This window comes from Adiantum capillus-veneris, chromosome 1 (assembly GCF_014529385.1).
Source record: "Adiantum capillus-veneris isolate H3 chromosome 1, ASM1452938v2, whole genome shotgun sequence".
NCBI classification, from domain to species: domain Eukaryota; kingdom Viridiplantae; phylum Streptophyta; class Polypodiopsida; order Polypodiales; family Pteridaceae; genus Adiantum; species Adiantum capillus-veneris.
In genome coordinates, this window is record NC_140931.1 from 115,977,509 (window position 1) to 116,049,597 (window position 72,089).

The following is a 72,089-nucleotide window of genomic DNA, read 5'->3' on the forward strand; positions in this document are numbered from 1 at the left end:
CTCTTCAGTCTCTTCATCTCCTCTGCATGCTGGTTTTTGTGTTGGGCTCTGGCCCTGGTGTTCACATCATGGGTAACCTCCACAATCTTCACCTCTGACTGTGGCCTTGATGGAGGAATAACCAAAATTTCCTTCATTTTATTGTTTATAAATTCATTGGGTTGAAGCAGTTTATTATATCGCCACCTTAGTCTTTTCAAGGTTTCAAGCAGTTTATTATATCATCACCTTAGTCTTTTCAAGTTATTCCATTGAAGTATTCAAGCAAAAAATATTCTTCTGCCTCTTGAAATGCCAACAATGCAACATGTTTCAACCTCATTGTGCTAAAACATGCCTTCTCACATATTGACCTAACTAGCCTTTGAAATGGAAGCTTTGGTGTAAGAAGCTCAATCCATTTTTTAGCCTTCCTAATTTCCTTAAACGACTCGATGTGTCTTTGTAGCCTCTTCATGCTTGGAGATTTCAAATATTCATGGGCTTTCTAGGTCTCTTCTTCTTTCAATAAAATCTCGGATTAGTGTATTATTTATCGGCTTTGTAATTCACTTGAAGAAATATATGGGTTTGATTACTCTTGGATATTGTGCTAGACTTTCAAGTAGATAGTTGGAATGCATATGACTAATATTAATGTGGTGGTTGCTATGGAGTACCACCAAAATCCTAAACTTGGCATTCACATGTGGAGTGGCTAGTAGGATAAAACTAGGTCCTTGCCTAAAACAACATATGAAATTAAGAATACCCATTTGGGCGAGGGTTGGGTGGTTCACTCTCCTCTGTGTATTGTATTTAGAACGCTCCTCCTCGTGATGTCTATGCATACACAAGCCCTGGGTTGCAGTGTATTGGCACATATAGAACTGATATCTTACATACATAATCTCTCACATGCACAAAGCCGCAAGAGAGTACATACACACATCTACACACACGGACACACACTCAAGAGGGCTTCTGTCTACATCAAATGGCACTTGTCTGACTCGTGATAACACGTGATAGCTGGGGTGGAAAGAAATCGTCTCCATTTGCGGATAAGTCCATATTAAAGAATAGCTACCATGTCGAATCAACAGATAGGGGTTTAACTAATGAGATTATGAGATGTATTATGTATGCCGCAAATAAATGATCACACACACACACATATACATAGTGAATTCCACTGCTTTTTGTTTTTTTCAGTACGCTAACTGGCAAGGAATGTATTACTTACAAGAGGAAACTGTTATTGGTAATGACACATGCATGGCCTAGGTAAGTGGAGCACTCTGCATACTGAGTTTTGGTTGATTTTTAATAATATATGTGCTATAACTCTTTGTGGATTCAAAATCAAAAGAAGTGTTTTGAATTATGGGATGTACAACATCTGGTAGTCTACAGATAATTAATGGGATTACACAGTAAAAAGTGCATACCGATTGGTTTGTTCGGATGATGGATTTCATATTTATATACACACTAAGCAGAGAAATAAAGCATTGGTTGAAATACAACAAAAATTTGGAATGATATTCTGGATCTCCAAATTACTGTTATGCGGCATAAATGGTGTTCAGGTCTTGCTGATGCTGAAGTTTAAAACCTGGTCTTTTTCGGACACATTACATATATAACATGCACTCATAGGAGGGTGTAATACAAGTGGAAAGAGGAGTCGATAATTGTGTTTTTAATTGCATAAGGGTAGCAAGGTGGATTGAACATAAAACATAAAAATGTCATATGGTTTGAGATATATATATTTTTTGAGATTTTTTAATAAATAAACGAACAAAATGCTGTCCGTTTTTTTTCAAATATAGCAAAGTGATTGAATCATACTCACATAATCTGAAAGATTTGTTTGATTGATCGAGGGTTCTCTTGATCTCCAAATTAAAGTTATATAGCTTATAAAGTTGTTTAGTTATGGCTGAGGTTGGGGTTGTAGGGCCTGGTCCTTTTTCGGGCACATTACATAAACAGAGTACTTGGTAACATATCCAGAGGAAGGTATAATAAAGTTTTTTAATTAAAAAAGGGGGGCAGCCGATGGCTAAATCTCTTTCTTACATAGGTGGTATTGAGGATGCTGAAGTATATTGAACATTAAACAATAACTGCCATTTGGTTGATATATGGTTTTTTTTGAGAAGTTGTACTAGTTACAAACAAAATGCTGTCCGACTTTTTACAGTTGTAGTAATATTAATGGAACTACATTTTGATACACATATGTGACAAAATCTTGTATTAGAAAGGATACATATGACCATTTGGTGGGTATCATACTGAAGGTACCTCTCATAGATAGAGAATGATTTGTTATGATCAAATTGCTTATATTTTGGTTCTATTCAAAGTCTACCTTTATAACATATTACAATGATTACCAATATCTCATGAATAGATGTGTATCTCAAGAAAAATCTAGTACCATGGAAACTACTTACAGACTTACAGCTAGGATGCATACATGTACAGACCCAACCAAGATGGCAGCCATCAATAGGAAAATGGAATTAGAACGTGAAAAGCAGGAACAACAGTAACTAATCATAAAATACTAGTGTCTAGAACTAGACCATATCTTGCCTGACTAGCCAAGAAAGATGTAACTTATCAAGAATAAAATGTATTGACATATAGTGGGCGTCATTTTTCTTTTTGGGATTGACAAGGATAACAAGCGACTGAGGTTGCATGGTACCTATCTTCCCACAATGTCAAAGTGTGTTGTAATACATCTGTGTTGTTAGATGGTGGCATGTATAAACCTCAATCTTGTTGCTTTGAGGATTCGTCGCCACAACCTTGTTACCTTACTGTTGTATTTGGATCTTCATTTTAATAAAGATGGTTATCATATTTCACAATGGTTTTTTATTTTGTTTTGTACTTTGTTGGTATTTAATGTAATTTAATTATACAGTTTGTAATCAAAGGGGATTTTCATACTAAACACACACACCATATTGTTTCCCTAATCACTCTTGGTCGAGTGATCCTATATAATTAAATTTTGTTAAGTACCTATTCTATGCTTATGTCAGGCCAAGGGCTAGAGGGCAGGGCCTGACCTAGGGGAGTCAAGGACTTAGGCCAAGGTCCGGACTGAAGGTGTGGACAGCGGATCCGTTTAGGGAAAAGGGCCATGGGCTCTCCTATATTAGGTGGGCTCGAAGGAGGATCCGATATTCAGTCTCCTCTCAGCCTTTCATTGGTATCATTGCTCAAGGGAGGAAGGAACCATGGAGGAAAGGGGAGCCTTGCATGTCTTTGCATGGGTTGAATGATCTCTCTCTCTCTCTCTCTCTCTCTCTCTCTCTCTCTCTCTCTCTCTCTCTCTCTCTCTCTCTCTCTCTCTCTCTCTCTCTCTCTCTCTCTCTCTCTCGGGTCGTGGACAAGTTCTCTGGCAAGGGAGGAGCTGAAGATCGTGGGCAGGCACCCTACACAGGAGATGGAAGAACCGTGGGCATGGTCTCCAAGGCGGAGCTTTGAAGCGGGTGGCTGAAGGGGGAGAGTAGTGGGAGCGGCCGCTTGCAAGGAAGGGCAACCATGGCGACCTGCGGCGTTTTCAATTGAGCTGGTCCTAAAAGGGAGCGCCCTTGCAAGTAAGTTCTTTCGCGACTTTGCAGCGTGCCCAGCCGACGGCCATGGTGCCCGGCTTGAACTCTGGCTTGAACTTGGCTGCCCTGCATGCGGCCGCCATTAAACCTGCAAAGTTTTTTTTTGTTGCTTTTGTTCTACATGCGAGCGCCCTTTTGGGGGTTTATGGGCGGTCAACATGGCCAAGGCCTCTACAAAACCCTCTTCCCACGAACGCTTTCCATGACTACCCTATCTCGTTGCGATTGCACTAGAGTATACTCTGCAAGTTGTGTCCTCTTGATGACGACGTAGACAATTATGGTCATAGCTTCATTGATATAACATCGGAGCAGTTTCTTCCATGGTTTTATGAAACCATTCAAGTTCAATTGCAATACCTTTTCATAGTTTATGGACAATTGCGGGCAAAACCTTGGGATATTGTTCGATTGTATGCATGAGAAGTACTACAAGGGCTATGAGCCATCCATCGGACGCCAAGTATTGTTCACCTGTATGCAGGAGGAGTACTACAAGGGATATGAGCCATTGATCGGATGCCAAGCCACCACAAACACATCCACTATATGCCCATCGAATGGAGTTTTTGATATGGGAATCAAAACTCCGATTTGCACGACATTTTGATGTGTATTTCCATCTCAACATGATCATCACGTACGCTTTATTTCTGCAGTTACTATAGATGTTCTCAAGTTTGGTACATTGTTTGACAATGTCAACACTCAAGAGGGTTAATTTACTTTCACCTCCATTTCATCTGACAATGTCATATGATGCACTTCGGTACATCAATTCTAACTAAGGAGCAAGGCTCCAATAGAACTACGACAGAGATAATCGGCAAGGCCGATCATTGCTTTCATTCTTAGAAGTCGGCAACCACCACTGGTTCATATGGTACCTGCCAATAATAGTGGGAAACACCAAACTTTCTACAGTGCCAACTATGTTGCTTCAATCAAGGAGAGTTTGGCAATAGGTGACACTTGATAGCTAAGCTGTTTCTGCTATCTCTCTCAATATTGGGCCATCTCACAATTCTCAATATAGGGCACGGTTGGGCAAGGCCGATTCTCTATGAAATTTTGACACGGTCGATCTTCTTTACTTGGACACATGTGTGTCAACAAGCATATCGGTTTGCTATGAGCATTCCATATCAGTTCTACATCATTTTATTGATAGCCTTCTAAGAAGCAACGCTTCACTCCAAGACATATGACCTAGCAGTTTTTGACGTTCAAAATACGCTATCTGCATAAAAACTTGGGAATCTTTGCAACATGTCTACATGCTCTCTTAATAGAGATTGTATTAAACCAAGCTAAGAAGGCACGCGTAGGACATCCGACAACTCTCCAGTTGTTTGCATATATGGCTATGAGCCGGATTCAAGCGCACTACTAGCAACCTACCCACAAGTGGGCAACAAGGTTAGTCAATTTCAAGTTACATTTGTTTTTGTCTATGGTTTACTTTTCATTTTGAAAAGATATCCTGCAGTGCAAAGCAAAGTGCTTGGGCAGTCTCCCTCCGAAGCCACCGTACAAAGCAAAGTGCTTTGCCTGTCTTCATGTGAAGCACTTCTTCTCTTATGTGCCAAGGTATTATCGATAGACTTCAAATCAATGATAAGGGTACACATATTTGGTACTATGTGGATATAAGCTCATAGTTCTCACAACGGTGAACTATGATGTATCCATGCCAGTGTAATCGTGCAAGGCATGTATACCAACGGCTCACATGATTGAGACTATCATTGATGCCAAGGGCTTATCATTCCATTTTTTGATATGTATGCATGGCATACTAGTATGATGGCACGTACACCACCCATCATTTCATATGCTTCCGCTATAGCACTAGCTACTCTATCAAGGACGAGATCAGTTGTTGTTGTTTTTAGACATTTTATTTGTATGTTTATTTATAGGCAACATGCCATACACTTGCACCCTGATACAATCATGCTCACATACAAGGTAAGTGGGTCAAGCTGTGCCTTTTAGTACCTCTCTCTTTGAGGGCATGGTACAATCACACTACTGTACGCTTATAGGATAAGCTATGAGATAGGCATGTTTTGCACTTGAGCATTTGCACAGGGCATACAACACGTTGAAATAAGTAGATATTCTTAGCCCAACGTTCTCTCTTTCTAAAATTTTTGGACATTATTTTTGCACTCCACACTTGCAGAAATACATAACATTAGTCATCATTGTCTGCCACCATAATCCCACTTGCATACTTTTCGTGTAAGTGATGTCAGTGGTGCAAAGATGTCCTTTAGAGCTCCCATTGTGAGCTTCTATAATCACCTACATTCTTCCTTGCATAGGCTCACACCTTGAAGAACCCCATCAATGCCTAATCTGTATAAAGTCCCTCCTATGATGGTGAACTTTAGACTTTTCAAAATCAAGGCCTTCTTATTTGCCTAGGACTAGTCTTCTAGAAATCCCCCATATTGAAGAAAGTCGTGCACATCTTGCCATTCTAGATCTGGTCCTTGCACTACCATATTCTAAAACAATTTTGCATCTATTGGATCATTTGGCATCGATATCAGTACACCTTGATAAGAAATTAGCACCACAGTGAGTCTTATCTGGCTTATGGGAAATGTTGATTTCTAACTCCATCAAGAATATCATCCATCTAATCAATCTCCCTTGATAATGACTTTGTTGATTAGAAATACAAGACCTTGATGATCCACATGAAATTGAAATGGCTTGCCCAATAGATAATGTCTAAACTTTGTTGCACTAAAGACCATTCTTAGTGACTCAATCTCTATTGTGGAATAATCTTGTTTAGATATACTAAACTGATGACTAGTGAAGTACACCAGGTACTCTATCATCCCATCAGACTGGGTCAATATTGCTCCCATTTCCATTCGAGACGCATCCACATGAACATGGATAATAACATCCCAGTGTGGTTGACAAAGTATTGGCTTCCTAGTGATTGCCTCCTTCAAAAACTAGAAACTTGCTTCACATTCTGAGGCCCAAATAAATTTCTTTCCCTTCTAAGTTAACTAATATAGAGGAAGTGCCTTTGCTTCAAACATGTGAATGAGTCTTCTGTAGAAATTGCATACCCCAAAAATGAGCTTAATTTAGATACTTTTGCTGGTGCTCTGGCGTGTTGATCACACTTAATCTTGTTTTTTACCATCTCAATACCATTCCTAGAGACAATATGTCCTAGAAGTTGGTCTTTCCATACCATAAACACAGACTTAAACAAGTTCAAGCAAATTCTCTTCTCTTTGCATCTTTCAAAAACCATCTCAAAAAATAACACATGCATTTCTTCTGCTGGAAAGATTGTGAAGTCATCCATGAATATAGCCAAAAATTTATGCAACAACTCACTGAAGACCTCCATGATACATCTTTAAAAGTTTGTTCGAGCATCACATAACACAAATGGCATTACCAAATACATAGAGGCTTCCCATTCAGTGATGAAAGTCTTTTTTGCTTGATCTTCTAATGCAATTTTAAACTAATTGTAGCCACTGTAACCATCCATGTCGAAACTATACATTTTGTGGCTAGCAATCTCATCTAGCAGCATATTAGTGGATGGAAGTGGGAATGGATATTTAATAGTATGAGCATTAAGCTTTTGGTAATCCACACACACCCTCAACTTTCCATTCTTCTTTGGTATATACCACTAAAATTGGAAACAACCACTCGCTACTTGCCAATTAGTAATGAACCCTGCTTTAAAAAGATTGTCGGTCTCCTCCTTTACTTTCTTGGCATAATTGGGAATCATTCTATAGTACCTTTTCACTCTCAATGGTTTGGCATCTGGTTTTGATGATATTCAATTGTGACACACTTCTAGATCGACACCCTTCAAATCAATATGCTCATATGCAAAGATACCTTTGTAATGAAAGAAAGCCTTAGCTTTCTCTTTAATGTTTGGCTTTAGATGTTTGTTGATCTTTAAAATTTTGGGATTTTTATATGTGCCAAGATTCCACCCTTCAATCTCCTAATCATTTGGAAGTAGCCAATTTGGATCGCCTCCTTTCTGTTTGGCCAATGACTCTCTTATACAGGGAGTTTCTCAATAATGTACCCCTCAAGGAGTCAACATTCTTCGAGAGCATTTGAGACAGAAATTGGGTTTCTAGGTTGTCCACACAGACCAATCTGTCCTCAAAGATGACTTCAAAAAAAGGTTTTGAGGTTCACCCAATTTTTCCTACAAGCTATTACCATCCTTGCCAAGCCACATGATACTATCTTCATGTGCATCCCTTCTACAATGCTCCTCTCTGGATGATGCTATTGCTTCTACACTTGGAAGAGGGATGCCCCATATTTCCACAATAAGTACACTATTTAGATCTCCAATAATCCATTACCAAATGTCCGGGCCGCTTCTTGACACCTTCATTGAAAGCAAGACTAGATGTAGTGCTAAAAAATGGTGATCAAAATGATCTAATGCACCTGCTAATGCCAATTCTCCTTCCCTTGAAGTGAATTTTTCCTTTTTTCATTTTTTCTTTTATGTGATAGTCATATATTGAGAGCCCAAGCATGCACCACCCGTTCCTTCTAATGGAAAGAGATTTGGCATATATATCATTTCCCTCATTGTCACCATTCTGTGCTGTGGAGCAATCTTAGCACTTGGTCTTATGCCAAGGCCAATGTCTAAACTCCGTACACTTGCACAATCACCTCTTAATGTTCATGGTGGCATATACTTATTTAGTTGTGCTTGGAAGTAAGAAGAATTAAATTTTATGTGTATAAGTAAGAGGGAGAGAGAAAATCATTTCCTTCAAAGAAACTCTTGTAGTTGAGGCTCACTCCAAGGGGGTCCCAATTCACCATACAATGGGAAACTAGAATGTGAAAGGTCTTTGATATCTTGTGAGGGATACGATAGATTTACTGATGCTCTTTGTTTCGGGAAGGGTCGCTCGGGATGAAGAGGGCTTAAGACCCTCTTGAGTCTTTTGCAACCAGGCCGATGCGTGTAGAACTGCCCTTGTGGGCTAGAGGCTCATGTGAGAGTGACCCTAGAAAGGTTTGAGATGAGTGCATGTGGCTTTCTTGGGACAACCTATTTGGAGACTCAATTGCAATTGAAAGCCAAATTTAAGTCCTTTTGGAGTCCGAGCGAGAAGGATAAAAGAGTTTGGTGCGGGATAAAGACCTAACGGACCTGCCAAAGTAGCGATTTCATGAAAATTAATTTCTAATCTTCTAAAATTATTTTTCATCTTAATTTGGCCATTTAAGTCCAGGAAAAATAAAAGAGAACAATGGAAGTTGATTTAAGCGCTTATGGACCAGCCCGATCAAAGGCTTGGAACCAAAAGAGGAGAAGTCCATAAAAGAGCAAGGGTGATTACTATTTAGTTATCTCAGTCATAGGTACAAATCAAGGAAGGATGAATATATCCTAGAGTAAGCCTTGATCAAAGTTACAAGACAAAGAAGATGACATAGAGAAATCATAGGAGTCTAAATATAGAAAGTAGCTATGATAAGTTCAAGTCATTAAAATAACTCTTTAGATACCAAGTATGAAGTCTGATAATCCTTAGAGTAAATTTTTGACTTGCCACAAAAACTCTGAATTTGTTAGGTTTTGGGAGTATCTTGGTGGTACCTTCCAAGCACTTTGTTAAGGTTTTGCACAAGAGGTGAAATTTTAAAGCCCAAGGGTGAATTTCATTTTTACCAAAGTTCATCCTAATTTAGCGGGTAGCTGGGTCAGCTTCATAAAGCCTCGAAGGTTTTTGCAAAGGTCTTGCACCCAAACTAATCAATTAAAGAGAAATTTCATGGTTTTTAATAAGTGCAAGGGAAAATATAAAGTCTAAGGTTAGATCAACCCTTTCTTATTTAGAGAGTTGACTCTAGTCCTTCCTTCTAAGCTTGGCTAGATCACATGTCCAAAGTAACAACTTGCTTTATGTGAAGTTAACAAGTGTGTGTGGTGTGTACACTTGCTGAAAAGAGTCCAAGGAAGGAGGAGGCAAGTTTTTCAAGTATAGCAAGCATGGAAAAGTGTGTGTCAGCATACAGGACCTATATTATCGAGTGTTTACATCTCATTGGTCAAGTGGTATGCATTGAAAACTAGTTGCAAGTTTGCATTAGTAATAAATCAAGGGCTTGTTGGATTTTGGGCTCCCTTCTCCCTCATTTTCATACTCTCAAGTGTGAAGAGTATCCAAGAAACTCTCTCTCTCTCTCTCTCTCTCTCTCTCTCTCTCTCTCTCTCTCTCTCTCTCACACACACACACACACACACACACACACAAAATAACATGAGGTCTTTCATCTCACTCTTCTATTAAATGGGACAAAAAGAAGTAGGGATGATAAGTATTTTGGGAGCCCCTCATCTACATCTCTCTTAAACCGCCCATTACATGATCACACAAATAGCTATCGCAATAAAAGTAGGTGTTTGTACGCTCTGCTAAAGGCAAGATACGAGTCGCCAAGACTAACCCATACTCCCGGGTGCGTGGAGTACTGTTAAAATATCCTCTTAATAGATGACCATAACTACGATACAAAAAGATCTTATGAGGTGGAAGGAATTGGGCTAGCAGGTATAACCGCTCAGAAAAACCTGGCTTCAATGAATGTTCTATGTAATAATATTGTGGCCCTAGGCCCAGAGCCTCAGTTACCATCGCCAATCTAACATTGTTCCTAAAATGCTCGCGACCCCAAAGGGTTACACGAGTCACTCGATTCTGATATGACCACCATTTAGTCTGGGAAACAGAGGTTCCTAATTGCGGGAATAGATGAAGTTCATAATGTAGTAAAGTAGCTCTCCGAGTAGAGTCGCCTGATTGATAAAGGTGTGCTGTTGCTATGGAAAAAACCAGTTCTCGATTGTAGGACATTTTTTGGATTAACACACCTGAGGAGAAAATATACGGATATGTAAATTACTTGAGTACAGTTACTCCTTACTGTTACCTTGGACGTGTTTATGTATAAGTGTCATCTGGCTTTTATAGACCCACATTTTGACTTTGAGTCGGAATTGGAAGTAATAAGTAATCACAGAAAAAGTGTTGTTGCTATGTAGTGTATTGCACACTCGTAAGATCTTGGCTGTATACTGTACCCTAGTGGATGGCTGCATGACTTAAGCTGATTGTAAGGTTTTGTTGAATTGGTAAGGGGGTGTGTGGGATCAACCTGAGCCAGGTACAAAAAGCCGGTAAGGTGATTCGAACCGGGTATCGACCGCATTGATTTTTTTTGGTTGGTAGGCATAATGTGACTTGGTATTATTGGACTTGACCTTGCTTTAAATTAAATAAAATCTCTATCTCTCTCTCTCTCTCTATATATACACTCAGTAGCGTTTTTTAAAGCTTCTCTATTGTGTCGGGCTGCCTGCAACACGCCATTGCCTGTGCTAGGGTTGAGTTGGCTGGTGAGTGTAGCAGCGAAGTTGGGGCGACTTGATCTATATCAAACCAGATCTCCATCTGGGATAATCCTGGAGTATCTGGCCCGTATGGGCGCCCTCTAGTGCGGTAGCTGGTCCGAGTCATTGGCGGATCTGCTTTGCTTCAGATAAATGCCTCTTAAAAAAGTGAGTACTCTTACTCACTTAGCATCGTGTTGTATTCACCTGTGTGCATTCTATACTATGTGGGTTAGAAGATATTTTCTACTGTGTGCTCAATCATCCTGAAAAAGAATGGGAAGGAGATTGTGGAAGCTTCGTCGTCTCCTAATCTATAGGTTAAACAAAATTTCTATTGCTCTAGAGAATTTCTATAAATAATGTGAAGCTTTGCTGAGACTGTTTTGAGAAAGCTTTAAAAAAACCAGTAAATTCTTTTCCGGATACTGACCTTTTTTGTGTATGGGGTGTAAGATGAGCTGTAAAGATTGGCTTGCTTAGGGATTGATGCAAGTTATGGTTCTCTTTGACGTATGTTGTATGGGTCCGTGAAATCAGTGGAATGGGAAATAAAAAACTGGTTCTGTAGGCTATATTCTTTTTTGGGGGGGATTATTCTGACCCTATCGGTTAAGGAATAATATGACTCGAGCATGTCTAATGGCATGATTGAGGATAGGACTTCATTATGTTTGTTTGGAAATGCAAAAGTTAGTTGGGATTATTCAATTGTTTAATGTATGTATAGCTGGTCTTTGCATAGAACGAAAAATTCAGAAATATTTAAAAATAAGCTAAAAACAGTGAGCATGTAATGTCGGAGACCTATGTCTGCTGTAATACTAAGGAGGTCGGAGTACACTATGCACATGTGCTGACCTCAGACTGATTCAACTCATAGTACTGGTACCGAATTTTTGGAATTGTCTAAATAGACTTTGAATAAACGGGATACTGTTTTCATATTTGTTGACCATATTGGATACTGACCTTTCTTGTGTATGGGGTGTAAGATGAGCTGTAAGATTGGTTTTCTTAGGGATTGATGCAAGTTATGGTTCTCTTTCACTTATGTTGTAAAGATCCGTGAAATATGTGGAATGGGAATATAAAAACTGGTTCAGTAAGCTATATTTTTTTTGGAGGGGATTAGTCCGACCCTATCAGGCTAAGGAAGAATATGACTTGAGCATGTCTAATGGCATGATTGAGGATCGAACTGCATTATGTTCGTTTGGAAATGGTAAAGTTAGTTGGCATTATTCAATTGTTTGATGTATGTATAGCTGGTCTTTGCATAGATCCGGAAATTCACAAATAATTAATTTAAAAAAAACTAAAAAACAGTGAGCATGTAATGTCGGAGACCTATGTCTGCGGTAATACTAAGGGGGTCCGAGTACACTATGTACATGTGCTGACCTCATACTGGCTCAACTCATATTATTGGTACTGAATTTTTGGAATTGTCTAAAGAGACTTTTTGAATAAACGGAAGACTGTTTTCAAATTTGCTGACCATATTGGATGATACTCTGGAGGTATTATATGTGTTTTTTACTCGCTCATCTTTTCCATATTACAGCACAAGATGGAAGATGAGTGTATGTTCCCTTTGCTAATCACTGATTCAGCCTATTTACAGATTTTTGCTGGCTGAGACTGTTTGACCTTTGGTTTTAAAAAATAATAATAATAAGCATAAAAGTATACTTATAAATTAAAACACAAAACAGTGTGCTGAAAGCTCTGTTACCTTGGTAAGTTGGAATACCGATGTGATGTAGTGCTCTAGGTAAGGTTACGAATCCTGGACTGATCTGGTTGATCTTACTGAATCGACAAAAGGTTACTCTGAATTTACTGATTATTACTAGTTTCTCTTACCCGATTGTAGGAGTAGATAATTTTTTTTCAACTTAACTCGACCATTTTTTAAAGATAGACTGATCTTTTTTACCAGTTGCCTTTTGGACTGAATCGGCTAAAAAGGTTATTTTGTATATATGCTTGAGTACTGGCTTCTGGTATGGTGCCCTATATGCTGACTGCACATATCGTACTGAGGTTGAATAATAGCAAGTTTCTAATTGACTCGTTTTTCTCATCTTCATCATATGCTAGGAAGAATAGAGGTAGGTTCTGACTAACCTATCACTAGTTCAATGTGGTGACATAGTTTTGATGGTGACTGAGGTTAGGTCGAACCTTGGCGACTCAATTCTTTATGCTCACCTTCTTATGTTGGCTTCTTTTTCTTATTTAGAATATATAGGCACTTGTCCTTACCTACCATCTTGCTAGTTGGTGTGATCTCGATACTATAGGGTAAATCATATAGTGACCTTGAGTAGATCCTGGCTGGTTAATCTGAGGTTGTTAAATTACAGACATTTTATTTTACTGATGTAACTAAAATGATACTCTGAATTTACAGATTACTTCGGAGTTATTGCCCTAATTTATGATATTTGATAGGAATGAATGCATTATATGGTATATGAGTATGGTATATGGTTCCCTCTATCTGGGCATGACCGGAATTTTTTTCGGACCGAGTCTAAATTGGCTCACTGTGACTAAGTAGTCCAATATATTGTAGTATACTAAGTAGCTGGCATATGGCAGCAGTAGGAGTGACATAACATAATAGTAAGGATTTTTGCGACATGGTGACATGGATAACAACTGGGATGCCTAGCATCACCTGCGTACAGTCACGTGCTAATGAATTGTTTTCTTGTGGCTATGGGTGCAGGTGAGGGATACCTTCCTTGATTAAAATGTCCAGTTCTTAACAAATGGTGGATCTCTTAGTGTGACGCAAATTTTCCCAGACTTTGGGTTTATGGATTCTTGAGCTGTATCTTGTTATCTTCATTACCTTGTACAAAATTTATTTTCAACTGCAAATAAATTTTTGTGCAAAGCCACTTTAATTTTCTAGAATTGTTAGTCTGGGAACAGTTAGTGTTCGTTTGCGTATATATATATAGATTTAAAACTGCTACACACACAATAAATGCAAAAAGGGAGATTGACTTGACAGTTGGTCTCTCTCAGACTATGACTCTAGAAACTTTCGCCTATGATAGTATAATGGTTATACTCTTATAGGCTGGGGTGCTATCACACAGTCTCTGTGGTTTTTTTTAACCTGACTGGTGATAAGGTTGCTAGCACTACCATACCACTTTATATTCATTTTTCACACTTTACTTTAGATACTATCATTTACATTATCTATTACTTCTGTTTACCAGGTCGTGGGAAGGCTCACTGCTAGAATGAAAGTCTGCTGTGACCCAGCAAAAAGAGCTATGATTTCAGAGAAACTTCGTCTAGCTAAAGAAATAGAAAATACCTTCCCTTATATCTCTCATAGGGCTAGGCCCTATCTTCATAGGGCTGTAAAATTCAAAAAGATGTAACTCTTTGTATTAGATCTTCAGGTCTATACCCCTCTTCCTAGACTATGGAATTCTAACTAATGATATTTTTGCAAATTGTTTCCCTTTCTCAAGGACTTGATCTTCCTATGGAACCTCTTTCCCTTGCCTCTCTTCTTGTCCTAAAATGTATACAAGATAGAGAAGCTTCTACCCTAATTATGATGCTTCGAAGGAGTCTAGTCTATCTCTTGTCCAGCTGATTTCATTTGACCTATGGGTTAAAGTACTAGCTCTCCTTGTAAAAAATAAATCTGATGGTATCAACCTTTTGATGGAATTTACTTCAAATCTAGCCGGACTTTCCAAAGCACATATTCAAGACTTAGCGTCTTTTTCTTCCAAAGGTTCTGAACTGTCCAATATTCTTAGAAAATTTTGTGGCCTTAGTCCGATCTTTGTTACTGCTCCCTCTATGCCTTTTGTCCCTCCACCGAATAGCCTCTTCTGTAAAGATGCAACCGCCTTAGAAGCAATTAAGGAATTCTAGAAAGACCTTTTTTCACTTAGTGAAGCTTCGCTTTTGGACATGGTACCAAAATTCTCTAGGGCCTTTCCTTTTTTACCGTCACGACAAGTTGAGGTAGAATCCTTGGGAGTTGAGCAGAGGCTGTGGATGTTTCCAAATAAAGGATTTCTTGCACCCATATCCATGGAAACCTGGGTCTTTCTTGCCAACTTGGCCCCTGCTACTATTGAGGAATGCAAACTTAAAGTTTTGAAAGGAATCAAGCTCTTGGACAAAGGGGATCTGATGAAAGCTCCTTTCAATATGTGTTTCCTTGATGATAAAAAATGTTGTTCGAATACTGGGTTATATGCAAGAACTAAAGGAGTGATGACCTTTAGTAAAAGCAATGCTGATTACTACACCGAGACAGTGTGGAATGTGTTTAGGCCTTACCTTAAGTGTGCTTGCAGATTCTTAGACCCAAAAGCTTCTTGCGAGTCAAGCATAATTTGGTTTGACCATGCTATTTGGTATGCCCTCAACAATCTTCCTAGTATCTTTCCTGATAAAGCAGAAGAGTTTCACCTTTCCCTCTTTTGCTCGTGGCTCGATGGACAAGCGAAGGATCTGGTCTTAGCCCAAATTGCCTTTATTCAGTATAGATCAATTATGCGTGACACACTTGAAGAGCTTAGATCTGATGGATGTGGAACTCTGCTAACCACTTATGGCGGCTTTAAAGGTATCAAAAGTATAGTTGGCCAACTTAAACCAAATATTGAAGAGGATGAATCTCAAGTTTCCAAACATCCTAATACTCTTGTCTCTCCGGCGGCGTCTTACACCTCTTTTTTAACTCCCTCCTGGAGTGAATCTGTGTTTGGGAAAGGGAGAGGTAGAAGTTATGTGAGAGGTAGGGGAAGAAACCTACTAGTCAAAAACCTTTTTGATATGTAAAATGCAGGATCGAAGGATTGCTTGCGGAAGACATTACCTACCTCCAAAGGATGAAGTGTGTAATAGGATTTTCTCACATTGCTTGTTTACAAGCAAAATTTTGGATTTCTTTACTCCCCAAGCTGTCTTTTCAGAATGTTTTGGACATATTTTTGGGTCGAATTTATTACTAAATGATGTGATGATTGGTTGGAAATACTCGCCGCCTATTAAGAATCTATTTTATTCCAATGAATTTCTCCATAATAATGAGATACCTATCTGCTCTTGTCATCTATTTCAAAAATTCTGTAAAAACTTCACTGATTTTGGCTTACACGTTTGTACATCTAACTTGGAAATCATTTCGGATCCTCAAGTAAGGAGTCTCTTGAGTAATGGCTTGAATCATATTCCTCCTTTTCCACTAAATCCTCAATGTGCCTTATCAGCACTACTTGAATGCCTGGCCGACTTGGCCTTAAAACTCCAACTGGAGGAGGAAGTTCACTTCCAACTTACCTCAACACTCAAAAGAATTTTTTGGAAAAAGATCAGTCTTTTGCGACAAGTATGGCTAAGCACTGATACTACTTGGCTTACGCCAAAAATAAAGACCTCTATCTATGATATTAAAAAGAAATGGCTCATTATTGGCCTAGATAAAGCATCAAACATTGCATCCTTTATATGTAAAAAATTGGCATTTGAGGCTGCCAGTTCAAGACTTAATAGTAATGACTTTCTTAAACTTGATTACTCTCCACTTTGCGTAGCTACAACATTAAACAATGAATTATCAGGACTCGATTATAGTCCTGAATCTCTAAAAATTCCTGTACTCTTCCCAACATATAAGAATCATAAGCATAAATTCAGATGGATTTTTGACGCTTCAAAAAGCCTCTTCTCTTGTGTTACGAATGATATCACCCACTGCTTAAACTTTTTCCTACTAGAAATTGAAAATATATATGCCATCAAACATAGAGATATAAAGAGATTTAGAAATGTAGATTATTGCCCTTTTTGGGTCATAAAAAACGCAGCTGAGGTGTTTATCAACCTTCCAGAAAGAATTTACTCTATCTTCACAGCAGACATAACTCAATGCTATGAAAATATCCCTTTAGATGGGGCATTTGGGCTTTTTTATACCTTATCGTGTCTTATAAAGATTGCCTTTGCCCACAGAAAGGAACTTGGCATCTCACAAAAAGGGAATAAAGGATGGGTAAAAAAATCGAATAAATCTGCACCTTTCATCTTTAAAGAGGAAGATCTATATAAGTATATCTTTTGGCTACTAAGTAAGAGCTGTATCCAATTAGGTAATACCTACTATACAAACAAACTCTAGGGATCCCAATGGGTTTTGCATGCTCTCCGATTATGTGTAATATTTATCTTTGTTACTTTGAATATCAATGGCTCCTAAAAATATTAACTAAACCAGCAAGTAATTCATTACTCACACACTTTGCACATTCATTCAGGTTTATGCATGACCTTTATGGATGACCTTTCTAGAATTGTTAGTCTGTGAACAGTTTGTGTTCGTTTGCGTATATATATATATATAGATTTAAAACTGCTACACACACAAACATGGGAGCTCTAGAGATGGACTCTATGCTCAAGATCTTGGCTATGGATGCAAATCCAAGCAAGTGAAAACTTTATCTTCTTCTTCATCATCATATTTTACTACTATATTATGCTAAGCTATGCCAAGAGATTGCCCATGGAGTAAGCATAAATGATTCAACAAAAATTCTCTTGCTTGAAAAATACATCTTTCACCCTCCTTTATCCCTTATCCCACAGTTCTTTCTCCCTGATGGGGTGTTTAGGGCTTGGGAAGGAGGGTTACACCATGAGAACTTGAAGAGCATCATCTTCTTGCTTCAAGGAAAGCTTTGCAAGATCAAAAGATGTGTTGTAATCAAAGATCTCTTTGAGAGAGAATTATAGTAAAAAGACCTTTTGGAGGGGAGACCAGCCCCAATAAAATCTAGTACTGATCAAGTTGTCAATCTTAGTTGTGGTATTCTCTTTGAATTATGTGCAAGGTTTTTAATGTTCTAATGCGTGAATGTGCCTCTAGTCTCCTCTAAAGAATTCTCTTAAATAAAACTCTCTTCTTTTATGAGTTAAAATTGAATCTAAAGTAAGTATTAGATTCTCTAAAAAAATCAACCAAAGTTAAACGCCACAGTTATGTCCAACCATGGCCCCCCCTTTACTAAGTAAGGTATTAACCACATGACCTCACTAAAGAGAGTGTCTCCAAGATAGGGTGGCCTAAATAGGGTGGCCTAGCGAAATGTGTTGATTCCTTTGGTTGTTGAGGAATACTTGAAAATTAATATTTAATGCTCTGCTCAAAAGTGGTGCACACAAACACACCTAAGAATAATATGATTTTTTAGCTTGATATTAGGGGCTAATGAAGCTCAAAAATTAATATTAGGGGCTTTTCATAAAGCATGCAAAGAGTGCTTTGAGAGGATGTGAGCAATGCAAAAGAAAAATGAAGTCGATGAAATAAATTGGAACTGCAAATTTCACAAAATTGGCACAAAAAGTATGCACTTTAAATGAGAGGGATTTAATTAATAAATTAGATATTGCTTCCAATCAATCTAGCATAGATGTGAGTGATTAATGCATGACCTAATTATGCCTCTAATCAACAATGGACTGGCTATGGAGGGTATAGGCTCGGTCGGCTTGTACCATGAACATTCTTGTAGGTAGCAAAGCAAAATGATCGACTAAGATTATGTAGTGCTAATCACACTTAGGGTTGTGATACTAGTTGAAAGGGTTGGGGGATTAACAAGACTAGCATTGATAGTAGTCTAATAAATTAACACATATCCACATAAGGCGGATGCACATTAATGTCCTGCACAACATTCTAGATGCCCTTTCACACAAGAACACACATCATCATGTAAGCCCACATTGGGAAGTTATCTCTATTCAATTTTTCTTCATGATAGCAAACTTTTATGTTGCTATTAGCCATGGCAAGTGACTGCACCTGCTATGAAAACTGATTTGAAAGAGGAGAAAGAAAATACAACTAACATGTGCAACCAAAGCTCACCCAAATTGTAGAAAGTGATTAGGGGGTGATAGAGACACTGGCTACCATGCTCGAGAGGAGGCAACCTGCTCTTATACCAATCCTTGGAATTAGGGTTGTAGGGATGCACATACAATGTGGAAAAGATGAAGAATATTGCGAGGTCCCCAACCCCAAGAAGATTGGGGCAACTTGATAAAATGGCCTTCCATTATTCTCCTTTTCTGTTTGAAGACACTGATAGCCGTTTTTTCGGCTCTTTGTAATTGCCACAGTGAGTTACCTCACCCTACCAAAATCACCCAAACACTGTGGCTACCCCTACCATTTCAATTTACATAGGCGTGCGTGAGTCACGGGACTTTTCCCATATCTTCTTAAAAACCCTCAGCTAGCTAGTCACTGGGCTAGGTGAGCCAAAAAAATAAATAAATAAATAAATAAAATAAAAAATAAAAGTATATTATGGCCTCGTTGTGTGTAAATATTTCATTGTATATATGGTCTAAATATAGGGATTTTTTATAATTATTTTGGTATTTTATTTAAATATTTCTACTTAGGTGTGTGTTTTATTAAACATATGTACACCTTCTTTCATCCTCTTACACCATAAGTATATTTTTTGCCAATATGTACATACTCTAACCTTATATTTTTCCTTTATACAAATCACTCCCACATTTTCACCCTCACCCTCGTGAAAACAAAAAATTGATTTCTACTCATTGGTCAAGTTTATTATATTATTTACTTGCATACCTTTTTCTCTTTCACCCAAAATAATTCAAAGAGGGACCATATCATATGATTCCAATATCTTTCCATATCCATAACTCCTCCATATTTTTATTATTATTTTTACTCATTATTCTAACACCATGTGCTCATTGAGCTAAAGTCCATGAATAGTCCATACACTAGTCCCACCATGTATATATTTCTTTATTCACCAATAATCCTCCTCCATGCATGTGTCAAGGGCAACTTGGATGCTTTGTATTATGATATGACAAAGGAGGGGCTCACTCTTGGATGCATTGTACAAATTCAACAAAGGAGGGGTCCACTAAAAGACTTTTGCAAGCATAAAAACAGGCTTTTTGGTGAGAATTTTGGCACCTATCTCCACTCCGAATTTGGAGCAGTGGTCAAAAGAGAAAATGTAGCCCACGCTCTGAATAATCACCTCAAATTTTTTCATGATTTTTGGAGCTACCAGCGGTGAGCTATGATTTTTTGAGTGGACCCCAGTCTGCCCACTTTTTTCACAAGTAGCCCATAGTCTTCTCTCACCTCTTTCCACACTTCTACACACACACACACACATTTCTCTCAATCCCTCACTCAAACCTGCACCTTCAATGGTTTCTCTCACCTTCTTCACCATTAACCTCCCCACTTACTCCCATAGCTCTCATATGAGCTCTCCATGTACATACACCATCTCTATGCCTCTCTCTATTACTTCCAAAGTACAATTCCATCTTACCCCTTATATATATACATAAATTCAGCATGTGTACCATGATTAACCTCTGCAAATCAAGAGATATCATCAACGGAATTACCATTTTCATCCCGATAATCAACCTTGGTGGCGGTGGCGTAAAGAAGGGAAGACGAAGAAGAAGGTCGATAGTCATTTTGAGAACCTACACAAGTAAGTCCAAAACTTCTTCAAGCTTCACCATCACAAGGATTTTCTCACTTCATTCAACCATCTTACTTCAACCATCCACCTCATTCTACCCATTGTAAATGTAACATTAACTTTCTAGTGATTACTAACACTAACCACTAACATACTAACACAAAATAGCATTGACCTAACCATAAAAGACACCTCACCTCAAGACATGTATAGTAACTCTCTCTCTCTCTCTCTCTCTCTCTCTCCCCTTCCTTAAAACTTACTTTCACCTTATCTACCATCAATAATGCTCTCTTTTGAGCCCACACCCATGACTCAAGCAGACAAAGAAGGCCCGCAATGTTTTGATATTCAAAAAAATCATAATCCTGATTTGTTAGCTTGTAAATTAGGATTTCCAATAATCTTAATTATGGGGTCTCCAACCTATAAATAGGCCCCTCTCGATCCTTCTTGTAAAACAACCTCCAACATCTCACATAGCACCCCAACACTCTATGCGTGAGGAGAGACTTAGGTGTAGCAACCACTTGTGAGCTTCACTCTTGGTGTGAGAGAAGCCTTCAAGCTACACATTGCAAGTGAGAGAGCGTGAGTTCCACAAATCTCAAAACCACTATTTTACATGCTCCTTCATCATCAATAAATTGAGGTTTGGTGCATCAAAGGCGTGATTCGACGTTTAAATCTTCGTCCTTCCATTTGTGCAATACGGTTTGGTAAATTCAAGGTGACTTGTGTATTTTGAGTTTTTATCGGTTGATCTTGATTTGAGAAAGTGTTTTAGTGTGTTTTCCATTGCCAGTTTTGTGTCCATTGTAAGAGGGTATTGTGGTGAGAGGTCTCCCACACCTTAAGACAGTGTGTGTGTGTTTTGGCAATGATTAGCAATCACTAAGCATTGAGTGAGTTTTGTACAAGTTCTACGATAGCATCATAACGAACCATCTCCATTTGCAAGTCACAAATAAGGTATTACGCAAGATCCTTCCCTCTCTCTCTTCCCTTTGCTCTAGCTCTCTCTGGTCCATTTCATGTGTGTCTTGGTGTGAGGTTGTTTGTGTGTGTTGTGTGGTGCATCTTCTTGGTTGTGCCAAAATCTCTCTTGCGTCCTAGTTCGCATACCATAACTAGGTGGTGCCCCTATCTTGTTTTGGTTTGGCTGTGGGTTTGTTGTTGTGTTGTGCTTGTGGTTGCCCCAGCCCCAATTGAGCAGCACGGGAGCCTTGAGGGGTGTTTAGAGGTCACCTCTCTTGTTGCCCGCCCCGGACCGCCTCAACACCTTACTCCGTTTCCACAAAGTAAAGATACGAGCAACAGAAGAGAGGAAGTGTCACCCTTATTATGCCTTAACATGTCCACCATTTGGTTTGAGCTAGTGAAGTTCCCAAGTGACGGAAGAGTAGGTGCCCATAACGCTCCACAAAATCTCTCCTTACAAATTCACTTGCATGTTGAAGATGAGAAATGGCCACAAATAAAACCTAGCTCCTGCCATGGATCTATAAATTAAGATAATGAGCAAAGAGACAACATAAAGGATTGAAAGATATAATCCTAAGAAACTCATGGCAAGAAGATAGAAAGAAAAAAGAGGAAGATTGAGGTAAGAATATTGTAAGAGAAGAGGATATATTGTGCCTTATATAGATAAGTCACCTACTAGCAAAGACAGAATGAACGTTACCTAGAAGTTAAAGGTGTGACTTGCGGTTGAATATCTACACCTACCTTTATTGTTTCAAGATGAGGACACCTCCTTCTTTTTGTTGGGGCGTTTGTAAGCACCTCCTCTTAGCCATTACTTTTGACTACCACATCTAAGCCATCGGCTTTAAAAGAAAACGAAAATAGTATATAAAAAATGTTCAAGTAAATTTGGGTTCAATTCAAGCACCAAAGTATACTCACAAGAAATTTTTGGTTTATACCATGAGTGTTACCATATACATGTGGTGGTAGTCATGTGTGTGAACACATCAGGACCTTTGGGGAATTTTTCCCCTCGCTAGGAGGTTTTTTCCCACGTATTGTATATATGCCCATTACTCTAGGGCTATCTTATCTTTTCATTGAACACTAAGTAAAAAACTCTATGTTGGTACCTTGAGCTTCCTTCATCTTTTTGAAGCTGTGTGTGTTTTCTTGGAAAAAAGAATATGTGCTGCCATTATTGTAAAGCTAATGATCAATTGATCAAGCAGTGTCCTAAGTTGAAGGCCAAAGAGGCTAAGAAGAAAGAGGCCAGTTCCACTACAAATTCAGCTATTGTTGAGTCTTCTTTGAAAGGAGACTGTGACGTTGGTGTTGATGCAGAATGGGATTTTAGTGCAGAGTACACTTATGATCCTTGTGTCCATGATGCATGTTTGTCAGTTGCTGCAAATGCCCAAGTGTGGTACTTTGATAGTGGTGCTACAAAGCACATTACCTCTCATCACGTGACTGGTTTACCTCTCTCAAGGATGTCCCTCATGGGAATTCAGTCATTTGTGCCAACAATGCCTCTTATCGAGTCAAGGGAGTTGGAAAGATTGTGATTACTACTAAAATGGTAGTTCTTTCACACTTGTTGATGCATTGTATGTACTTGGGATCAAGAAGAATATTTTTTTTCTATCTGCACTTGCTAGACTTGGACTTGTAGTCAAATTTTTGGATGAGAGATGTATAGTACATGATCTCAGTTTTAATGATGAAATTGTTGCATCTGGCATTTTATGTTGTGGGATGTATAAGCTCACTTTTTATGACAAGTGTGGGTAGAATTTTTCAAATGAAGTTGTCGACTCAAAGACTATTTCAGATGCAAAACTTTAGTATACACATTTTGGGCATGTGAATTTTGCCAATTTTTTGTGTTTACAAAAATCTGATACGGTTGCTTCTTTGCCACCTCTTGAAGCACATGTTAAACATGTTTGTGAAGGCTGTATTTTGGGTAAGTTGCAGCATGCAAAGTTTCAAAAGGATGGTTCAGTTAGTACCACATGCAGGTTGCAACTTGTGCATATAGTAATGTTTGTGGGCCCATGCAAACTCTGTCCTTGGACAACTACCTTTACTTTGTGACTTTCATTGATGATTACTCTAGGTATGCCTAGGAAGACACAGCAAAGTCTAAAGTAATTATGTGCATCAAGCGGTTTCTAGCTATGGCTAAAATGTCTCAAAATGTACTATGAGCACCCTCCGTTTCGATTGGGCGGGGTAGTATATGTCTCATGAATTTAATGCATTTTTGGCTATTCGTGGGACACCAATGTATAGTGCCTTATACGCCTCAACAAAATGGTGTTGCTAAGAGGAAAAACAAGTCACTTATGGAAATGGCACGATATATGGTCAAAAGTCAAGCTTTGCCACATTTGTTTTGGCTAGAGGCCATCATATGTGTGATATAATAATTGTATTAGGAAATTACATTAAATGCCAACAAAATACAAAACCATTGTGAAATATGATAACCATATTTATTTATGAAGAATACAATAGTAAGGTAACAAGGTTGTGGCGACAAATCCTCAAAGGAACAAGATTGTGGTTTATAGCTGCCACCATCCAACAACACAGATGTATTAGAACACACTCTAACATTGTGGGAAGACAGTTACTATGAAACCTCAGTCGCTTGTTATCGCTGTCAATCCCAAAAGAAGTTCCTGCCCAGTATATGTCAATAAATTTTATTCTGAATAAATTACATCTTTCTTGGCTAGTCAGGCAAGATATGGTCGAGATATGGTCTAGTTCTAGACACTGGTATTTTATGATTAGTTACAAGGTACTCTAGTTCCTGGTTTTCACGTTCTAATTCCATTTTCCTATTGGTCTGTACATGTATGCATCCTAGCTGTAAGTCTGTAAATACTTTCCACGGTACTAGCTTTTTCTTGAAATACACATCTGTTCATGAGATATTGGTAATCATTGTAATATGTTATAAAGGTAGACTTTGAATAGTAGAACAAAAATGTAAGCAATTTGATCATAACAAATCATTCTCTATCTATGAGAGATACCTCCAGTATGATACCCCACCAAATGGTCATATGTATCCTTCCTAATACAAGATTGTGTCACATATGTGTATCAAAATGTAGTTCAATTAATACTACTAGAACTGTAAAAAGCCAGACATCATTTTGTTTGTAACTAGTACAACTTCTCAAACAAAACCATATATCAACCAAATGACAGTTATTGTTTAATGTTCAATATACTTCAGCATCCTCAAAACCACCTATGTAAGAAAGAGATTCAGCCATCGGGTCCCCCCTTTTTTTAATTAAAAGACTGTATTATACCTTCCTCTGGATATGTTACCAAGTACTCGTTTTATGTAATGTGCCCGAAAAAGGACCAGGTCCTACAACCGCAACCTCAACCATAACTGAACAACTTTATAAGCTATATAACTTTAATTTGGAGATCAAGAGAACCTCAATCTTTCATATTATTTGAGCTAGAGTATGGTTCAATTACTATTGCTATATCTGTAAAAACCCGGACAGTATTTTGTTTGTATTTATTAAAAAATTTCAAAAAAACCATATATCAACTATATGACATTTTTATGTTTTATGTTCAATCCACCTTGCTATCCTTATACAAGTAAAAACAAAGCAATCGGCTCCTCTTTCCACTTGTATTACACCCTCTTGTGAGTGCATGTTATATATGTAATGTGTTTGAAAAAAAACACTAGGTTTTAAACTTCAGCATCAGCAAGACCTGAACACCATTTATACCGCATAACAATAATTTGGAGATCTAGAATATCCTTCCAAATTTTGGTTGTATTTCAACCAAAGATTTATTTTTATGCCTAGTGTGTAGATAAATATGAAATCCAGCATTCAAACTGAGCTAGACAAACCGGTATGCGGTTTTTACTGTGTAACCCCATTAATTATCTGTAGACTACCAGATGTTGTACATCCCATAATTCAAAACACTTCTTTTGATTTTGAATCCACAAAAAGTTATAGCACATATGTTATTAAAAACCAACCAAAACTCAGTATGCAGAGTGCTCCACTTACCTAAGCCATGCATAACATTTTCCTCCTGTAAGAAATACATTCCTTGCCAGTTAGATTACTAAAATAAACAGAAATCAATGGAATTCACTATGTATATGTGTGTGTGTGTGTGATCATTTGTCTATGGCATACGGACTACATCTCATAATCTCACTAGGTAAACACCTACCTGTTGATTCGACATGGTAGCTATGCTCCAATATGGACTTATCCGCAAATGGAGACAATTTCTTTCCACCCCAGCTATCACATGTTATCAGCAATCATACAAGTGCCATTTGATGTAGACAGAAGCCCTCTCGAGTGTGTGTGCGTGTGTGTGTGTGTATGTACCCCAGGGAGGTCACCTAATAAAAATGTAACCTATCACGTGAGCTCAACAGAAAGGTATTTAAAGTTCTTGAAACTTACAAAAATATATATACAGAAGGGCGTTATTTTTCCAAATTTTAAAAAAACTTTCAGATTTTAAAAGAAAAGGGTACATTATATTCCTAACAAAATTCACAAATAAGGGGTTTTACAAACATGTCTTGAACGCACGTGATATGGTAGTTTTACACATAGTGAACCCCCCGAGGTATGTACTCTCTTGTGGCTTCGTGCATGTGACAGATTATGTATGTAAGATATCAGTTTTGTATGCTCAATACACTGCAACTCACGGCTTGTGTATGGATAGACATCGCAAGGAGGAGCATTTTAAATACAGTGCACAGAGGAGAGTGAACCACCTAGCCCTCGCCCAAATGGGTATTCTTAATTTCATATGCTGTTTTTCGGCAAGGACCTATTTTTATCCTACTAGCCACTCCACATGTGAAGGCCAAGTTTAGGATTTTGGTGGTACTCCATAGGAACCACCACATTAATATTAGGCATATGTATTCCAACTATTTACTTGAAAGTCTAGCACAATATCCAAGAGTAATCAAAACCATATATTTCTTTTGCAAGTGAATTACAAAGCCGATAGATAATACACAAATTCGAAATTTTATTGAAAGGCAGTCTTCCCGCCATTTACAAGGTAGATGAAGCTTTGCAAGATGAAAACTTTTTCCTGAAGATACTGTATCACAAACCCTGATACTTGCCCGATCATGCATTTCTTAGAGGATTCTCAGTGGTACCGAGACTTCCCAAAGTAATTTTTGCTTGTATCTACAATCATTATAGAGTTAGATTATCTTATGATATATATATTCATACATTAACATCTTATTAGTGTTTGTTATTGGCTTACAAGGACATACCCGGTATCTTCTTGTGTGAAAAAAGTAGTCGTGTATCTGTAGTTATTTAAATACCATCAGAGAGTGTGTGTGTCTGTGCTCATTTGAAAAATAGGGTGCGGTTTTTGTCAAGAAACACTTATGTAAGGGTTTGTTCTTCTGCTAAAGCCTCAGGTCCAACTAATGTATTAAGTGTGTGTGTGTGTGTGTGTGTGTGTGTGTGTGTGTGTGTGTCCCTCCCCCATCCTAGAGGAAAGGTCCACTTGGTGGGCAATAGGCCACCAAGTGGTCCTATCCCCCACAAAAAGCTTAATAAGAAGTGATATATCACTCCTAATTTTGGGAAACTGCTAATTTTTTAGAAAATGCACAATATGTCGAGTGATTCTATTTGGACGGAAACTATTTTTTTCAAACATGTTAATAAGACGTTGTCAGGCATTTTTTGGATAAGCATGAAGTCATTGATTCATGCTAAAAAGCTTGCCCACTAGCCTTTTGTATATATGTGTACATACCCCTACGAGTTTTGGAAGTGGCTCTGTAAAAATTCATGTACAAAGGTGTGATTCTGCCAAGCTTGAATGCTGATGTTTTGGGTTGTTCGAGACTCCAAAATATGGTTTTTAATAAGTGTTTTCAGCCGTGCTTTATAGCTTGTGAGTCGAACTTGTACATCATGAGTTGTGAGAATCCGAAGCGGGCGGTCTCAACTTAGAAGGTGATTACAGGTGCATGCAAGAAGAGCAACTACGCCAACGTGGGAGTCTAAGATTAGAAATTTTGAAGTTTTATACTTCTGAACATAGCCGCGGTGATGGGCTTTGAGCCATGTGTTACAGTGTCATTCGATGACCGGAGCAGCAAGGTATGCCTCGGGGAAAATTGTCCAAGAAGTCCTCTCATGCTTTGGGAGAAGCTGTGAATTTTTGGGGAAGTTGGGGAGCTTGGGGAGAGTTGCCATGTGGCATGGAAGTAATCCCACACGGGAAGACGAAAGGGGAAAGTGGAGGGTACATAGGGCACTTTGGGAGCCCATTATGGTGTATCAAAAGTGAGGAGCTCTCTCAAGGCTTGGCTATGGGGGCTCGTGGGCTCATGGGGAAGGGGATGACAAAATTTTTAGTTCACACCAGCTGCCTAGGTGCCTGGCCACTTTTTTTGGTCCCCGGACACTTGCCCCCACCCCATTCCTTGGTCAAAGGGTCACTGACAAGTCATTTTTCACCCAAAAAAGGCCAATATTGGACCAATTAAAAGGTGCCCAAGGAGAGAACCATGTTGGCTAAGAGGAGAGAGAAAATTCCTTGGGATAAGAGCCAAAAAATCCCCCTTTCTAATAGCTGCAATTGTCTACACATCCTTTTCGCTTACAGCGAGTAGCTTTTTTGGAGCTTTTGAGAGATACCCCAACTTCGAAAGCTTGTAACTCTCTCGTTTGTTGTCGGAATCAAGAATATGGATACTCTACGGAGGTCTACATGACATGAGATTCATCTTTATGGTCTTGGTTTTCAGCAATTTTAATCATGGTTTGGGTTAGGACTGTTTCCCACCCGACTCTACATGTGTTTGACATAGGTGTTTTCCGCAGCTTTATGGTGTTTCCTTCCGATGGTGTGGTGTGTGCAAGGCTATAGGTTTCTCATTTTCCTTCTTGTTTGCATGCTAACATTGTTTTGGTGGCCCCATGGAGGAGAGAGTGCTCCTATGCTCCAATTCCTGTGAAATATGTCTATTCTTGTAGGCAGTGAATGTAAAAGGGATGTGGGTCCTTATGGACAACCGCCTATGTATGTGAAAATTGTGGACAACACTTGAGGTGGTCCTATAATTGGATTGTAGCCTTTGGAGGGTTGTGAGGTTTTGTGAAGCCAAGCATTGGGGGTCGGGCTACCTAGTATGAGGTGGATTAGGTACTGGAGCAATCCATCGACATCCCTTGAGTTTTCGACGTCACATGTAAGTGTTTTTGTGGCAATCAAACATGGCAGATGAGTTCTCACAGTTTCATAGATTGCCTAGTGAAAATGCACACACGTTTATTGAAAAGTTCGAAGTCAATTGCTTGTTGCACAATATACTAGACCAAGCTATATTGTCGTGGCTGCTACAATATAGTTTACAGGATGAGGCAAAATTTTGGTTACACAATTTTGAGGAGTTGATGCAGGCACAAAATCCAGGGGTGGTTTTGGACTACAATTGTGTGAAGCAAGCTTTTTTGGCACAATACCGATCCATCGAAGTACCTGAGAAAGTTTGGCATGAGATTTTGGGGAACACTTAGAGGGCAAATCAAAGTGTTGATGATTTTGTCATGCAGTTCACCCGTTTATGGGATAAATGGGCCCAGGCTTTGGGAAACGAGATCCCTCCATCCATGTTAAAGAAGGAACATTTTGTGGCAAACCTAAAAGAAAGTCTGAAGTTCGAGGTTGAGCTGAAAAGACCCGTCACCTTCGAGGAGATAGTTGCCATTTCTAGAGAGAAAGAATGGCAAGCTCAAAGGTTTAATGAATATGGGAAAGTGGTCCCTCAACAAAATAATGGTACCCAAAAGGAGGACAGTCAGGTAGAAGCTGCAAGCCAACCTATTCAAAGGGCAGCTAATACCAAATAGTTACAATGAAATATCCAAGACATGATGACCATGATGCAGGAATTACGACTTAGTGTTCTTGGTGGTGGAGGTTGTCGTGGTCATGGACGTGGTAGAGGAATGGCTCATGCATGTGAAGCTCAACCTAATGCAAATGCTAGTCATGGACAAGGCGGTTTTGAGCCATAGAGGAGGTTCATTCCCACTTGTTATAATTGTAGTGAACTTGGTCATATTCGCACTATTGTTCAAAGCCAACAAGGATAGGAGGAGATATGTTTCCACTTCCTCAGAAGATTCCTAATAGAGCTAATGATTATGCATTGGATATATGGGGAGATCAAGGTACTGGACACGAAAATCAAGCTTCAACTTCTGGTGGTCATGTGGGTGTTGTGCGAGTCGAAAAGAAAGAAGCAGATGTGCTGCCAGTAGGTAAAAGAGAGAGGGAAGGCTATGTAGCACTAGGGCCTAGCAGGAAGAAAGGGAAGGAGAAAGAGGGTGAAGATGAAAAAGCCAAGAGAAATAGAAAGCCTCGTAGACAATTTGAAGTGGTGGATTTATCGTTGGGAGAAGGCCAGCAGCTTACAATTTAAAGGAAGACCTGATCGGGAGGAAAGTAGATTGTACTTTTGGACAGTTGATGAATATGGTGCCCAAGCTTAAAAGGCAATGTAAGTCATTAGTGAATCCAGAGAAAGAGACAAAGCATGTACAAGTCACAGTATTGTCTGTGGGAGAGTTACCCGACATCTATCCTGTGGTGAACGCTTGGCACAAACGTGTGGGCATGGGAGAAGCCTACATTGATGGAGGTGCTCAAGTTTGTGTGATCACACAGTCATGTGTCAAGAGACTGGGTCTTATTACATGCGGAAGCTTTGGGTTTTGAATTCAACTAGCAAACCATGCCAAAGTGAAATATTTGGGAATGATCAAGAATTTGAAAGTGGAAGTCTTTAACATGAAGGTTATCGTAAACTTTCATGTTATGCCACTGGTTTGGGAGCCTTTTCTCTCATTTTGGGACAACCTTGGTTGAGAGCTGTGGATGCCATGCAAGATTGGTCGAAGGGCACAATAAGTGTGTATGACAAGAAGCGTGAAAAGAGAGTGTTTGATATGACGGGAATAATTAACTTGTGAGATTTTTATTTAGAGCTTTCTTGAAGAATTGGAAGCTTTTTTATTTCAGAGCTCGAACCTATGATCTTTCATTTACTTGGTTCTGAAACATTCAATCCAATATGTGTAAGGGTCAAAACAAAACCTCATGTTGTATCTTCTATACCTTTAGTTTCCTTTGTGTAAAATATTTTTAACATGTCAATGTATAAGGTTAAGCATGCATCTTTAAGTGATTGGACATTGACTAGAGAGTGAGACAATAGGTCAAAATCCAATAAGTGACAAAGAGAGACCCTCATGTATTTTTACACATACTTTGTCATCAATGACATATTGAAAAATGCATAAAGGTTGCTTAATTGTTATGTAAAATTTTATATTTATGAAAATATAATAGAACCAACTTGGGAATACAAGTTTATGCAAGCATTAGGTTGTATTTAGAGACTCTAATTACAAAGTCATATGCTCTTGGTGCTTTGTTACAATCTTGTATGATCAAGATTAGGCATATGTGATCACAACATTCTTTGCCATCAGATGCTTCGGTCCTAAAGCTATTTGTGATCCATAATGAAACCCTAACCCTTTATTATCTTGTGCCATTTAAAGATACGGTTGGCTGTAACCACTATGATGTGCAACCATGAGACTAAAGAATGTATATAAAAAAATGTGTGGAATAGAGCTTTTTCTCTACGTGGGAGAATTGGTCTCTTATGGTTTGACCATAACAATTCCAAAGAGTTTGGGAAATGAAGCATTCACAAACCATTAAAGTAATACATATAAAGACTTTTGTGAGGCTCAAATTTGAGGCGCTTTTGGACTAGGAAAGAGCAAGTATTGATACATAGGCAATGGAGGTCACCCCAACTTACCTTTTGCACTTGTTGGTTTGTCACTACTGTAAACATGCCTATTGCTTCTTCTTCTTCTTCTTCTCTCTCTCTCTCTCTCTCTCTCTCTCTCTCTCTCTCTCTCTCTCTCTCTCTCTCTCTCTCTCTCTCTCTCTCTCTCTCTCTCTCTCTCTCTCTCTCTCTCTGCAAATGAAAAAAACATCATTTTCTCATGTTCATGTCAAATTATTATCACTTGTTGGAAGTTATTTTGTAGTTCTAAAAACACTAGAGTTATTCCTATATAAGGAGAAGACAAGCATCACATGCCCTGGAGGTACTTGTAAAATCAACCAATATGATACAAAGAAACCTATTTACAAAATACAAATCTTCAAGGTGGTTGTAGTGCTCGATTTGAGCTTGTACTAATTGAAACCTCTAGCATGACCAATATGCATCAGAATGATTGTGTTCACTTCACACATATAAGGAAATGTCTTGGTAACATGACTCTACTTGTGGTCCTCTAGAAGACAGAGGTAGCATTTAGGTCAAATCTTTCACCCATAATTGAAGAGACCAAGAACCATCCAAATGAGGGTATTTTTCATACATATTGATGGTAGGGTATCTTGTTTGCAAGGCTAGAAGAATAGCATGCACCAAGATATAGCATCTCATGATTGGAGATAAGCTTTTAGGCATTTTAGGGATACTCGTTTCCATAGTCATTAAGGTCGGGGGCAGCCCCTCTCATCTATCCATCTATTGGTATTTCCTCACCACAATCCATGGCTCCACCGTTAGATGTTTGATAGATCAACAGGTTGATAGCATATGATTTTCTTATCATACACAATCTAGTACATAACACATATAGATGTATAGATGGACAAGTATTGAAGAAGTCTTATGTCCTATGGAATGTTGGAGATGAGTCTAGAAGAATGCTTATAGCTCCCAAATACTTGTAAGAAAGTTGATTTTTTTGGTCCAAGAATTTCATAGAATAAAACTTGTGTGTGTGCTCAAGGAGATCATAACATTTGATTTTTTTGTTATATAGAAACCATACTTTTGATAAACCATCACTCTCGCCAACAGAGAACAATTTCTCTTTAACACTATATAACGCTCAAAGATACCCATGATATACGAGCATAATTTTTTTTGAAATATGCTACCTTTATTGAATTTGAGTTATGGCATGCAGAATGAAAGATGGGCACATAAAGGCTAAGAGTACAAAGAGTGTTTGTAAGGAGACAAGCATAAGGGTCATGTAGTAGCTTTGCTAAAGGAGACTTGTAGAATGATATATTGACACAATTTATAGATAAAGTGCTCTATTTTTCTATGTTTTTCCATCTCCTAAATTGAATTTTTGAGAAAATTATTGAAAACTGCAACGAATTACACCAAGCCAATAGAAAAAAGTAAGTATATTCAATAACCTTCATGATAAGCTCATCCAATACAAGTCTTTTTAGCTTTCCAATTAGAAAAACAATATCTAAAATAGAGAATTTGAGGTAGATACTTTACTATTTTTGCATTCATTGAGCAGCCAATTCATCCGCGTGCGCACAGACGGTCTGCCGGCTCAAGATGTCTCCTAGGGGAAATGGGTCGATTCTCTAATTGGCATTTTGGACCTTGCAGCCTAGTTTCTTAAGGCTTTTCCAAAGTTGTGGGGGGAGTATTGTGCTACAATACAAACTTGCTACTCTAGCCAGCTCTTGCACTGCCTTTGCCTTTGACATGCAACCCCCATCTTAGACCGCTTGGCAAACTGCAACCATTGATGTGGCGGAGACTTCAACACTCATATTTTTTTGAAATCTCAAACCGATGCGATCAGCATTGCGAGCGCTCGTCTTCGTGGTGTAGACTGGTGCTCCTTGGGATTGATGTCTTTGCTATCTGCATTCGAATCCAGTGAGCCTGCTATTTTGTGTAAACTTCAATAGACGGCCTCATGTAATGGAATCTTCAAAATGATATGAAGAAAATAATAGTGGAGCCAGTAGTCTCAGGGTAGTAGGTCAATGATTACTAGAGAATGTTTATTCAAACAAAACGAGTATTCATAGGAGGAGCTTAAATAGGTCATTTTGAGGAAGAGGTTAAGGCTCAAACATACCATGCTGGGGAGCAGGAACTATAGGGAATGGTCACCACTGGACCATTCGTGACCATCAAGAGTCGGTGGGAGGGAGACAAATCATAAGGTACTACTAGGGCTAGCTTTGCATGGGCCGTAGTTTGCACCAAGTTTGCCAATCTATTACTTGAGCTAATGTACTGGTGTAGTGCCATTGAAGCTTGGGCTGCTTTTAGGCGTTGATTTATCAAAAGCACCTGCATGGTCAAAGTGCAAACATTTGGAGGTGTTTTGGGAATTTCCACAAATTACAAGGGTGTTTTGGTAATTCATCCTGAAAATAGCAAATTAAGATTAAAGATCAATTATCAATGACTTGCAAACATCACACTGTAATATATTCTCTCACAATTTGGAACAATCTACCAGAGTCTTTCATAATATAAAGTATGTAGATGGAGTATAAAGAATTAGTTTGTGAGATTGTAACGGTAAGAATTGCATCTCTTGTTTATCTATGAGTATCTCAACCCTAAATTTTGTCTTTCTCACAATAAATAGCTATCTTGCAATGGCGTAGACAAAACTAGCTATATCATCTTGTATCAAAGGAGAACCACTCTTAATATGAGAAGGGTTGTCAAAACAATTATCTTTGCAGACATTTGCGAGGTTAAAGAGGGGTATTTTCAAGGTTAAAGAGGGGTATTTTCAGTATGTAAAAAAACCAAAGAGCATTTTGGGTATTTTTAACCAAACCTGTGAGGCATATTAAGAATTTCAAAAATTTGTGGGTCATTATTGAAATTTCCTTATATTTTTGGGCTACTTTAGTAGATTATCCTTAATGAGATGTAGAAAACTTTACTAAGCTCCAACTAGGAGAGCCAAAGTCCATAAAATAGGCCATTCAAGTGGGTATTTTAAGACTAGACCAATCAACAATAGAATTTTTTAAAAGTTCAAAGCTTGGAATTTAAACTTTTTGATGTGTTTTGTTAATGAAAGATATTAAATTTAATTAGCTTGTCATATTCTGTTGATCTTGTAGGTTTACAATAACATATTTCAAACATCAATTTCTTCTTATATGTTTGCGACTAGTTCTAATAGACTACAAAGCTACTTTTAACATAAAACAGAGGCATGAATTTTGTCAAATTGCCTCTTATAACCAATAGAGTGCTTTCCATATGAGACAAGTACAATACAGATGTTATTTTCACTTAAAGAGGAACTTTATACTTTATGCATACATTAGAGGGTAGCAAGATTTATTCCCCATAGCTTGCACATGGAAATACTACTATGAGGAGCTCCTTTGTTAAGTGACCACCTTGATCTAGCTTAAGACTTATTTCTCTTTATATATAAGTCTTAAGAAGGCTCCCTAGATAAATAGTCATAGTTTAGAGTTCTTGTTGCACTATACAATCCAAATCACAATTTTTAATATGTGATATGAGCTAAGAAAAACACTTGCACATACAGTCTCTTTAATACATAAGTGTGTGTGTGTACGTGCATGCAACATGTGCGTTTTTGTGTGTATATCTATTGGAACATGCTTGTTGAAGGCATCATGATTCTTATTTTCTCTTATAAAAGTATCGTTAGAAGCTCCTTGAGAGAAAAGCTCTAAGTTTTTAAAAAAAGCTTTAAATTAGAAGCTTGCAAAAATTTCACACTTTGATATGACTACCAAACAGCCTATGGAACTTGAAGATGTGAGTGAGAATCATGAGTCCGAAACTACCAGTGATGATAGTTCTAAAGACTCAGAAAGTAGCACTACTTCGAGTTCAGTGATGACGGTGAAGTGTCATTCTTGTTGTTGGATGAGGAACAGAAAGAAATTAGTGAAGTGTTGCAAATATTAGGGAATATAAATGCTTCAAGCCGTTTAGAGCAACTTGAAGAGTTGATGCAACCTAAACAGGAACTACCAGTGAAGAAAGAGTTGATTCAAAATATGCTAAGTAAAGATTTGACACAAGGAGAAAGAAGGGAGTACTTAGCAATGTTGGACAGGTTTCCAAATCTTTTCATTACCTCATATCAGGAAATAAGGGGTTTTGTTGGGGATCCTATGAAGATCGAGCTAGATGAAGGGGCAAAGCCAATACGATAGAAATTAAGAAGGATGGGTAAGGAACAGATGAATGCTTTAAAGGAAGAAGTGGATAAGCTTTAGGATGCAGGGTTCATTGTGCCAGTGGATAATGCTAAATGGGTGAGCCATGTAGTAAGAAAGATGGGCGTTGTCGGGGGATATGTGTTTCGCTACGTGAGACGGGCAGGCATCGGGCCTCTGGCTGTGGGAGGTGTGAAAGAGAGAGAACAAGAACAATAGATGAAACTGAATTTGGACATCACCGTAATCATCAATTAATTGATTAACGCTTGAGTACAATTTAATCTTTAGCCAAGGCGGGCTGTTAACAGCACCGCCACTTGGATCATCTACTTACGAGGAGTTTAAGCTCCCGCCTTACAAAATTAACCGGGTCGTAAACGACACTGGGCTTAATAGAATGATTAATCAAACATTAGCTGATAACAGTGATGGAAATTTTCTCCTGCCGCTTTATCTGCTTCAAGTGACCTTAGGTTCTATAAATTTTATCTTTCTTACCGAGTTCGATGGAATCAGCTTACTTGCTTCTTTACTTTTCTCCTGCTCCGCCTTCCTTGCTTCCCCACTTTCTCCCCCTCTGCCTTCCTTACTTTATCAAGGTTGAAAGCGAGAGAGAAAAACCTTGTCTTTGGGTACCTTCTTCTTTATGCTTGACCTATTCTCATCGAGAGAGAAACATTTCTTGCTGTTTTCTTGCTTACCGAGGCTGAAAGTGAGAGAGAAAGTCTCCCTTTTATTTTTCTTTTCAAACTCGAGCGAGAGAGAGAGAGATAGAACTCTCCTTGTGCAAGCGCAGAGAGAGAGAGAGAGAGAGAGAGAGAGAGAGAGAGAGAGAGAGAGAGAGAGAGAGAGAGAGAGAGAGTCTCTCCTTTGCTTGTTTCTTTGCCTTGCCAATAACTATCGAGAGAGAGAGCTCGCGTTGCTTGGTTTGGAGATTGAGAGAGAGAGAGAGAGAGAGAGAGATCTCGCCTTGCTTGCTCGTTCAAGATTCCCTCGAATCTCTCCGTTATCTCCCTTGGTTTCTCTCCCTTGTTATTCCTTCCTTAGCCGAGGTGGAGAGAGAGGATAGAGAGCTTTGCCTCCAAGCTCCCTTGCTTCCTTCTCCCCCTTGCCCTCGTTGATGCCTCTCGTTAATAGCCTTCTTCTTCATTTTCTCCCCTCCCTTCTATTGTTGATGCCCTCCTATAATAGCTCCCCAAGTTTTTGCCCCACCACGAAGTCACGGCTCCGTGACTGACGTGGCGTGGGAAAGACTTCGATGATGTGGCGGTCTGCGGGTTGAGCAGCGTGAAAATCGGGGGGACCGGCACCAAAAGGGTTCGCCATGGCCTGCGGAGTAGTTTTTGCTTCACTAAAGTGCTCGTCTGAGATCGCCTACGACTGTTGTGAGCCTTTCTCCTCCTGCGCAGTCTCGTCCTCGCTGCTTACACCCCTGCTCACACCATCCCTTCTTTTTTTTTTTCCCCCTTTTACACACAATAGGCGGCCATTGTAATAATGGCTTTTGTTTCAACTTCGGGTGGCCATTCCTCCAAGCAACCTAGGCGGCCACCATTGGAGTAACCATTGGGCGGCCACTAAGCATGTCCCCTCGGGCGGGTGAAGGAAACCAATTTGAATGATAATCTTCCTTGCTCCACTACCTTCACACTGCCATGTTTGGCATGCATCTCAAGCAAGGGATGGTTAGTTGCATGGTTAGCCAAGCCTGCCAAGCAGGAAATTTTCCTCCAATAGCCCTTGACTAACAATATCATAATGAATTTGATGCCCATATTGTCTTGCATGGTGATGCTTGCCTTCAAGATATAAGCGTACGTGATTGCATTTGTCCAGCTTCCTGGCCCTACCTCTATTGGAGTTATCCCGCAATCATTGCATTCCAAGAGATGACATTCCGAACACGAAGCTCTTCAAGCACTTTTTGTACTTTATGAGACATACACCACATTTGACTTACATGTAGACTATCATAGTATTGCTGCTAGCAATGTACCCTACTATCAATGCACTGTAGGAGATAACATTTCAGACAAGATTCTCGTCAAGCACTTACTCTGTTTCATTTCAAAATTCGATCGAGAGCAAAAATCACCTAGATGGCACTCCGGTCGAGTCGACTGGTCTGGCACGGAACCGGCCCCCGGTGAATCTTTAACGGTGGCTAATAACTTGGCGACCGGAACTCCGATTGCTGATCTGAAAAGATCGAAGCGCTCCACAAAGTGAGCACTTCAAGCCCGTGCATTAATTCCATTTTTGTCACCTCAGCTGCAGTTGCCCAATCCGGTACGGATCTGCTATCGACTTAAACTTCAAAGTCCATAACTTCTTCACTGTGGCTCCAATCGACGAGCCGTAAAGATAGGCCGGTAGAGCACTTCAAGCACTACAGTTCTAGATCATAATCTCTCATCTATGTTTATTACAAGCCACTATATGCGGTGACCAAGAAAGAACTTTACCCTTTGCCTTTTATTGATCAATTGTTAAATGCAGTGGCTAGTTTCGAGAGATACAGTGTCTGTGATGGGTATTCAGGATACTTTGAGCTTATCCTTGCTCCTGAAGACAAGAAAAAGACTACTTCTATCACACCATGGGGTTGTTTTTGCTTTTGTTGCCTTCCTTTTGGGTTGACAAATGGGCCAGGACCCTTTGAAAGAAAAGTAGATTGGGTCCTTATCCCATTCCTTGGGAAGTTTGTCAAAAGATTCATAGATGGTTTCTGTGTATACAGTTCAAGGAAAGAGCATGTTCAAAAGCCTGAAATGAATTTTTCCAACTATGATGAATGCGGGGGTCAGCTCAATCCTAAAAAAATGTCATTTGGCATAGCCACGGGTGAAGCTTCTTGGGCATGTTATTTCAAAAAATGGAATTGAAACAGATATAGAGAAAGTGGAGGCTTTGCTATTACTGTTATCTTCAAAACATACCAAACTATTGGCCACTTTCATACAAAAAGTTAAATATCTGTCTTGCTTCATACCTTTGGCATCACAGCTATTGTATCCATTGCAAGCAAATAGTTAAGAATGATCCCTTGGAGTGGTCTCATGACTGTGACAATGTTTTTGTCAAAGTTTAAGAGTTTTTGAGTATGTTACCTATTATGTGAGCTCCTGACTCAGAAAAAGAGTTTTATGTCAACCCATTAGTGGGAGATGATGCTATTGGAGCTATGTTATTGCAAAGGGGGAAGGAATCTTAGTATACAAATCCTGTTCATTATGCTAGCAGAGTGAAGACTCCTCATGAAAGAGATTTTTTTGAAATTGAATTGGTGATGACCAATATGGTTTATGCTTGCAGACGATTCAAAAACTACTTGCTATTCTCACCAGTTATTCATTGCTTCCTTAGCTGTTCAATAATTCAAATTTATCAAAAAGAGTTATGAAATGGGTTATTGAGCTTCAAGAGTTTCAATTCACCTTTTTGTTGGAGGAAAGTACTCACGCTACCCTTGCAGATCTTCCTACTTATAAGGATACTCCAGTTTTGGTTAAAGAAGAGGTGGTGCGAAAGAAGGAAGCTAGGACTCTTGCCATCCCTAATGCTTCACTGTTATACTTTGATAGCTCTTATCGAAGAAGTCATGATGCTGCTTCAAGAGGCATTGTTATTTATGATGCACAAGGAAAGCTTATAAGGAAGCAAGGGCTGAAACTTGATGCCAAAAGTAACAAGGAAGCAGAATACATGGCTCTTGAAGGTGGTTTGCATATTTGCTTACAATTGGGAATTATATGCTTGCAAATTAAAGGAGATGCTTTGTTGGTTGTGAAGCAAGTGTTGGGAGTATGGAAGAATAAGAACCCTAAACTGGAAAATTTATGCTTCAAAGTGGAAGCATTGCTCAAAAAGCTTGAAGCATGGAGTTTGCAGCATATTGAGAGGTCTCTAAATGAAGAAGCTCATGATGCTGCCCAAGAGATGATCACTTGTGTATTTGTGGTAAATGCAGATGCCCCTTTATATCATGGGAGGGAAATCTTATAAAAGGAAGTGGATTTTCTATTGACAGGTGTTCTACCTGAAGGTTTATCGTCTTCTAAAAACTATGCGTTTATAAGAAAAGCCAGGAAATACAAAATGCTTGATGATGTGCTTTACATGAAAGGAAGTGATTTGGTTTTGCGTTGTGTGCCTTGGAAAGAAAAAAATTACAAAATCCTGGAAGGAAATCATGAGGGATCTTGTGGAGGCCATTTTTCTATGATAATCATGTTTCATAATTTCTTTCAAGAAGTTTATATATGGCCGAGTATTCAAGGGGATGTTAATCATTGGTCCAAGTCATGTTTGCCTTGTCAGAAGATGGGAAAGAGAATTTGAAGCCTGAGTTGCGGAGGACAATTTTAGCTTTTGATGTGTTTGAAAAATGGGGTCTTGATGCTATTGGACCCTTACCTATGACTAGCAACAAACTACTTACATTTTAACAGCACTCGATTATTTGTCACGATGGGCAGAAGCCAAAGCTGTCAAACAAATTACTAGTAAGGAGATGGGAAAATCTATTTATGAGTACATATGTTGCAAATTTGGTGTGCCACTAGAGCTAATTTCAGATAGAGAACCAGGATTTAGAGGAGAGCTGTTTGATTTCTTATGCAAAAAGCTCTATATACAACATAGGTACAATTCTCCTTATTATCCACAATGCAATGGTCTTAATGAAAGGTTCAATGGAGAGTTGGTAAAGATCTTGACAAAGATGACGCAGACACATGGGGAGACTTGGGATTCAGAGTTGCCTTGTGTGTTATGGGCCTAAAGAATTGTTATCAAAACAAGAACAGAATTTCCCCCCTTACCACTTGGTTTATGGGAAGGAAGGTTTATTGCCAATTGAAGTGGAAATTCCTGCTCTGATCAAGTTGTTGTCATTGGAAGATGAGGAGCAAACAAATGCATGGCAAAAAAGGTTATTGGATTTATAATGCTTGCAATTGGATCGAGTTTTAGCTTTGGGTTACTATGAGGAAGTGTCAAGAAAGGCTCAGCTAAAAGCCAATGAATGCGTAGAGGATAAGAAAATTGAAAAGGGTGATTTGGTGTTGCGATACAATAGTAAGTTTGACAATATCTTTCAAAAGAAGTTTCAAATCAAATGGGAAGGTCCTTTTACTATTGTAAACAAATTTGAAAATGGCACATATCAGTTGGCAGGCTTAAATGGTTCACATCATAAGTATCGTGTTAATGGTTATACATCGAAGAAGTATCTCACACGTTTTTGATGACAATTGTGACTGATGAAATGCTATCAATAGAAGGAGACATCTGAAAATATGGACGAGGTTTTTGGGGATGAAATGAAGCACTTGTTCACCCTAGGAACCTCTGCTTGTCATGAATGACTAAGCAAGCTAGGGGGCATTGGCAGCCTATGTCATGCATTTTTTGGATAAGCATGAATTCATTGATTCATGCTAAGAAGCTTGCCCACTACCCTCGTGTATATATGTGTACATAGCCCTACGAGTTTTCGAAGTGGCTTTGTAAAAATTCATGTACAAAGGTGTGATTTTGCCAAGCTTGAATGCTGATGGTTTGGGTTGTTCAAGTCTCCAAAATATGGTTTTTAATAAGTATTTTCAGCTTGTGAATCAGACTTGTACAACATGAGTTATGAGCATCCGAAGCGGGCGGTCTCAACTTAGAAGGTGATTGCAGGTGCATGAAAGAAGGGAAAGTACACCAACTTGGGGGTCTAAGATTAGAGATGCTGAAGTTTTATATTTCTAGTGATAGCGGAGGTGATGGGCTTCGAGCCGTGTGTTACGGTGCGTCATTTGGTGACCGGAGTAGCAAGGTATGCCTCATGAAAAATTGTCCAAGAAGTCCTCTCATGCTTTGGGAAAAGCTATGAATTTTTGGAGAAATTGGGGAGCTTGGGGAGAGTTTCCATGTGGCATGGAAGTAATCCCACATGGGAAGAGGAAAGGGGAAAGTGGAGGGTACATAGGGCACTTTGGGAGCCCATTATGGTGTATCAAAGGTGAGAGGAGCTCTCTCAAGGCTTGGCTATGGGGCCTCGTGGGATCATGGGGAAGGGGATGGAATTTTTTTTAGTCCACACCAGCTGCCCAAGTGCCTGACCACTTTTTTTGGCCCGGATACTTGCTCCCACCCCATTCCTTGGTCAAAGGGTCATCGACAAGTCATTTTTCACCCAGAAAAGGCCAAAATTGGACCAATTAAAAGGTGCCCAAGGAGAGAACCATGCCGGCTAAGAGGAGAGAGAAAATTTCTTGGGATAAGAGCCAAAAAATCCTCCTTTTTAATAGTTGCAATTCTCTGCACACCCTTTTTGCTTACAGAGACTATCTTTTTTGGAGCTTTTAAGAAATACCCCAAATTCGAAAGCTTGTAGCTCTCTCGTCTGTTGTTGGAATCAAGTATATGGATACTCTACGGAGGTCTATACGACACGAGATTTATCTTTAGGGTCTCGATTTTCAAAAATTCTAATCATGGTTTGGGTTAGGGATGTTTCCCGCCCGACTCTACAGGTGTTAAACATAGATGTTTTCTATAGCTTTATATTGTTTCCTTCCAGCGGTGTGATGCGTGCAAGGCTATAGGGGTTCTCATTTTCCTTCTTGTTTGCATGATAACGATGTTATAGATCAATAAAGGCTAACAATGTTTTTGATGCATTGTAAATGATAGGAACACAAACCTTTTCAGCCATCCATTTTGGTATGTTACTATGTGCATGTATAAAGTTCACATGATCTCTTGGTAGCACCTCTTTTTTCCAATATGTGAATGTTTCAAAATCCCCAATAAAGGGACGAATCAACTTTATAGTGGTACTTAAGTATGAAGTAATGTGGTTGTCATAAGTGGGCTTGATATTGATAATATCAAGTGGGTAAATAGAAAAGGGGTCCTCATTTGAAAGAGGTCTATTATGGTTAAAACACTTCAATATAAATCGATTATTAATGAAGAGAAGATCATCCATGTATGCATATAACATGTCATTTCTTTGAAGCCTTGATAAATTTCTGATAAATTCTAATTCAAACCATGCGAGATAGAGATTACACCATAAAAAGGAACAAGCTTATCCCATTGGGATTCCTTGTTTTTGATAAAAGATGCAATCTCCTAATTTAGATACACAATTATCTAATAAAAGATAGTTCAAAGTGATGAAAAATTTAAATGACCATGTAATCTCTTTATGCTTTTTTGTGAGAACACTACTTTTATGAGATTTTTTAACCCCTTTATAACCCATTCCATGAAGTAGTTCAATAATGTGTTCAAGTGTGTCAACCAATCCATTATTGCCTTAGTGTGGTATTGCCTCATAGCAAGCTTTTATATCAAATGTATAAGCTGACAATATTTTATCTGGAATGTTTATCAAAAAATCATATTGATTATGGATAATCCAGTAACTATTAGTATTAATTAAAAGGTTATGTAGGCTTTCACAATATTCAGCAAGGCCAATGCTTACTGCTTTGACAATAGAAGCCATAATGCTAGTTAAAGGGGGAAACATACAATCATGGGCATTGGTTATCCATCTAGATTCCTCCTTGTGAATCTTCTAATTACCCATGAGATAAGGAAGACTAATCTTAGAAGGTATCAATATTTCATTGATGGAAGAGAATTGCATAACCTCCTTAGAGATTTCACATTCATTTCTATGAGATAATTGAAACTCACTAGATGAAAGTCTTTTGTAGCGGCTAAGCGTGATAGATTTTTACAAATAAAAATGGGTGTCTAGGATGATTTATCCAAGCCACAAACAAATAGGTGTTTTAGTAGAAACTCAATTTTGTTCATCAGATCCGGTTCCTTAAACCAGGATAATTGATTGACCCTATGTGGAATTCATTTTTAAATTGTTCATCAATTTTTTTAGAAATAATCTTGTGGTGTATAATAGAATCAACTATACCCAAGATATTAAAAATTTTAGACCAACCAATAATCAATCCTTTTGCTACTTTAACAGGGTCTAAAGGGACCACAGGAATATGATTAAGTCCTTTCCTAAAAAAGTCTTTTGGCATGGCATGTCTGCCAATACTAGTGTCAGTTGTAATAACATGTATTCCAAAAGGTTCAATATTCTTCCTGAATTTAGCAAACCTATTCAGGGACATACACGAAAAATCAAGGGATAAATCAAAGGGGATTGCGAAAGTATTAAATGGTTTATATAAAATATTATTTAAATTTCTAGTGTATTTCCATCCAAATTTAATATTGAAGTATGTTAAAGTTCTAGGTATGCCAATAAAATTCAAGACATCTTGGTAAAAAGCAAAAGGTTCTATGAAATCCATAAGTTTATTACAAAAAATTATATGTATGAATCTTCCTTTTGACACATGGTTTCTTGTCATCTGTTTAAGTGAGTTAGCTTTAGTAAGGATAGTTCGAACCTGTTCCTCATTAACGAACTCCAAAGTTTTTAATGTATCCCCAATATCTTCAGCACCTCAAAATTTTTGAGGTTTCTTATGTACATTAGAAGATGAACTTCCCGGTGTATGTAGAATCTTCTTCATGGGTTCTTTGCCTTTTATCGGTTTGAGGATATTTTTTATGGTATTGGCTATGGGTGTGTTGGCGAGTCTAGGTAGTAGAGGGTTTCTTGGAGAATATAATACTAGCCCACGAGCAGCCTCTAGCATATGTTCATGGAAGTGATAATATACTATAATAGCATATTGTACTTCCAGAGGTAAAGTAGCCACCCATGCTATAAAGGTGTATCCTTGTGCAGGTCTAGATGTGAAGGGAAACAACTTCGGTAGATTTTGAAACACATACCATTATAAATGGTCAATCCATATATAAAAGCATTACACTTAGAATTAGGGTCAAGTTTTCTTCATGCACATTTGACAAAGGGTCTATATGTGTTCCATCAGTTTCTAAGAAACCTCTTTGTATCTTTGACCCGGTCTGCAAGGGATAGTCCTTTTGTTCTTGCCACCAGAGAAGAATTAGAGCACTTGTTTGAGTCTACAAGAGCTAAGGAAATCTGTTGAAGCTCAAAAGATAAATCAGTAGATAATAGGTGTTTAGCTTGTAATGTATGAAAAAGAGCTTCTCAAGCTATGGAGTATGGAGGTAGACTTACTCGAAGCTACAAAGATTAGTTTTGATATAGAAATAATTTAGTAGGTTATAGATACTTTCAATCTAGACACAATCATTGCTGAAATCAATGGAAGCCTAGTCCATCTATAGCAGTAGCACTTGGAAAACGTTTTGCATATGCCTTTTAGAACTAAGGTCACAACATGCTCCGCTACTGAACTTAGCAAATTTCTGTAAGAAGTTTCTCATGCCAAAAAGAAGAGAAAATTCGATGGTTGCAAAATTCCAGTAGCAGCACTAGAATGTAAGCCAAAATGTAAGTTTGTCATAGAAGCTAACAATCTCAAGAATAACCCTACGTATGTGTATGAGAAATTACGTAGTATGCTTTTATCTCAAATTAAAAATCCCGAGCCTGACATCATCATGAGTAACTTTCTATATAGTTTCTTGATAAACAGGACTCAAACCTCTTTAGGGCACTATAGTAGACAAGCAATCAAATTAATGAGTACTCCACTAGAGTCTACTATGGATAAATACACTTCTACTGACAAGGGAAAATATAGTATGTCTGCCAGTACTTCTCAGACTCAGACACCTTTAGTAGTGCACACACCTGGCTGGCAATTTGGACCAGATCGGTTGCCACAATGATAGAGAAAATGACACCACCCACACACCCTCACACCTTGACATAACACAAGGAATTCACTTACCTTCCTCACCTCATGCACCACCATAGTCTCAAGATCTCAATGAAAGTCCTTCCCCTAAACTCAATTCCTGTCCAAACATCTCGATCTACAAGCACTTGCCTACCCACAGACACTACGTAGTGATTCAAGTTGATCAAGGCTTGAAATCACACTCGATGGCAACCAAAAGACACAAGAAAAACCATCAAAAACTGAAAAATTCTAGCCAACAAATGCCTCTCTCTAATCATTGCAAAAGATTCACCAAAATCCACTCTACTGGTCTCCTTGGTGTATCCTTAACCAGAATGGCACATATACATGGTCACATAGTCTTGCAAAAAACTGCACCTTATCCCCCCAAGTCTTGCACACACATATAAATGGAAACTGTAGAACTTCCATAGACTCACCCAAGAGAAAAATAGAAGAGAAGAAACTCTTGTTCACTCCTTGACACACTTGAAAACAAGACGCAAACAAGATGGGACTGCATAGGACCACCTGTAGAAACCTTTGTTTGTCTTCCACATAGAGAGGTGAAACTACTGATATTGGACTTCCCAAACACTCCCTCAGTTTGTATACTCATGGAACCATGAGTTATGTGGCAAAAAGAAACCATTTTCACACCTTTTTTGACCTTCTTAGGGATATTTTTTGTTAGTTTTGTCCCTCGACGTACATTTTTTGTGGGGAAAACACCAAACGGAATCCAAATTCCACCAAATTTTGTAGGCGTGATCCTTGACACCTAAAACTCATGGCCTCATACAAAAATTCTATTTCTAAGCACTTATAGGGTGGTTTGCACATCATTGCATATCGGACACTGCAAATAGATAGTCATTGCATGTGTTAAATTGTCGGGGTAGAAGGACAGTGCCCACACTTTTCACTTGCATTATTTACATTCTAAAAATATTAAAAATCAAGCCAAAATAATCTATTTTTGCACCACATCTAAGGCTTTGACACTATATCTAGGCATGTATATGTGCGTGATTTTTGACGCACAAACCTAACTATTTACAATGTGTACATGCTGTATATGTGCGTGATTATTGACGCAAAAACCTAACTATTCACAATGTGTACAATGTGTACATGCTGCATCATGTTTGAAACTCAAAATCATGTTGTGAAGAATCCAAATGCATATATTTACATTTATTTGTACACATGTCCATGCATATACACACTACTCTAAAAGTTGTCTATTATCATTGCCCACCCTCTAGGTCGAGCATTTATGCTCAACCAAGAGACTATTTGCATTTGTAACCATATCCCTTGAAAAATATTTCTTCAGCCTATAACCATTTATCCTATAGTTCAAAGGTTTTCCATACTGTTACTGAGCCAATGTTAGTTAACAGAAGCTGCTAAAGACCGAAGACGTACGAATGCACATCGAAGATCAACACAAAGAAGTAGTAAAGATTGGAGTTACACATTTTTCACGTTTTCCCAAAATGGTCATGTATTGTAAATTCTCAATTTATTTCAAACCATTGTAATATTTTAATGTGTTACGGCTCAATGGGAGTTCTAAGTTGTAAAGAACAAGTCAGTTAGTGTGCTTAGGTTGCAGATTTAGTAAGTGGTGGAGTCCTAAAGGCCTTGGGCGCCCGGACATTGCATATTTTTACCCTAGGTATATAAGGTAGTATGTAAAAGAAATTAGGGTTCTCAAGCTCATTTGTTGAGAGCACTCTTTGGTGAGAGCTCTTGAGGTGTGTGGCTATGGAGTCCTTGAGCTTCTCATTGCTCATGTGAGTTGGTGACACTACTCAATGCTTAATTCTCTTTCACTATGCCTCTCTCATGCTTCTTATGATTGCCTATGATACTTTGATTAGCTAGATCTTAAATAATTAGTGGTTAATCCCTCTCTAATCTTGTTTGATTTTCCTCTTTTGCTTGTGTGTGCATATGGGTTTGATTGGAGTGTGGTGCTTGATAGATCTATGTGTGTGTGCTTGCGATTAGTGTGTTGTATGATAGGATTAGTGTTGTGTGCGTCTTGCAATCGTTAGTGTGTGTGTGATTGGGTTGATTAGAGGTAAAAAGAAGTGGATGTCGAGATTGCCTTTCATTGTGGTTTAGCTCCTTCATAGGCCAAGAAGCCAACCTTGTAGAGTCAATCAAATGTTCGTGTTGCCATGATTAGATCACTAATCGTGTGAGTGTTTCCATGCCGTAGCTGGGTAGCTCATCCCTCCGGATTGATAATTTTGTTGGTCATTGGCGCTATGCAACGATGAAAACCCCAACTTTTGGCGTGTTGCCAGGGACGATGGCCAACGCTAGTGTAATTGTGGCATAATCGGATGTGTTTCCTCACTAATTTCACTACTAATTTCACCTATGTGTTTATGATTTTGTGGATTTTGGATGTGTGTGCATGAAGCAATGTGTTCATTATTCCCTAATTTGTCACTATATCTTGCTAATTGTGTGTTTACACACTCTAATTTTACACTAACCCCTTGATAATTTCTCTAATTTTGCTAACTTACACACTAATTTGCTATGAAGGATTGGAGCTTTCAACCGTTCAATCGATCTTCAATGTGGAAAGGTAATCAAGGTGGTATTCTCAACCTCCCTAGAATCTAAAGATGTGTAGAATTGTGTAGAGATCCCACCATGATGCAATGTAATGTTGATGCTATGAATTTTTTGGATTGTTCGTTCTCATGCACTACAATCAAGTGTGTGTGCATTCTAATTGAGTGTGTGTATGCTTAATTTTAGGTGTGTGTACACTATTTTGCCCTTGATTGTGCACCTAAAAATCAATGTGTGCTTAATGATTTTTCAATTGTGATGATTGACTTGTGTTGTGGTCATGCCCAACTAGATATTTGTGAAGTCACATTGCAATTTGACAAGATTAACCCTTTTGTGCGCACCTAAAGATTGGTAAAAATTACCAATTATTAGGTGTGTGTGCCTAAAAAGTGCTTAATGTGCATGATTAATTCAATTTTTGATTGCATATTTGGTGTGTGTAATGGTTAATTGCTACGTTTTTGAACTCAAAACAAGGTTTACACACTTCAATTGCGTCAAATTCTGACCTAATTTTGCCGATTTAATTGCATAGTTTGGATTTTATTGATCATATTAATTGGCAATTGAATTGATGTGCTTTTTGTGATTTTATCTGACTGCACTAATCCCCTATGTGTGGAGATTTTTTTTTAAAAAAGGGTATTTTTCGGATAAGTTTTGCAAATTTTCCATTAATTTTCAGTTAAATCCATAAAAAATTGATATCTTGCGATCTTTATGAGCTATTTTGAATGTGTGTTTACTGCTTGATTTTGAGCGCATTTGGGCTTTTCCTTGTCAAATTTTAAGCGTTTTACTATTTCCAGGGGTCGGATTGACGATTTTGTTGGATTTGGCGTTTTCGGTAAAAACAGTTATTTTTGTGTGCTTTTGCATGTTGAAACTGTTCAATTGTGATTGTCGATGATTTTTCTAAGATTTTGGGAATTTTTTGTGATTTTTTGGAGTTTTAGCTAATTTTTGGCCTATTTTTGGTATTTCTGGACATTTGGAAATAAAAATTTAATAAAAAGATGATTTTCGAGCTCGATGCCCATGCCTTGCGCCGCATACAATTCTCCACATTGGATAGATCTTTGCGTTCTCTTGGGATAGTTTTCTACAACGTTAAAATAATCCTCATTTTCTTTTGTTGCACCCGTGTTCTTTGACTTGCTCCGAGTGAACCCACCCCACACTCTTCTCTCTGTTCACTCACTCTCTCTCCTCCCCCTGCCAAAAGTTCGCTCATCAACACTCTCTCTCTTCCCCTCACTCTCTCTCTCTCTAAAAGAACAGTTATCTTCTCTCTCTCTCTCTCTCTAAAAGAACGGTTATCTTCTCTCTCTCTCCTCCCTAACCCACTCACCAACGATTATTTAGTCTCTAACTAACTCCCCTTAACTCTCTCTCTAAATCTCACTCCCACTCACCCTCTCTCTCTCTCTCTCTCTCTCTCTCTCTCTCTCTCTCTCTGTGTGTGTGTGTGTGTGTCCACGCGCGTACACACTCCTTTCCTTTTGTCTTTTTCACCACCTCCCGCCTTCCCTCTGTCGTGTACCGCACGCGACTGTCATGCTGCTCGTACTGAGCCACTTCAGCACGCGTGCACCACACCTCTCTCTCTTTCTCTCTCTTGCTAGGTACCGTGCGCCTGCTGCTCCTCTTTGCCGCTGATAGGCTGCCGTGCCAACTCACGCACACCCTCTCTCTCTCTGGTCTCTCTCATCCACCTGCACGCTGTATACCCATTCTCTCTCCTCTTTGCACTCCGCAAGTGTGCACGCTCTCTTTCCCTTCCCTCTGATTGTTCGTCGGACCTGGATTCCCTACAGTCGCACTCGCCACACCACTATCAAACACGCCAGATCCGGATACTCACGATGTTAACCCTTCGTGAAGTCAACGCTGCAGCCAGGTAACTATACATGTAAAAGTTTTTTTTATTTTTAGTTTATTTAATTTACAAAATTTAAAACATAAAAAACATTTAAAAGTCCAATATAAAAATTAAAATTTCAAAAATCCAATAAAAATAAAAAATAAAATCAGATAAAAGAAATAAAAAAAATAAGAAAGAATTTTTAAAAAAATCCAATAAAAAAATAAAAAGAGGATTAAAAATCACAATTTGTTTTGAAAAAACACACCAATTTTTTAAAAAAATAAAAAAACTCATAGAAAATCATAAAAAATTAAAAATTGACACAAATAAGTCACAAAAATAATAAAAAAATCATATAAAGTCACAAAAAATTCATATAAAATCCAAAATTATCCGACAACCATTTATGCACCTTGAGAATGTTCCATCATGGTACCCTTTCATATTTGATATTTCTTAATTTCCATATGTCTCAGTAAATAATCCCAGTTTTATTAATATTTCCAATGCTAATAAGTACCCCAATAATGTGCGTATCGCAATGGCATTTTTTCCCCATTGGGTACTTTCCCTTTGGTCATTCAGGTATTAGACCCTAATTTAGAACCTCATCATTCTACTTCCCTTGTATATACTTTCCATAAATAAAAATCAGCCTCATCATTATGGTATTACAACGGACAAATGCAACATCATCTCTCACAACAGACATATTCCGACCAAGAAGATGCTACAAAAAATTGAACCTCATCAACAAATTCAATGACCAATGAAGAAATCAGCCCATCAACAACCAATCAAAACCTTCCACAGCCTCCACGAACACTTTTCAATAGTGTCCGAGGACGGGCACTAAAATTGGAAGGGGGGAATGTTAATTGTCAACGTCAGTGAACAGAAGTTGCTAAAGACTGAAGACGTACGAATGCACATCAAAGATCAACACAAAGAAGCAGTAAAGATTGGAGTTACACATTTCTCACGTTTTCCCAAAATGGTCATGTATTGTAAATTCCCGATTAATTTCAAGCCATTGTAATATTTTAATGTGTTACCGGCTCAATGGGAGTTCCAAGTTGTAAAGAACAAGTCAGTTAGTGTGCCTCGGTTGTAGAGTCAGTGAGTGGTGGAGCCCTGAAGGCCTTGGACGCCCGGACATTGCATATTTTTACCCTAGGTATATAAGGCAGTGTGTAAAATAAATTAGGGTTCTCAAGCTCATTTGTTCAGAGCACTCTTTGGTGAGAGCTCTTGAGGTGTGTGGCTATGGAGTCCTTGAGCTTCTCCTTGCTCATGTGATTTGGTTAACACTAATCAATGCTTAATTCTCTTTCACTATGCCTATCTCATGCTTCTTATGATTACCTATGATGCTTTGATTAGCTAGATCTTAAATAATTAGTGGTTAATCCCTCTCTAATCTTGCGTAATTTCCCTCTTTTGCTTGTGTGTGCATGTAGATATGATTGGAGTGTGGTGCTCGATAGATCTATGTGTGTGTGTTGGTGATTAATGTGTTGCATGATAGGATTAGTGTTGTGTGCGTCTTGCAATCGTTATTGTGTGTGTGATTGGGTTGATTAGAGGTGAAGAGAAGTGGATGTGGAGATTTCCTTCATTGTGGCTTAGCTCCTGCATAGGCCGAGAAGCTCACCTCGTAGAGTCAATCATTCGTGTTGCCATGATTAGATCACTAATTGTGTGAGTGTTTCCATGCCCTAGCCGGGTCACTCCCTCCGGATTGACAATTTTGTTGGTTATTGGAGCTATGCAACAATGGGACCCCCAACACATACATTTTTTCCAACTCATACGTGCCATTCGAAAAAACATGCTTCACTTTGTACAGCCCCTATCATCTATCCCTCAACTTCTTTTGAAAAGTGAAGTCCAAGCTTGCATCTTGACAAAACACGAGGAATTTACTTAATTTCCCACCTCACACATCACCACTCAAGAGCTCAATGAAAATTATCCCCAAACCCAATTTTAGCTCCGAACGGCTCAACCTACAAGCCCTTGTCTACCCACACACGCTACATAGTGAGTCGAGTTAATCAAGGCTTGAAAGCACACTTGATGGTGACCAAAAGACACAAGAAAAACCATACAAAGTTAAAAAATCCATCCACAAAATACCTCTCTCAAACCATTGCAAAAGATTCACCAAACTCCACGTTGTTGTTGGACTCTTTGGTGTAATCCCCAATAGGCGTTTTTCATAGGAAAAATACCAAACGAACTCCAAATTCCACCAAATTTTGTAGGCTTGATCTTTGATACCTAAACTTCATGGTCCCACATACCAAAATTCTATTTTTGACCATTCTAGGGCAGTCCATGCATCATTGCATATCAAGTGCTGCATATAAATAGTTACCACATGTTGTTGCTGCCAAATGTGGTTGGAGCTGTAAGGTGGAAAATGCAATTCTATGGGTGTCTATAGGTGCAAGCTAGAGTTCTATAGTAGATATGAAGGCCTTGGGTATGCGAGGAGGTTGAGAGATGTATGCTTGGTGTGTTTTCTAGGCCAGAAGGAATCCATGGTGGGCCCACCAGGTTGGCTAGTCAAGGAGTCTTAAGTGCTAGAATTGTGCCTTGGAATGTGTTGTTCAAGATTATCTAGCTATGAGCCGGTTTAGACGGATTCTCAAATGGAGAAACAACGCGAAAGATATGGTAGTGCTTTGTAGATCCCCAACAGACTGGGTAGGTGTAAGTGAGTGATCAAAGCTGATGTCAATAGATGGATTTGAAATGCTCAAATAGTGGTAAATGTTAGTCTTTTTAAATGTAAGGGGCTCCTCCTAGACCTTACTTTTGACTACCGCATCTAAGCCATCGGCTTTAAAAGGAAAAAGAAAATAATAGGAAAAAGATGTTTGAGTAAATTTGGGTTCAACTCAAGCACCAAAGTATACTCACGAGACACTTTCGGTTTATACCATGGGGACATGGGCATAACCAATGCATGAAAATTAGCTTTTCACTTTGAGAAAATTAACATTAAGAAAAAGCTAAGGAAAAGGGAAAAGATAAGGTAAAGAAAGAAAAAGGAAAAGAAAAAGAAAAAGAATAAAAAGAGAAGATAAGGATAAGGTGAGTAAGTAACTTGTTGAAGAAGTTTTGAGAAGAAAGATAAGTTATCAAGATAAGTTAACAAGAACTTATCGATAAGGAAGATAAGCTATCAAGATAAGTGAAGGCATTTATCTAAAATATGCATTTAAATAGGGCTTCTCTTCTCATTTTAGACTTCTCTCCTTCATTTCTCAAGGTGCAAACTTGAGAGTAGGCTTGAGAAAGCCATACCTAAGCCTCTTTCACACACACACACCCTCTCCAAGAGAATCCATGTCCAAAATCCTAATCAAGTTTGTCAAAACTTGATCTTCTGCTTCACATTATCCTCTCCCTCTCCTCTCTCCTAATTCTCAATCTTTCCATAGCTTGAATTCCCTTTGTCTCTTGCAATTCTCTCATTCAAGTAGCCAAATTGGTGGTTTTCAAGTGAAATGAAGAGGGAAAGAGATGATTACATCAACACATTTCTTCAATACTCTCCCAAATTGAGGAGAAGACTCTACCATATACACACTAGGGTGATATTTTCTTTTTCTCTTTATGTTATTGCACTTTATTAAAAGTGATTTACTTTTATGCTTACTTAAATTCATGCTTAAGCTTTCTCATTTCCATAAGCAAATATTTTCTCCTGAGAAGAAGAAATAACTTCTAAAGAAGTTGTTTATTTCTAATTAGGGTTCCTTTCTAATATTAGCCAACCACGTTGTTAACCACTAACACAATGTTATTTCTAGTTTTGTTATTTTAAATTTCCTAGACTAATATGGCATAGAGAGAGTAGAGAAAGCACTCTCTTTAACCATAGGTGATTGGAGATCATATTTACCTAAATAGTATGCTTGACTGAATGGTGACTAATATGCTTAATTAGAAACCTTTTTATTGATTTTCAAGTTACTTTTATTATTTTATCTAAATTACTCTTTTAAAGGTAAATGTCATTAATCGAAGGAAATTTAGTAATGGAATTATTTTTGGAACTAACCTTATTTTTCAAAAGAGGAATTATTATTTCTCCAAAAGAAATGCTCTTCCTTTTTCATAATTTATGTGTGTAAAAGTTTTAGTGACATACTAAGTTAATATCCAGATTTCAAGAGGGAGTTGAGTTTTGAAGGGTAAATTTATCATAACAAAATTTTGAAAAGAAGATTCCCATTCCAAATAAGGTCATTCCCTTCCTTCCCACTTGTCAATTGGAAAATCCCAAATCTTTAAGCCTCTCCTAGCTGTGTGATTAATCCTCCCAAGAAAAGCAAGAGGTAAGCCTAAACCCTATCTTAGGAAAAATTTAATAGTCATTCATACTCCATTGCATGAGCATTTTGCACGGCACTATCATGTCCACTATAAGGAACTTCACAAATTTCTCTTACATTACCATTCATCGAAGGATTCTACTCTTTCATAAATAATCATTTAATCTTGCATAATCAATTAAATGAAGTTTTGGATTCTTTGTCTTAAGATCACAAGTTGATGCATTCTAAATGTTAATGTTTACTACTCATGGTTCACACTTAAGCTGTAACATTTAATGGTCTAGTAACTTGTGTGTAGCGGAAAATAGCATGAACATAGTGAGAATTTCATTAGAATAGCTTCCTAATGCGAATAACAAGAGTGCTTGGGTGGAGAGAGCAACAAAAAGTATAACACCTAGTTAGATAGCATGAACAATACTTCAAAAGAGAGAGAAATTAAGCAATTGACAACAGTTGAGGACCGGATTTTCATGGAGCCGGTCCCCCCTCCAAAAGGCTTTGTATTATGGTTTCTCCTATCAAGAGAGACATTTTACAATACAATTCTTTTTGTTCCTTCAATACTAGCTAGTGCAATGAATATGGAAACTTCATGCACTAAGCAAAACACTTATCAAACACAACATCAATTCCCTCACGGTCTCAGACCCAAGACCTCACACACCTTCAAAGATGGTGAGAGCTAGCGGGGTATGAGAGTAGATTGAGAGGAAGAAGAAGTATTCTTACGAGAAAGATGTACATCTCCTCACATAATCACTCATATTAGCATATCTTAGCTTAGTGATTAGCATGGTAGAGGAGATGAGCATGCATTGAAGCTTGGCTCTTGGTTGGATTTTCATCACAAAGACAAGAGTTGTTGGTGTAGGCCTCCCTTCTCACAAGCTTGGAGTAGGTGGTAAGCTTTCCATTAAAGCTTGAGAAGGAGAGAGAGTCTTCTTTGCTTCACACATGAGATTGTGTGAGTATGTGTGTGATAATGCCTTGCAAAAATCACCCCCCTCTCTCTATTGGTCAACTCCCCTTGCTAATTGCTCATGTTACAGCCCTATTGGACCTCCCCAAGCGTAGCCAATGGAAATTAAGCAGCATAGGTGATAGCCTTCTGACATGTGTTCCCCTTTCCCCTTTTTTGAGAGCTTTAGGTAATTAATAAATGCAACTAAACTCTCATTGGATCCCTTTGCCTTTGGCCAATAGGGATAAGGAAAGCCATTGGGCTGCTAAATGCTCATTGGTCCCCTTGGGAGACTGTCCAATAGTCTTCTAGAGAGCTTAATTCCTATGTGTTCTTTTATTAAGTGTTTCTAAATTAAATAAATTAGATTTACTCTAGCTTAATTCTCATTGGTCCACCTCCAAGGCCATCCAATAGGATTTGAGTACACCTTGTAGGCATTTGGCCTAGGGAGCTGACATGTGTCCCTCTTTCCCCTTGTGTACAAATGAAGCTTGTGCGTGTGTGTGGGTGTTTCTCTCTCATCCCCTACTTCTTGGGCTTGCCCCCTCCTATGTAGGGACTTGTGAAGACTTTTGTACACACACACACAAAGCATCCAAATCTCCTAAGCTTTGACCTTTGGACACAACCTTTGAATTTTGGAACCTTAGCATTTTGGAAGTCTTAATGGGCTGAACCTTAGGGTCTTTTAAGCCCATTGTTTGCACATTGCTCTTTTGCATATGCCCCCCCCTTTGGATCCCTATTGTGGCGGGTCTGCTAGATTAATCAATATTCTAGCTTTTTCTCCGTTGGCACTTCCCCATATTAAATGATCAGAAAATCATTTAGGAGAATTAGATATTGATAATTATGACATTACCTCTCTCTTGAAATCATAATCGTTCTCGACTATGGGGTAGATAAGATAAAACATATTCATTAGTCCTTTTTCCTAGCGGGTAAAGGATCCCTATGTTACCCTACGACATCATTCCAGAATGGATGACTAGTCCATTTGGCGCTTGAGAGCTTAAGCTGCCGCAAGCATGTGTGCACATTAGTCCTATTAATCTTCCATAGTAGAGTGACAAGCTCTACTTGGTGTTTGGGAGACGTCATCTCTGCAAACCTGATCTAAGCATGCATACTATATTTTTGTGCACAATAAAGAAAAAGAGAGTCTTATAAGACAAAAGATTTGTTCATTTTTAACATTTGTACATTTGCTTACTCTCGGGAAGCATTGTTAGCATTGGCAAGGTTTAGGTTATCCTTTATCTGTATGCCTTGCACCCATCTAGCATCTTCAAAAGGATAATTTTTAAACTTAATAAGATATCGTCAGATAGTCTTAACGCCTCCTAGTACCTTGTCTTCATGTCGGAGAATGGACTTGGACTGCAACACCTCTTCTTGGTCCTTGATCTCCGGTGGGTCTTCAATAGTTGGTTCTTGAGGTGGCTCTCCTTTGTAAGGCTTTAGTAGGCTCACATGGAAAGCATTGTGTATGAGCCAATGTTTGGGAAACTTGAGTTGATAGGCCATCTCATTGATTGGCCTAAGAATTTGGAAGGGACCATAGTACCTTTTTGCTAACTTAGCATATTGCTTTTGATGTCCCGTAGGATTCTTGCCCGTTGTGTGCTTTAATCGAGCCTTGGGAAATTTGAGTAAGACCCAATCATTTTCTTTAAAGTCTTGGGCTCTTCTGTGCTTGTCAGCAGCAGCCTTTTGCCTTTGATATGAGATAGAGATAGCATCCTTAATCTTTTGGAAAGATTCTTGTAGGTCTCGGCTATACTCTTCTGCAGCGAAGATCTTCCCATGTACCTTAAGTAGCAACAGACTTTTTGATCTTCCCTCAATTACCTCAAAAGGTGATTTTTTCGTGGAAGTATGTATAGTGTTATTGTAGGCATACTCCAGTAAAGGTAAGGACTTCTCCCATTGGGATCTTTGATCTACTTCCGTTATGTAGGTTTTTAGTAGATCGAGAATTGTTAGGTTATGCTTGCCAGCAATGTGAGCAATATGAAAATGAAATTGTGAAAGAAAGTTTGCCCACCTCATTTGTTTGTTGGAGAGCTTGGTCTGCATAATGAAGGACTTAAGACTTTGGTGATCCATTCATAGAATGAAAAGAGTCCCCAATAAATAGTGCTTCCATGAGTCTAAGGCATGTAGAACTGTGAGGATTTCCTTTTCATATATGCCTAGAGCTTGCTCAACAGGGTCAAGCCTTCGACTTTCATAGCCTATGGCGTGCCCTTCTTGAAGCAAAACAACTCCAAGGAAATCACCACAAGCATGACATTGGACCTCAAATGGCTTTGAGAGATCCGGGAGTGTAAGCACAGGTTGAGAGATAAGCTTTTGTTTAAGCTTTTCAAAAGCATTGCTCTCCTTGGCAGACCATGTGTACCTAACATTTTTCTTTGTTAGATCATGTACTGGTCCTGCTATTAGTGAGAACCTTTTATGCAGCGTCTATAGTATGCACACATACCTATAAAGCTTCTTAACTCATGAAGACTCCTTGGTTTAGGCCATCCTTTTATTACCTCTAACTTTGGATTCCATCTTGAGAGATAATGTGACTTAAATACTGAATCTCTTGTAAGAAAAATACACTTTTCTTTCGATTAACATAATGTTTATTCTCTCTTAGAACTTGAAATATTACCTAGAGGTGTTGCTTGTGTTCGTCTAATGAATTAGAGTAGATGATGATATCATCAAAGAACACTCCACTAAAGGTTCGGTGAGGCCTGAATAGCTTCTCCATCAAGCGCTTGAATGTGGCTGGTGCATTGGTCAAGCCAAAAGGCATGATAATGTATTCATAAAGACCAAACGTAGTGCGAAATGTGGTCTTTACAATGTCTTGATCAACAACATTATATGATGATAGCCACTTTTTAGGTCAATCCTACTAAAGTAGGTGGACCCTTGTATCTTATCAAATAGGTCTTCTACCCGTGGAACGGGAAACCTATTTTTGATAGTGATCCTATTTAGTGCTCTATAGTCGACACACATGCGATATGTGCCGTTTTTCTTTTGCACTAATAGCATAGGAGAACAAAATGGAGTTGAGCTATGCCTAACCATGCCCTTCTCAACTAACTAATGCACTTGCCGCATAATCTCCTCTTGATGAGCTTGAGAAACTCTATAAGGAGGTTTGTTAGTGTTGAGAGAGAAGGAGAGAGCACAGAAGTAGAACCCCAAAGTGTGTAGAATACACACATGAGATGATGTATATATAGAGGGGACCTGGGTGCCATATATAGAGAAGCCATATATTGAGTAGCTTCACATATAAGCTCAACACCCCCGCTCAAATAAGGGTCCCTAACTGTGGATGAAAAAACCCTTGGGGGATCAAGGGAAAAACCCACAGCTCTATATACACCCACCGTTATATTATAAAAATCATTGAATATACAAATGCTTACGAGGAGCTACATCACTCCTTTTACAATGAATGTTTTATGAGGAGTTACATTACTCCTATCCTATCAATACAATAATGAATACAAAGGTTCAATAAAGAGGTGTAAAAGCTATCGATTAGCTTGTAATCAAAAGTGTCTCCGTGAATCTACTGTGTAGCTTGTCATCAATATCGCATCACCAAACATGTCTTCATGTTGTCATCAATATGGCATCACCAAACATATCTTCATAAATCTTTTATTGTCACCAAGTTTGTCTTCATAAAATCAATTTTTTGATCAATCCTACATAGATCATAGACTCCAAAAAAAACATGTCATGAAAATTATTAGCATCGTTAATGAAATAATTACGTTCACAATGCCATAAGAGATGGTTCGCGACGCCACTCTTTTGACGACATATATACGCACGACAACATATGGTACATAAAGTATAAACGTAAAAGTACAAAATGTGTGATTACGTGATACAAATGATATGTGTATATACTACATAAAACAACATTTATCAATGTAGTGATCAATGAATACCATCAAAGTATTAACAAAATATCATCATTATATCAATAAAAATGAATAAATGATCATGGTATCAACGAAAAGCATCATGATATCACCGAGAATAATCATTGTATCAACGAAACAACATCATGGCATCACCGAGAATAACCATGGTATCAACGAAACATCATCATGGCATCACCGAGAATAACCATGGTATCAACGAAACAATATCATGGTATCACCGAGAATAACCATGGTATCAACAAAACATCATCATGGTATCAACAAAAATCACCATGGAATCAACGAAATATCATCATGGAATCACCGAGAATAACCATGGTATCAACGAAATATCATCATGGCACCACCGAGAATAACCATGGTATCAATGACATATCATCATGGTATCAACGAAAATCACCATGACCAAAGTATTAACAAAACATCATCATGGTACCATCAAAATCACTATTGTATCAATGAGAAATTATCAATAAAACGACGTAAACTATATCTCTAAAAGAATAATTATACGAGAATCAATGAACGAGTATATCATATAACAAAAGATCATGTACCAACAGTAGCTCGATAGAATTTGGACGATCATCAACGGCTCGACTGAATCGGAACGATGTGTAACTGGCTTCTGCAGCAAAGTTACGTCAGTAACAAATATATGATTGATGAAGAAAAATATAATTGAGAAGTTTTTAATTATGAGAAAAATCAAAAGCAAAAAGTAAAATTTTGATTTTCAAACATATTCGCAGTCCGAGACGATAACCCAAAATCGGTGCAGAATTTAGAGAAACTTTCTTCTGCAAAGTTATAGACCACATCGATTCCAATCCCCGTCGCGGGTAGTTTCTTCTGCAAAGTTGTAGAACACATCGATGCCGGTCTCTCACGCGGGTAGTTTCTGCAAAATCGTTTTCAATAAGCAGAAAAATAAAAAACAAAAAACAAAAATTGCTTTTTAGGTATGTACGCAGTCCGCGAACGATAACTCAAAATTGGTGCAGAATTTGAAAACACTTTCTTCTGCAAAGTTGTAGACCACATCGATTCCAGTTTCCTATGGGGGTAGTTTCTGCAAAATCGTTTTCAATAAGCAGAAAAATCAAAAACAAAAAACGAAAATTGCTTTTCAGGTATGTACGCAGTCCGCGAACGATAACTCAAAATCGGTGCAGAATTTGAAAACACTTCCTTCTGCAAAGTTGTAAACCACATCGATTCCAGTCTCTCGCGGGTAGTTTTTGCAAAATCGTTTTCAATTAGCAGAAAAATCAAAAAACAAAAAGCAAAAGTTGCTTTTCAGATATATACGCAGTCCGCGAACGATAACTCAAAATCCGTGCAGAAATTGAAAACACTTTCTTCTGCAAAGTTGTATACCACATCGATTCCGGCCTCTCACGCGGATAGTTTTTGCAAAATCGTTTTCAATTAGCACAAAAATTAAAAACAAAAAGCGGTAGTTTCTTTTCAGGTATGTACTCAGTCCGCGAACGATAACTCAAAATCGGTGCAGAATTTGAAAAAACTTTGTTCTGCAAAGTTGTAGACCACATTGATTCCGGTATCTCTAGCGGGTAGTTTCTGCAAAATCGTTTCCAATTAGCACAAAAATCAAAAACAAAACGCGAAAGCTGTTTTTCAGGTATGTACGCAGTCCGAGAACGATAACTCAAAATCGGTGCAGAATTTGAAAAAACTTTCTTCTGCAAAGTTGTAGACCACATCGATTCCGATCCCTCCAACGAGTAGTTTTTGCAAAATTGATTTTTATCAGGAGAAAAATTGAAAACAAAAACGTACTGCTCTGATACCATTTTGAGAGAGAAGGAGAGAGCACAGAAGTAGAACCCCAAAGTGTGTAGAATACACACATGAGATGATGTATATATAGAGGGGACCTGGGTGCCATATATAGAGAAGCCATATATTGAGTAGCTTCACATATAAGCTCAACAGTTAGGTGGTGAGCTTCCTGGAAGAAGTTCAATTGCATGGTCATCATTGCCAAGTTTAGGAGGTAGCTCACAAGGGATGTCGTCAATAAAGACATCTTGAAACCCCTTTGAGAAAATTGGATAACTCTAACTCCTTTTGATTGTGTATATTTTCTTTTGCTAAAACATTAGGTTCATTTTGAGAATCTTTAACAAAAATCATGTACACGGAAATAGAGCTCTTTATTGACTTGTTGAAAGCTTGTGTATGTACAGTGGGTGGGTATAGTGTTACCCATTTCCTTAGCATCTATATACATATCTTTTTCCCTGAACTTAAAGGAGATTCTCCTTTTAGGGAATTTAACATTGGCAGCCATGTGATCAAACCATGGTGCCCCTAGGATTACATCCTCATGCTTGAGAGGAGAGATAAAGAAGTCCTCTTTGTCCACATAGCTTTGGACATGAAGCCTCAATTTCTCGATTAAGGGAGCGACTGAAGCTTCTTGCCCCTTGAAAGCACCATCTGTGGGTGGGACATCTCCCATCTCGTAGTCTTGTATGCCTAGCTTGGTGGCCAACTCTATAGATATAAAATTGTGAGTAGAACCAGGGTCAAAGAGAATAAAAGCATCATGTTCTCTTACCTTTCCCCAAGCATGGCATAGAGGAGATCCTTTGTGGTGAATTTTCTCCTCTTGGATTTTGACCAAGGTAGCTCTAGGAGGTTCATGGTGGGTGTTCTTTCGGGGACAAGTGCGGTACGCATGCCCTTGCTCGCCGCACTTGAAACAACGGTTATCCTTGCGATAACACTCAAGCTCTTCAGGAGAGAGTTTATTTTTGCCTTTATAAACTCCCTTCTCTTTAGCTTTGTTGGAGTTGCCCTTAGGAGAATTTTGGGCATTGTCCTTCCCCTTAGGCTCATTGGAACCCTTGTTTTCCGTGGGCTTGGAATTTCTTTTATCCCCCGTTTGGAAATTGATTCAAAGACCACCATAGTATGGTGTATAACCGCCGATATGGTGTGTGGCCTTTGGGAGTTGACATACTCCACCATGTCTTCAGTTAAGCCCACACAAAATTGTTGCTTTTGCTCTCCAAAATCCAACTTTTTGAAGACAGTGGCTTTGAGTTGTAGGTCCCAAAACTTGTCTACATATTTGTGAAAGGATTCATAGGGAGAGAGCTTCAAGCTTCGCCATTCGGTGAGTACTTTGTCTTTGGCATCGGTGGCCAAAAATTGCTTCATAATGGAAGCTCTTAAAGCTTTCCATGTTCGTGGAGCTTCACCATTGGCCCGTAGCCTAGACCACCATTGCCTGGCGGACTTTTGAAAGTGCACAGCTACATGGCATAGCTTAGAGGACTCCATGAAGCCTTCATCTCCAAATGCCGCATCGAATTGTTGGATAAAGGCCAAGACTTTGTCCGTAGCACCAAAAGTGCCATCATAGGTAAGGAAAGAGACGATCTTCCCTCCCTCTTTGAATTTCTTGAGCTTGGACGACCTCTTCCATGCGGCATAGGATTTCCTATGGCCTCTTCTTTTTTATGGTTCAAAGGTTGCACCATCAATTTCTTCAGAAGATGAAGAATTTGAGGAAGATGGAGAAGAGGGTGACCTCTTTCTCGCCTTTTTCTTGCCTTGATCTTCATTTTCTTCACCATCACTTTCATAAGAGGAAGAGGATGAATAAGATGGAGAAGAGGGTGTCCTCTTTCTTGCCTTTTTCTTCTCTTGCTTTTTGTCATCCCTCTTTGAAGTATGGTATGGAGAAGTATGTGATGGTCTTCTCCGTTTTGGAGGTGATGGAGAGCGTTTAGCCCGCCGTCTTCGTGTAGCCATCTCCGCCATGGTGGTAGGAGACTCACTTCTTTCTCGTTCATTCGGTGGAGGCTCTTGAATTCTCCTTTGAGAAGGAGACGCGTCATCAAGGAGAAAATTTTTGAGCCCTTCATATGGATCCTCTTCTTCTTCCCGAATCGGAGAGAGGCCTCTTTTGGAGGTCTCACAAGGAGGCTTCCTAGGTGCTCTCTCGTCATGGTGGGGATCTTGGAGAATCCCATGAGCACAAAGCTGATGTTGCACTTCACTTTGGAGGGATGGATTGCCCATGGCTTGTTGAAGCCTAGAAACAAGATAGTTAACAAGCATTGGGGCATCATTAGTAGCTTGCTCATTAGCAAAATCAAAGTTATCAACATTAATTTCACTCTCTTTACTAATGTCAGCCATTCTAACAACTTTTAGGTGTAAACTTTTTAGGTTTACTTTGGCACTTCAAGACCTAGTTGCTACTCCTCTTTACCCCTTTAGAAAAAGCACTCAAGCTACTGTACCCGTGGCTCGAATACCATTAATTTCAAGGAATATAAGAGAGGGTCGTTCAACACCAAAATAGCACCGGCTCCTATCAAGCTTCTAATAGCTCAATAGTGCGGGTTAAGCCATAGGCAAGCCCCGTAGGAATCCACTATTAAGACCATAGCTCTCGACGGTGATGCCCCGTTAACTGCATAAAGGTAGGCCCACTGCAAGGCTGAAAAATCCCTATTCTACTTACTCACATGCAATTAATAGTACCAACCATTTATAGCTAGCTTGAGGACCTCCCTTCTTGAGCAAGAAAAGAGAAACCTTGTGCTCTGATACCAATGTAACATTTAATGGTCTAGTAACTTGTGTGTGGTGGAAAATAGCATGAACATAGTGAGCATTTCATTAGAATAGCTTCCTAATGCAAATAACAAGAGTGCTTGGGTGGAGAGAGCAACAAAGAGTATAACACCTAGTTAGATATAATGAACAATACTTCAAAAGAGAGAGAAATTAAGCAATTGACAACAGTTGAGGACTGGATTTGCATGGAGCCGGTCCCCCCTCCAAAAGGCTTTGTATTATGGTTTCTCCCATCAAGAGAGACATTTTACAATACAATTCTTTTTGTTCCTTCAATACTAGCTAGTGCAATGAAGATGGAAACTTCATGCACTAAGCAAAACACTTATCAAACACAACATCAATTCCCTCACGGTCTCAGACCCAAGACCTCACACACCTTCGAAGATGGTGAGAGATAGCGGGGTATGAGAGTAGATTGAGAGGAAGGAGTATTCTTACGACAAAGATGTACATCTCCTCACATAATCACTCAGATTAGCATATCTTAGCTTAGTAATTAGCATGCTGAAGGATATGAGCATGCATTGAAGCTTGGCTCTTGGTTGGATTTGCATCACAAAGCCAAGAGTTGTTGGTGTAGTCCTCCCTTCTCACAAGCTTGGAGTAGGTGGTAAGCTTTCCATTAAATCTTGAGAAGGAGAGAGAGTCTTCTTTGCTTCACACATGAGATTGTGTGAGTGTGTGTGTGATAATGCCTTGCAAAAATCACCCCCCTCTCTCTCTTGGTCGACCCCCCTTGCTAATTGCTCATGTTACAGCCCTATTGGACCTCCCCAGGCCTAGCGAATGGAAATTAAGTAGCATAAGTGATAGCCTTCTGACATGTGTCCCCCTTTCCCCTTTTTTGAGAGCTTTAGGTAATTAATAAATGCAACTAAACTCTCATTGGACCCCTTTGCCTCCTGGCCAATAGGAATCAGGCAAGCCATTGGGCTGCTAAATGCTCATTGGTCCCCTTGGGAGACTGTCCAATAGTCTTCTAGAGAGATTAATTCCTATTGGTTCTTTTTTAAGTGTTTCTAAATTAATTAAACTAGATTTACACTAGCTTAATTCTCATTGGTCCACCTCCAAGGCCATCCAATAGGATTTTAGTACACCTTGTGGCATCTGGCCTAGGGAGCTGACATGTGGCCCTCTTTTCCCTTGTGTACAAAAGAAGCTTGTGTGTGTGTGTGTGGGTGTTTCTCTCTCATCCCCTACTTCTTGGGCTTGCCCCCTCCTATGTAGAGGCTTGTGAAGACTTTTGTACACACACACAAAGCATCCAAATATCCTAAGCTTTGACCTTTGGACACAACCTTTCACTACAAGAGGTTATGTGCTCTTGTGACGCTCTTAGCGACGGAAATACACTGGGTTTTTATAACCCCCGGCGTCGCTATAACCGTCGCTAAAAGCGTCGCTACGAGAGCGTCGCTATATGCGTCGCTATAGCCGTCGCTATAGGCGTCGCTATAGACGTCGCTATATAGCGACGCTCATAGCGACGCCTATAGCGACGCTTATAGCGACGCTCTCACAGAAGAGTATAGCGACGCATATAGCGACGCTACAGAGCCATAAATAGCGACGCTTATAGCGACGCCTGAGAGAATATTTTTTTGGTGGCAGGGCATTGAATGCCCTGCCACCCATCAACCATATTGTACTTGATTCACTTTTTAAAAAAAGTGCAAAGGTAAATAATAGACCCAAAATAGTCACCCACAAGACGCATTGTTTGCAAAATTGACAATTGTACACATCATAGACAAACTGAATTGATTGGCAAATGTAATAATGACAATTGTACAACATCATAGGCATAAAGAATCGATTGGCAAAAGGAATTGCGGTGACAAATGTAATAATATACATGGTTCAAAAAGACGTATAAAATCCGTCTCATGATACATAAGCTATGAGAAACCCTAAACTAATGCTATCTAGCTACGGCTAAACTGACGTCGTCTAATCAGACGTCTCATCGCGTCCAAGCGGCGTATCTGTCGGATTCTGCAAAAAAAGACAATAAGACAGTTTTCAGTAAGTATAAACATATAACGACATTTATAAAACAATACAAAAAATAAAAAAGAGTAAACCCTAATACTAACCATGCCGCCGCGAGAACTGAGAATGTCCATCAGGGCGTTTAAGCCCTTCCTGCCTGCGTACTCGTGCTCGTACGGTGTGGGATCACGTCCTGTCATCGACCACTGTCAAAACATACAAAGATTTCATTATGTTAGAACTAAAAAACTCATAAACCCTAAACTATCGAACATGCATAAAGAGCAATGTGAAAAGACTTACAAAATCAGCCTCAAATGATGCCCATCCACCGCTCCCCAAGTGGTGCGAGCTCCCTGCCTCTACTCGCGCTCTGGCTGCATCCTTTTGTTGCTTCCACTTGTCGGGATTCTCGCGCGCTGCTTTCTTCGCATTCTTCCAATCTTCTTTGGCCAGCCAATCTGGCCTATTCCACCCATTCTTGATTGCTTTTTGCACTTCGGAACGCTTGTGTTTGCAGTATTCGCGCATTCGAATCTTCATCAGGTCTTCATTGAAGCGCTGATCCCGTGTTGGAACGGGAAACTCATCATGAAGTATGCTGATGACTCTGTTTTTTAAATCACTTGGTACTTCACTCCATTTGTTTAGTATATAGTGTCTAAACAGCTGAGAGCAAAGACCACGCATGCGCGAGATCACCTTCTTGCCGTCATCATCCATGATGATGCCGCCACTGATGTCGACGGAGTAAGGCAAGCCCTCTGGCCGGTGACGCGTGAACCTGGGTGTCCCGGCAGGGGTCTCTAGCGGCGTGTCGATGGGGGTACGGACGTCAGGTGTCTCCATCGGCGTCTGGGCGCCGAAGCGAGGAGTGTCGAGTGGGGTGGCTCCTGGCGGAGTAGGTAGAGGTGTGTAGCTTCTAGGAACAGTCAGCCGTGCAAAACCTGGCGTAGACGGCGATGCTGTGGCTGGTGTGGGGGCGGGCAAAGAAGGGGAGGGTAAAGAGCCTCGTCGAACACGAGGCGGTGTGGAGGCATCGGTGGCGGAATCCCCACAACAACCGCCACCGCCACCACTAGAGCGCCGGTGTCTAGACGAGTGTGACGCTCGTCTCGTCGACGCCGAAGCTTCGGAGCGCGCCGAATGCTCCGAAAGAGAGGGAGATGCGGATGGTGTAGGAACGCGCGATGATGCGCCAGAGCGATGACGCTCCACGTACCACTGTCTCTGCTGCGGTGACAAAGAAGAAAGAAACTCCTCATCATCCATACCTGCATTAAACACACGAATATTTAAACTTAATATTGAATGAATAGAGTAGACAATGACGCAAAGACCATTAAATACAATGACGTAATGACGCATATAAATACAATGACGCAATGAATCGAGTGGTAGAAGAGGCAAGTCGAAAACTCAGAATTTTCAATCAAAAGATGTGAGCGCGAGTAGAAAAGAGCGTTACACACCATGGAAGCTACTTAGAGAGCTAGAGCTTTTACAGCACGGAGCAAAATTGTTCAAATACAATATTTGTGGCTTTAAGAGATCTCTCTCTCATCCTCGCATAACTCAGCATAACTTCCTATATCTATATAGAGCTCTCCGTTTAAACACATATCCTCTGTTTCATTTTGTAGCTCCTCTGCATGCACCCCATATAGAGTAGTAGCATCTTGATGCTCGTCTGGCACCACCGCAGCGGCTTCTGATTGAGCATCTTCTCTGATCTCCTCCATTGATGTCGTTGTGATTGGCACATGGTAGCCTTCATACGTCCTTGCACTACGAGGGGCTACCTCTATGACGTACCACCAGTTTGATGTAGACTTTGTAGGATGAAATACTACCTGCCAGAGCCACATAACTTACATGAGAGCTTTCAAGCACATAACTTGTAAAAGGGGGATGTTAACTATTTATATACTTACTTGTTCACAATGCTCGGGTAGTACGAAAGTGTCTCTTAGGTCAGTCCATTTCTTAGTAGAATCCACCTCAAGAAAACCAGACTCTCCTCTACGCACAGTAGCGTTTCAACCCTCCATGATTATCTTGAACCATTGCACGTCGAACAAGTCGACAAAAAATCCTCTGTAATCGATCCTCAAAATCTCTTGCAGCGTGCCGAAGTAAGTGAGTTCCGCCACCACGGGATCTGCATCAGAGGAACGTCGTCGACTAGACTGTTCAAATTTTGCCATGATTCCACAATCTTGAGTAAAACGCTTTTTGTCGATTCGTTCCACCCTAAAATGTCGACCTTTACACCATGCTGCTGTGTATGACTTATACTACAACGAACAAAGATTATGAGTGGCCGTTCAAACGTTTATAAATAAAGTCACTTGCTAGTCGTACATTGCAAACTTACCTTGGTCGCGCAACCCCGAGAGTACTCCCACTCTTCTTCAGTCACTTCGTCACCGCATTGTTGTGCGCTTTTCAATTGGTTGTGCAACCATCTTAAGCTCATGAAGGTTGGTAGGCTCTCCAGAACCGCTGGATAGTGCATCGGTGGTCGTCTTCCCCGTCTCCACTCGATTCGTGCCCTTTGTCGCTCTTGCTTTGCATCCTCATATTGTGAAATCCACTTTTGCATCACTGGATTGTGAAGCATGCAAAATCGGTTGATTTTAGCCTCTAGATCTTCCGTCATCTTCTTCTCAACACCGAGATTGCACATGACAATCCCAGATATGCGCTCATCATCTATGGTTCGCCATAGCGTGTCCCGGGATTTATCAAATCCGTCTAGCCACTCTCCAATGTACACTAGGGACTCTGATACCAACCAACCTTCTGCCATGCTACCCTCCGGACGTGCCTTTTGACGCACATATCCCTTAAGCGTTTTCATGAAACGCTCTAAGAAGAACATCCATCTGGAATGAACTGTGCCAGCTATTTCCACCTCATCAACTATGTGAATAAGAAGATGCACCTGAATGGTTAGCATTGTAGTAGGAAAATGTTTCTCAAACATGCACACAAGCTCCGCAGCATTTAGTTTGGCGAATGGTATGGAGTCTACGTCGATCTCCTTTTGTGAGATCCATTGCACCAGCTTTGCAAGTTTGTAGATTGTGTTACGGATGTCGAGAGACAAACATCCCTCAATGGCAACCGGTAAAATAAACTGTAAAGTATGTGCAGCAATGATATTAAAGTCCACATTTTATGCAATGATATTAAAGTCCACTATGAACGTACCTGACACATTTTATGCCAATCGTGTGACTTCAAACCGGTAAGCTTTCCTTCTTTAGTAAAACACGTTCGGAGCGAGTGCATTACACCAGTGGGGGTCCGCAAAGATCGAATGGCCTCTTTTACTTTGCGTTCTTGGGCTCCTGTGAAAATCCATGGTGCTTTAGGAAGTTTTATCGATCCATCAGACGCTGTTTGCGGCCAATATTGCTCCATACGATCCACATTTCTAAGGTCAACTCTGGCTCCCAAAGTATCTTTCTTGCCGGTCAAATGGTCCCATAGTAGATTACCCACATTCTTGAATATGTGCATTGGATCGAGCAAGTGATTGATCACGAGTCGAGGCCAGTATGGTAACTCATACCATAGAGATAGTCTCTTCATCCCTGGAGGCAATCCGTCATCGCACATCTCCTTCTGCTCTAACCATGCTTGTGCAGACATCCTTGGTGGCTCTCTTCCCAAAAAGCCGTCGCGTAACACATGATTCTCCGGAAGATACGCTTGATGACCTTCGTAGATTTGCTTCTTCAGTGAGGGTGCCCTACGTGCATTCAGTCTAGGTCCACATGTGACACATGCTCTGTATCCGCTTGTTTGAAGCCCTGCATGTATACACATGATAATAGATCAACTATGGGTTTAAACAAGATTTACAGTGTCTGAGAGAGGAGTGTCAGTAGATCACCTGAGCATTCTGTTAGCCCGGGATAGTCATGCATGGTCCACATTAGAATACCTCTGATCAAAGCATTCCGTCGTCCTGTGTGTCGGCTCATATCCACCACCTCTATGCCAATCCACAATTGTTGTAGCTCTTCCAATAGTGGACGAAGATACACATCCATATTCCCCACTTTATATCGCCCTGGCACAATCAAGCTTAGCCATAGGTGCCCCTTCTTCGTAGTCAACCACGGGGGAATGTTGTAGTTGACGATGACAACGGGCCATACACTGTAAGATGTTGATCTTTGACCAAATGGATTTACGCCATCCATAGCCAGGCCTAAGCGCAAATTTCGAGCTTCCCTGGCAAAATCCGACCATGTTCCATCTATATGTTTCCAGGCTGCGCAATCTGCAGGAATTCGTAGCACACCATCCGAAGATTTATTCTCCTCATGCCATGATGCTAGGGCGGCCATGGACTTACATTCGAAGAAATGCTTGATGCGAGGAAGCAAAGGAAAATGTCGCAAAACCTTTTGTGGAATTTTTGTCCCGTGGAGATCTACTCGATATCTTTCGGAATCACATTTCGGACACTTCTCCATGTCTGTGTATTCCCCTCTGAAAAGAATGCAGTCATTAGGACAAGCGTGGATAGAATTGCAATCCATCCCCAAGTTTCGCAAAATCTTTCTTGCTTCATCTCGGGAATCTGGCATCACATTGTCAGCTGGTAGAATGTGCTCTTTCAGCAATCTACACAACATAAAAATATGATACAGTCGTGTAAAAATCTATCAGATCATTATACACCATGAGTTCTATTAAAGTAAACTAATTGTAATAGATCACCTGAAAAGCGCTGTGACGCTAGTGTCACTCCATCCAAACTTTGCCTGCATGTTGAGAAGAACCAGGAGTGCTTTCAATCTAGACATACGTGCTCCATTATACAATGATGTATCGGCTTCACTTTTCATATCATCATAGATAAGCCTTTCTGAATCCATGATCGTCTCGATCATTTCATCAATCTCGGGCTCAAACATTGCCTCGTTGGGAATGTGCTCTGCATGATCATCCCCCGAGCTGTCAGAGGCTACATCTTGTGGCCTCACATATGCTGCTTGACCAAAGCGCCTGCGAATACGTCTATTGGGTTGCAAGATTGCTGCTTGTTGGCCAGCGTCAGAGTCCGACGAGTTATAATTGGCAACAACTCGATCTATAATAGATGGATCGAACTCGCCAAATTCACGAACGTGCTGCAAAGAAACACGTCTTGTCCGTCGCACAGCATGCTTGCATTGATTACAAGGACATAAGACCCTCGTTGAGAGATAGGTGTTTCGGTTGGACGGTCCCACATCCTCGTCGCTACTCATAATGAGGATAAAAAACTTATAACCTAGACAACAAATTTAATATTCTATTGGCATTCTTCGTCTTATCTCTCTCTCTCTCTCTCTCTCTCTCTCTCTCTCTCTCTCTCTCTCTCTCTCTTTACCTCACATTCTCTAGTCATGTCCAATCCCCGCACACCTCGGTTTAGAGGTGCACGGAGATCAGAACCACCGGGTTATAATCTCGTCTTTATTGGTCAATACCTATATTTGTGGGTACAAGAAATCTAGACACCCACGTCTACATGATACTGCATGTAGTGGACAAAATCCCTTTGCCTCTTCTCTAGCTGTAGCACTTCACTTCATCTTAACATCTTTTCACAGTAGATCTTTTCACTGTTCGTCTAACTCTAAACCCTAAACCGTAAGTAATTCTTGCGTGGACTCGATCTAACGTAAATAAGCGTAAATCTAAATAAACGTAAATCTAACTAAAAATAAAGCTAAATCTAATTTAACGTAAGTCTAATGACTAGAGGTTGTCTAGATGGTCATTGTGTCGGGGATGTAGTGACTCTTGCCGCCCTGAAGATCCACCTTCTTCCCTATCTTCTGAATACATTTCACCAGTACTTTTGGATCGACGGAGCCCACTATGAGTGAAGGCAGCAATACCCTATATTCCATTGAGGGCTTTCTTCACCCGCTTCATGCAGGCATCGCAGTCTATGGAGACCCGCATCTAATCTAATATAACATAAATCTAAATCTAGCTTAAATAAACGTAAATCTAGTTAAAAATAAACCTAAATCTAATTTAATGTAAGTCTACATATAACCTAATCTTTAACGTCTTTTAAGATAGTTTCCTACGACGTTATAACTCTCTTCTTCCTGTGTGTGTGCGCGTGTGTGGATGTGTGTGCCAATAAAAAGAGATAAATGGTATAACCTTTCTATCACCCATGGCAAGTATGATA